Genomic DNA, 72,089 nt, shown 5'->3' on the forward strand with positions numbered 1-72,089 from the left:
CATGGATTCTTGGTGGAAAAGTAAATCCAGGCGCTGACCTACCAGTAAGAAAGCCAAGGGGCTATACCTTTCTCTCATAGACCTGGTATGGTAGGGGGCAAGTATACGAGAGCCAGACTGAACTCCCTATCAGGGCTTTGGATCTTGATACTACAAGGAAAGGAGGATAGTGGTATAGCAGAGGCTGAGTTTACAAGGCCTGCTACAAGAAGGTTACCATGGTTCCCAGAGATGGATGGCAATCTTCCTTTCTAAACCTGCTCCTCCCATGACCCACCAATTTATGGTTCTTCAGCATTCTTCTAAGGGCTACCCAGCGAACACTGTTTAGCCAGCCCTGGTTTCTGTCAACTGCAACAAGTGAACTCTGAAAGAAAGTTCTACTAATACCTACTCTGAGTAGGTATTAGTAAGTATTTGTGGAATGTGTGCATGAATGCATGAGGAAATGAATGTATGTATGAATGAATGTACAAATGAATGAATGAATGTAATAATGAAGAAAAATGAATGGGCTTCCCTGGTGGCGCAGTGGTTGAGAGTCCGCCTGCTGATGCAGGGGACACGGGTTCGTGCCCCAGTCCGGGAAGATCCCACATGCCGCGGAGCGGCTGGGCCCATGAGCCATGGCCACTGAGCCTGCGCGTCCAGAGCCTGTGCTCCACAACGGGAGAGGCCACAACAGTGAGAGGCCCGCGTACCACAAAAAAAAAAAAAGAAAGAAGGAAAAATGAATGCCTCTTTATGAACTAATCTCACCACTCTCTGGCAAAAGCTACAAGGAACTTTGTTTCAGTGCCTTGATGTTTCAGCTTCCCTCCCTCTGCAGGGCTGTGTCCCCTCTACTTGACATGATCCTTCCTCTCTTCACCTTGGTAACTTTTAATCTTCATATTCAGTCATTTACTTGGGGAAGCCCCCCTGGCTCCCCAAAACCACAATTGGATTAGGTGTCCTTATAGTCTCTCTCATATACCACTGGTGTTTTCCATCAAAGCACCTATCTCAGTAGATTAAACACTCTTTTGTGTGATCATCTGATCCATGTGAATCTGTCTAGATGCTAATCTCCATGAAGGCAGTGTTTTGCTTAACACTGTCTCTATACCTAGTCCAGTGCTTGGAAGGCAGCAAGTATGCAAATAAATGTAAATATCTGTTTCATAAATAAATGAAGAGGTATGCCCTTTGGAAGGAAAGAACAGGAGACCCTGACCCCAACAGCACTCAATAAATGCCGGTTGTTGAACTTGAACTTGACAGCTCAAACCCAGGCACAGGGTTGGTTCTTAGAGATTAGTTGATGAGCATGGAGAGCCTGAGATTGAGGTGAGGGAGGGAAGTGGAAACCTGGAAAGACAGTGGCTCAGTGGGGAGCTAAGAGATAGACAAGAGACAATTTCTTCCTCTGCTCTTAGCTGTGGGCCAGCCTGGAACCCAGGTGTCCTGGTGCCTAGTATGCTGCCTGTTCTCTTAGGCATTGGGAAATCTGCCCTGGATATTAAACAGCCTATGTCCCCTCCTCTCCTGCCTGAAAGAAAGGAGGGCCCACAGGAAAACCGTTCTTTAACCCCCTTTGCTGCAGCCCATCCCAGTGAATCATCCTTCCAGACACATCAGGTCTCCAAGTGGAAAATGGCCCCATAGGCTGGACTACTGCCTACCTCTTGGGGTCACGAGCCCCTGAGGAGGACACCAAGGCCAAGGCCCGGGGTCTGGGAACCTGCCTGGCTCCCCACACGCCTCCTTTCCGGGAGGGTGACTCATCCCTGCAGGGACCTTGACAGCTCTGGTTGGCGTTGGGATCAGCTGATAAAGTCACATGCCCCTGCAAACCAATGCCACAGCCGAAGGAGAAGGCAGGCCCAGGGGGTAGGAGAGGGGGCAAGAAAAGAAACCATGATTCTGAATTTTAACGAGTTTTGAAAGAAAATGAGTAAGTTCAGGTTAGCTGTCAGTGACTTCGAGTGATGGGGCTGTTTTCACTCTCGTACCTAATAAATAACTTTTGATTTCGTTTCCAAGGATTGACTGAGCACTTCAAAAGACCTCCGCGGGGAGGAAATGAGCTTCTCCCTCCGCACCCTCCATGCTCAGGTGAGGACTGAGGTCACCAGCTGGAGGGGCTCACAGGGGTGGGGTCCGGCCGACTCACTGGCAACTGACTGACTTACTGACTGACTGAAGAGCTGGCCACCAGCAAGCTAATGGAGAGACTGACCACCAGGCTGTCAGATGGGTGAAATAACCCAGTGATAGTGGAGCCGATGGAGTGGTTGATACACCAGTGAACAGCCTGACTGCCCAATTGATAGTCAAATGGACTACTGGCCAGTGAACAGACCAACGCTCCACTCAGTGAGCCAGTGGACTATAGGTTAACCTGCCTGCCTCCCCAGAAGGCTGGATAACCAGCTGACCAAATGACCACCAGGCTGATGAATCAACCTACTCATATACTGACAGAAGAATGTGGAATGGCCAAGGACATCTGGTGGGTGGACCAGCTAAGCAACCATTGACCAACACAATAGTCAGAAAGAACTCTATTGGCAGGACTCCACACAATGAGGACTCTTCCCAAAGGAAGATCAGATACAATAAGAAAGGGGTAGCAGATGCAAAAAAAGACAAAAAACTAAAATGTCCACAATCCAATGAGGAAGGAAGAGGACTCTGGTGATCAGGTTGGAGGTAACCCAACTTGGTTGATGTCCAGAGTTGCATAAAGAGACTGGGAGATTCCAACCCGAGGTCAAGGTGTGGTTTTGCTGTTTAGGTCTCTCTCGTGAAGATTGAATCAAATAAGCAAATGAGTGAGTGAGTTCAGCCATGACCTCTCTGTAACATCCTTCTGACCCTCCTTCTATATCCCCATCATGAACACAGCAGACTCTTTCATTCTCCTATGGTCATAGATGTGGGGACATAAAATGCAGTCATGGGGCTCTTCTGGTTGTAAGATTATGGATGATTCTTTTTCCTTTCATTTTCGAATTATATCCTGTAGTGGGGCTTTATTATTTTGCAATGGAAAAATCACATTTATAGTTTTAGAAGGAAAAATAAAAACAAGTTTGGTCCCTACTCTCTCTTGCTCCATACCCAATAAATATTTCTTGATTTATGGATCGAAGGAATATTCAAGGCTTGCCTCTTTTTACTTTTTGATGTCAACATGGTTTATTGAATGCCTACTGGCCATTCTCTCTTCTTCCTAGATTACTAGAACAGCCTTCACAGCCTTTCCCTGTTTAAGTCTCTTCTTTATGTAGATACGAAAAGAATTTCCATCGCATTCCTCCTTCTCAAGAACTTCCAGGGGATTCCAAGAACCCGTTTGATTATAAACTTCAACTTCTTAACAAAGAATCAAAGGACTTTAAATAACTAGTTCTCTCTCTTTGCATACATCTATCCATATCCATGCAAAAATGAACACACACACACACACACACACACACACGTGTGCAAACACTAGCTAGTTACCTCCCTGTTCTAACTTCTCCTCACTGCCCAGGGCCTCTCTGAATTCTTGGTTCAGTTACCCGTCTCACAGTTTTCTCTCAACCGGGAATGGAAATCCCACACCCAAGTTGTGCCCATCACTTTGATAAATTCATCCACCTATCAATCAAAAAGTATTTATTAAACATCCAACGTTTGCCCACTGTTGTGGGCATTGTAGAATTGCTAAAGAGGGGAAGAGAGAAGGGTCCTGACATTTATTGAGTGCTTACTATTGAAGGCACTGAATTCACATAGGTGACCTTTTAGCATCCTCAGTGAAATATGTTATTAGACCCATTTTACAGATGAGAAAACAGAAACGCAACAAGGTCATTTACCCGAGGTCACATTGCTAGGAAGCGACAGAGCTGTGATTTGAAACCAGATGTGCCTAACTCCATGGCCTTTGCTTTACCACCTGGTTGGGAAAGCCAGACTATGTTTTTCTTCCACCCACTCATTCACTCATGCATTCATTCATTTAGCAAACGTTTACTGAGCATCTAACTCCCAACCAGGACAATACAATGTGCTGGGATAACAATGATGAACAAGACAGTCACAACGCACACCTTTTCGGAACATAGTGTTTGGTGAGGGAGACAGATCCAATAAAGCGTGTGTGTGTGTGTGTGTGTGTGTGTGTGTGTGTGTGTGTGTATAGTATATATATATGTATATACATAAAATATATATATTTGTGTATAGGTATATATATGTATATTTAGTATATTGGTATATAAATATATTTATTTATATGTAATTGATATACGTAATAATTATATGTATAATTATAGCAAATTTCAACGACAAAGGAACCAAGAGACGGGTGAGGATGAGACACAGAATAACATGAGTCGTAATATCGCTTTACAGTTTGCAAAGCCCTTTACAAACTTCATTTTGAATCTGTTCTTGAAAGACAAGTTTCTACAGATGAATTCAAGGGCAGGCTAAATTAGGAGTCCAGATGACTGGGACCTGGTCCAGAGTCGCAAAACGTTTCTCTGTGCAGCACAGATAAGCAGGGCCACGTTTGGGCCGGGAGCAAGCATGGGTGTGAAGCTATCAGGGTAGTCTTCAAAGGGGTGATGAAATTTAAGATTGAACAAGGGTTGGAAATGGATTGGGAGGGGAGGAAACAACAGCACCAGTCTCGGTCTTCAGGCCCGGATTGAGGTGTTTCCATCCAAAACCTTCTTGGAAGATCCCAGCTCTGTGGGTTTATGATGGCCTGAGATGTAGGGACCTTCTCCAAGTAGAGAGAGCAACCAAAGAGCCCACAAAAGATGTTTAAAAATAGGACCCTTGATAATGCCGAGGTCAAATAATTTTTGACTTGAGATAACCAATGTAAAATGATAGACTGCTTACAACATCCTCAAATGTATTATGCTTTGGGATTTTTGGAAAGATGAAGAAAGCAAACACCTGCTTGTCTCAAGACTTGTGCTACTTGGCACAAACAAGAACAAGAACCACAAAGAGCCTGACCTGGAAGCTTCCTCTGGCTGATGCTGGGATCCTGGGGCCACCTGCATCTCTCACCCATTTTCCAAATGCTAGTTCTAGACCCCCTGCAAGGCTCACTTCCTCCTATAAAGTACCAGCAAGAATCCAGGCTTGGGGGCTCCCACCCTGACTCTACCCCTGACACATGACGTGGCCTTGGGCAATGTCCCCAGACTCTCTGGGCTTCATTTTTCTGTAAAATGAGAAAAGTCATAACTACCCTTCAGGACTGTCCTGAGAATAAAGATTACGTTAGGTTATTTCCCTCTCTGTGGCGGACACTGGCTGCGTTTGCCTGCTCAGCATTCCTCTCCTCTTCTTCTGGCAAGAACAACCACTTGACCTTTGGAGAACTGCTCCTTCCCCACTCTAAGGCCATATTGACTTAGCCAGAGCTGACTCCACTTCCAGGCTTCTAGAATGGATACCTGATTGGCCTTGGCATGTGACCCAAGTGCATCTCATGAAGTTCAGTTATTGGACTTGTATTTGAACCTTGAGGGGAAGAATTTTCTTTTTGCGAAGGTGCTGAGCTGGTGAGAAGTAGTTTTGGAGCTGGGCAGCTGTCCTGCCATCACAAGGGCAGTGCCTGCCTGAAGGTGAAGCCATGCTAGAAGAGAGTGAATTAAAGAAATGGATGAAGGTTGACTGGACATCTGGATCCAACCATACCTGAAGCTGCTTACTCCTGGGAATATGTACCTTTATTAGCTTAAGGCAGTTTTAATTAGGTTTCTAAACAATCTAAAGAGTCCTGACTAATGTCCTCTCATAGGAAGAGATCTCCATGGACTGAGATACTTGTTAACGTGTTGGGTTGTTTTTATTCTCCAAGAATCCTGTCTATTATGGGTTGGAAGAGGTTGGGGAGGAGACTCAGAGACTCAGGGTCCTCCTTGAAACTCTGCCCAGGAAGGGAAGTTAATAATACTAAGGGAGAAAAAGGCCCCGATAAGTCTAAGAAATGCCAGACGAAAATCATTTCTACCACTTATTGAATACCTGTTACATGGCAGGTGTATTAAAAATGTATTCCTTTATTCATCATATACTTAGTAATGTCTACTGTGTGCCAGACATGGTACTAGGGAGCCTCCATTCTAGTGGAAGAGCGGAGTCTCACCCTGCCAGGTAGGTGCTATGAAGCCCATTTTACAGATAAGGAAAATCAGAGCTCAGAGAGGAGGAGGGAGTCGCCCAAAGTCATACCTCTGGACCAGAGTGGATTCAAGATTCTAACTTGGGTCTGTCTGATTTCAAAGTTCATGCCCTTGTCATCATTCCAGGCCACCCTCTTCGTAAACTCTGCTCTAGGGAAACGTCACTCTGTTCCTAACTTTGTCTGAGAAGGGAAGGGGGCGGCAGGGGCCTATACAGAGTCTCTGTCTCAGGAGTCGGGACCCACAGTGTCTCAGTGCTTGGCCGTGTTTACGTTGCTGGTCAGACAGGCCTGAGTGTGTCTGCCCAAATGGACTGTGAGTTGCGTGACAGAGGCTCGAGGTTTTGTCTGAGGATCCTCCGACAGCCAGAGGAACTGGCAGGGGGCTGAATCTGGCCACCCTGCCCAGCCTGTGGCTTTTCAGTTCAACCAAGATTCTAAGTTCCAAATGCACCCTATCTATCCCACCCCACCCCCTTTTGGGGAAGACACTAAAGATAAGATGATAGAGTCAGAGAAACTTGGGTTTGAATGCTATGGTACTTAAACAAATCACCTAACTCCTCTGTGCCTCATCTTCCCCACCTGAAAAAATGGGAATAACAGGACGCACCGTACAGGGTTGCTATAGGGACTAGACAAGGTAAGAGATGGACAAGTTCCTAGAACCATGAGTAGCACATAGTAGGTCTTGGGTGAGCCCATGTTATTTTCCTCTCCCCTGCAGCTGCCTGGCTCACCTGGGCATCCTCCTCCACCCGCCAGCCCAGTCCCCACTCCCCAATCCAGCCCTAATGACTTTTGCAGCCCATCCCTGGTGGCAGTAGCTGAGAGGCCCAAGACTCCCAGGGCCCCCAGGCTCTTTAATCAGCCTCTGCGAGGGCTGCAAGTGATTCAGCCTGCAAGCGATTCTGCACCGGTCGCAACAGCAGACAGGCCTGCAGGGAATCACTTCAGCAGAAAGATGTTGGCATGTCTCTATAGCAACTCGGGGAAAATATTTCACGCAAAAGTCCATCTGTTGTAACATAAAGGGAGTCCCAGCCAATAATCGAGTTATAACGAGTTATAAATTATTCCTAATTTGCGAGCTTTATTTTACCAAGCCACAAAATACATACACATATACATCTATACATGCATATACCTATGGAGACATACGCTACGTATATTCTTATACATGTGCACAAGCGCACATGTGCAGTCGCGAGATAATAGCGACCCAGCTGTGACTGAACTGTCTCATCCTGTGGTGCAAATTCATCAGCGGGCAGGACGTTCATCCAGGGTCTGGATGATGTGACCCAAGCCAATGGACCTCAATGACCTCCACGGCCACTGTTAAAAGGAGAGACCCAACTTACAACGTTACCTACGGCTATTAGGCAAGCCAGAGCTCAAATTTTTTTGTTAGTTTCCCTGGTTTCTCTTAAGGAAAAAAAAACCAATTTTGTTTTTTGGTTCCTGATGTCCTCATAAAGAGACATTTGTATTGATTCATTGGTATAAAATGCTTTGTAGAGGCTATCAAAGTGGAAAAAACAAAGTGATAATTCGCGTTGTGATGCTTTTAATTTTATGTGTTGTCAACACTTCAAAGTAGGCCGGAGCTCTGCTTAGGAGATCTGGGACTTTTCTCATTGCATGTCGTATGTAGGCTACAGCTGTCTGCAAGTCCAGAGCCTCTTGCACGACGCCCACTCTGGCTTCAGATGGCTCTGCTTTTTTTCTTTCTTTTTCTTTTTTTCTCTTTACTCCCTCCTTTCTATATTTGCTCTCCAAAACTCCTGTGGCTTGGAAAAAGAAAAACGGTGTTGGTGAGTGGGAGGGAATGGGGTTGAGTGAGCACGAGATATACAGCACCCTTTTTCCTCTTAGAGAAACGACTGGCTTTCCAGCCAAGAAGCCCCGAGGCCATCTCAGAGACTACAGGCTAGGTTACCACCCTGATCCCAGGGAAGAATCATCCCAATGGTCGCCCTGCCTCCCGCCATGCGGAGCTGTGCCAAAGGCTTGCATTGTGTCACTTAACCCTGCCCTCTACCCCTTGAGGATGGTGGCATTTTTATCCACATATTATATTATATTTCATTTATGACTGGAGTTCTGAGAGGTGGAGGGAGGGAGTCTACTGTTTCAGCTTCTTCCCGCCTGCCTAGAAACACACAGAAGAGGCTGACCCCCAAGAGAGGAAATTCTAGGGGTGGACTTCTGCCTCAGAAACTTAAAGCAGCAACAGATACTGTGTATCAACCCAGACATGCACTTGCACTTCGAACACCTTCGTTATCTTGTTTCAACCCCACAACATTCCAAGGCACATAGGATATAATGCCCATTTTACAGATAAGTACGTTGAGATTCAGAGAGCTCAAGACACTTCTCCAGGGCAACACAGCTGTCTAGAGAATGCCAGGGCTGGCCTTGGCAGTCAGGATGCCAGACTCACAGCCCGTGGGCCCCCTGGCACCTGTTTCCCTCTGTCCAGTGTCCCTCAGTTTGGATGGTAACCTGCCGTAGGCCAAGCAGGGCCCGTAGCCCACATCTGCGCCTTCCATGGGGCTGAGAGCACAGTTGGCCTGGTTTCTTGAGAGCATGTTGATTTGATGAAACGCAGCAGAGGCAGGGCCCAGCCAAAAAGGTCAGCAAGGGGAAGAGGGCAGGAACACCATGTTACCAGATCTAGAGAAGAAATGGAAAGTGAAATACTTGGAAAGTAACTTCGGGCAGCCTGGAAGAAAGTGTGTCGGGATATTTCCGAAGGCTGGATGAGCAAGCCTTTCCCCCACCTACCCGCACACCTCGCCAGAGGGGCAGAGGCGTGTGCAGAAATCGTGGAGGTTGCTTCTGGCCCGATTCCATGGGGTTCAGGTCACTTCCAGGGACAGTCCCTGAGGAGCCAGGAGATGGTCTTCCTGAGGCTCCGGGACCAGCAAGACCGCCCCGGCAGCTCCTGCCCCCCTCCCCGCCAGGGTGACTCGATCTGGGATCGGCATCCAAGACCTTCCATCAGACCTGTTGAGTTGGGGCCTTGGAATGGGGAGCCTGCAGCTGCAGAAAAGGCCACGATCTGTCCACTGAGTACATTTGCAAGAACAGCCCCATGATGGCCTAAGCTGCAGGCATAAATAGGATGAATGGGTCAGGGAATTTTGCTCAATAGACCAGACCCCTCATCTGGCCAATTTTTCTCTTATGTCTCTCTTTCTTGCGTGCTTTTTTTTTTTTTCCCTCCCTTAAGCTTTTGAAGAAAGAGCGCACCTTTCAAAAGCCAGCTTGTAGCAGCCTTCTGTGTGGTTGGATTTCCAGCACTGAGCTGCTCTCTAAGCTGCTCTGTTGCACGTGAGGGAAGGAGCTGGGCCCAGGAGGGGCGCGATGTCCCAGTTCTCCTGCCTGAGTGTGAGAGGCCATTTCAGGATCTCTGGGACTGGCCAAGAATCCACCTCCCTGAGGGTGAGCCAAAGGCAGAGCCTCTGCTGACCTCTGCCCTCCCTTAGCCCAGCCAGAAAAGAAACAGTCCAAAGCACCGTGGTAAGCCCTTCGGTTAAGCAAAGCCAAAAACTCCAAAACCTCCCATGCAAACCCTGGAGGACCCACGCCAGATCTTTCACACGGGGGATTTGCCTCCAGTTAGCAGGGGTCTGGAGAGGTAGTGAGGCTGAACGTCCTCTCCTCTTTCACCCTGCTTCCACCACCCCCCAACCTGGGCCTCCATCATGTCTGAATTCTCAGCCAGATTCCATCATCAGAAGCTGCCCTCAAGTGGCAGAAAAACCCAGGAGCCAGAGAGCAGACCTCTTGTGGGAGGTGGTGGCGAGGAGTGGCTAAGAGCCTGGGGTCAGACAGATCTTGCTTCGAATCCCACATCTGCCAGTTAGTAGCTCTGGGACCATTTGTTCCTCCTCAGGAGCCTCAGTTTCCTTATCTGTAAAATGGGGACAAGAACCTCACCCATCTCACGCGGTGCATGTAAGGGTAAAATGAGATAGTGGGCGTGAAACACTGAGAACTTTGCATTCTGTGCCCAAAATCATAGTTATCCTATTTTGTTGCTGTTATTGTTACCATTTCCAACCCTGGCTCTGAGATCCAATGCACGTGTGCCCACGCACAGGCGTGCACACACACACACACGCGCGCACACACATCAGCTAGTCAAGGAGCACCCTGAGGGCATAGCCTACATCTCTGTATCATCGTAGGATTTAGAGTTGGATAGGATGTTGGAAAATATCTGAGGCCAGAAAGGAGACGTGTCTGGCCGTCGTCACTGACCGCCATGTGGCAGAGTGGGGCTGGAATGCTGTTCTCATTTCTTTGGATTCCCTCTCCTCATTTATCACATACTCAGCAAATATTTATGTTGACCACCCCCTCGGTGTCAGGCCCTGGCTGGGCCTAGGGCTATAGGAGTGAGGAGGATGGTCCCTGCACTTGTGGAGCTCGTACCCAGGCTTCTGACACCGTCATGCATCTCCATGGCTCTCTAGACCCTAAACTCCCATCCTGTGCGTCCTTGGAATCCCAAATGCACTGAACGCATGGGTTTCCTTAGCCCAGCCTCGGGTCTCAGCCCCATTTCCTTCCATGGTTAGTGGGCTCCCTGAGGGGAGACCTCTGGCTCCACTTGTTCTGGGCAGGAGACCTGCGTGTTGCAGCCCAGACCACTCTGAGCTACGCTTATCCACACAGGCGTCTGCGTCTCCCCATCAGACTCTGAAGGCAGAGCTCTCCTCTGAGCCCTGGCAGTGCCTAGCAGGGAGCCAGACTCAGTAGATGGTTGTTGGATGAATGATGAATGAAACAAGGTCGGTAATTCATTGGTTCATTTATTCATTCACCACACATTTATCCTGAATCTACTCTGTGCCAGGCTCTGGGATACAGAAATGAATGGGACATAGTCCCTCAAAGAGGCCCAGTAAACAGACGTGAACAATGATAGACGTGTGCAGGGGAGATTGGGGCCCAGAAGAGGGTGACGTCAATTCTACTGGGAGGTGGGGGAGGAAAAGCAGTAAACTGCTGAGTAAACTCAGGAAACTGAGTGACACCCAGGCGAGGTCTGGACGGGCAAGTTAACTAGGTAGACAAAGAAAGAGCAGGCTTTCTAGGCAGAGGGACCCACATGGGAAAAGGCCCTGAAGTGTGATGTACTTTAGGAAACATCAGCTTTACCATTTGGCTTTTGTATGTTGTTAGTCCCATTTTCCAGAAGAGAAAACTGAGGCAAAGAGAAGTAAAGTAATTTGTCCCCGAGGTCTCATAGCTATTTAGTTACCAAGTTTATTGACAGAGAGGAGATAACTGACCAGGTCACAGAGATTAAGGCATTGGACCCTACCCTGAGGGTAGCGGGGAGCCCCAGAAAGATTTTGAGCAGGGAATGTCCTGATCTTTTTTGTCGTTTTTGATAGTTTCTTCTGGGACAATGAGGAGAATGCACTCAAGTTTCCCAGTAGCTGTGAGTCTGGACAGGTGAATTCATCACTTGCACATATTCAATAAAGAACATGCACCAAAAAAAGTTAATGGAGGCATTTTCACGATGGCAGAAACACAAATGCCCATCAGCAAGAGAGTGGATGAATAAACAATGCTATATACACACAGTGGAATATTATTCAGCAGTGAAAATGAATAAACCACAGAAGCAGGCAACAATACGGCTGAATCTTGACATAGCAGTTGGTGGCTGCTGTGTGAACAAACCACTCCAAACTTAATGGCTTAAACAACCATTATTTATTTAATTCACAATTAAATAAATGGGTAGGCATTTTAGGCTGGGCTCAGCTGGGCAGTTCTTCTGGTCTTAGCTGGGTTTCCTCATGAGTCCATAGTCAGTGGAGAGTCAGCTAAGAGGTTTGGCTTTCGAGGGTTGATAGGCTGTCAGCTAGGGGGATGGTGGCAAATGGGCCACACGTCTCTCATCATCCAACAAGCTAGCTCAGACTTGTTCACAAGGCTATGGATGTTTCCATGAGAATGAGGGAGAGCACAAGGTCTCTTAATGCCTGAACTCAGACATGGCACTATGCCACATTATATGAGTCAAAATAATACATAAGGCTGACCTAGATTTAAGAGGTGGGGTAATAGACTCCACCTCTTGGTGCTTCCATTGCATCAAGTCACATTGCAAAAGGAATGTGGAGGTGCAAAGAGGAATAATTGCAGCCATATTTGCAAATAGTCTACCCTGCTTGGCAAGATAATATTGAGTGAAAAAAGTAAATTCTAAAAGATTACGTACAAGGGACTTCCCTGGCTGTCCAGGGGTTAAGACTCCACTCTTCCACTGCAGGGGGCACGGGTTCAATCCCTGGTCAGGGAACTAAGATCCCACATGCCACGAGGTGCAGTGCCCACCCCCCCGCCAAAAAAAAAAATAATAAAAATGAATAGATAAAAGATTACATACAAAATGATATCTTTTTGTAAAATTTGAAATTAGACTTTAGGAGTGCATATAGATGAAAAAAGATTGTACTAAAAAGGAAGCAGTAGAGCGATAAACACAGGTTGCAGGATGATGGTCCCCTCAGAAGGCAAGGTGATGGGATGGGGGAATAATGTCTTGGAATGCAGGTTATTGTCAAGGTCGTAGCCTTTATCTTCACTATTAAAAATGACAATTTTCAAAAAGTGAATCATATGAAAACTAGGTTGTGATTAGTCTAGATGTGTGTACTTGAGGTCAAGAAAGAGAAAGTGAGGTAAAGAGAGAAAGTGAGGTTATGAGAGAGGAATGGGCAAGGACAGCCGCTCAAAGGGTCAGATCGCTTTGGAGAGCCTCTTAGATACGGGTGAGGAGAAAGAAAGAGGATCAAGAATTACTTCTGGGGCTTCCCTGGTTGAGCAGTGGTTAGGAATCTGCCTGCCAATGCAGGGGACAGGGGTCTGGGCCCTGGTCCGGGAAGATCCCACATGCCGCGGAGCAATGAAGCATGTACGCCACAACTACTGAGCCTGCGTGCCACAACTGCTGAAGCCTGCGTGCCTAGAGCTCATGCTCCACGACGGGAGAGGCCACCGCAATGAGAAGCCCATGCATCACAGTGAAGAGGGGCCCCCGCTCACCGAAACTAGAGAAAGCCTGTGCACAGCAGTGAAGACCCAACGCAGCCAAAGATAAATAAATTAAATAAATTTAAAAAAAGAGAAAGAAACTAACACAATATTGTAAAGCAACTATACTCCAATAAAAATTTAAAAAATAAAGAAAAAAAAGAATTACTTCTGGAACACTGGCTTGAGTGCCTGGGTGACAGTGCCATCCCTGAGCGCATAGAAGAAGACAGTTCGGAGAGAACCAAGAGTTGTGTTTGGGGAATGGTGAGTTTGAATGCCTGTGGAGATCCGGGAAGCCAGGTCCCCCAGGCTGCTGGTTTTCTGGAACTTGGGAGAACGGTCAGGGCTGGAGAAGGAGGAGCCTCAGCACATCCAAAATGGAGACCATCCCAGAAAGCCCTGCGTTACATCAGGATTGAAGGCCTCCCTTCAACTGAGAGCCACCCCCAGCTGCCTGGCCTTGGTGAGGACTTCGCCTCACCCAGCCCTTCCTGACAGCTCCTCGGGGCACGTCCACAGCCAGGTTCCCTTCTAAGCAGTCGGGCCTCCACCCTGAAATCCCGGGCCAAGCAAGTGAGCTTGGGCTTGTGGCTGAGGAGGCCCTAGCAGCAGTCTCCTCCCCCAGCAGGGCCAATGGGACCCCAGAGGGGGCTGGATGTTTGTGCAGATGACATGTTTATGACCCAACCTCTCCTTACTCATGCTTTTGGCTTCCCCTCGCTGATTTTGGTTGGGTGGATCCCAGTTCTGCTGCTGGATTTGGGAACCTTGGGGCTGGGGCTGAACAGAGCTTCCTTTAACTGTTCCAACCAAGGATGGTTCCAGCCCCTTCCCCAGTCCCCCTAGACCTCATATTTTCCCACACCCAACTTTATTACAGAATGCTAGCATCTCAGAGCTGGAAAGGGCCTCTGGCATCATTGCATCCGATGCCTCCTTTTCTGGATGAAGAAACTGAGGCCCAGAGGGAGGAAGGGACTTGCCCAAGGTCATGCAAGCAGGTTGAGACAGACATCCAGACATGTAGCTCAGGGCCCTGAGACCACCGTCCAAACAGCAGCTTCCTTGGTTGCTGTTTTGTTTGGGAAAGGACAGTTCAGCTTTTTCGAGCCTGCCACATTAACTTTCTCCTCTCCCAGGGAGGCAGCAGACAGTGACAGACTCTCTGCTTTTACAGCTTAATTCCATAGGAAATTGGAAATAGCCTGTCAGAGGTGTCCGGGTGGCCCGGCTGCCGCACCCCGACCTGGCCGCCAGAGCGCCGCTTCTCCCTGCTCCCTGGCTTGCAGGCCGTTTTCAGAAGCTCTTCCGAGGGCTCCTATGGACTCTCTCCCTGGTTTTCCTCCCAGGGCTCACTGCTAGCACAGAGCAGCCGGGTCTGGCTGGGGCCCTAAACCCTGACGTTTAGTTCCTGGCAGTCTCTGGCCCTGAGCTCCAGCCTGGCTTCAGTGCCCTGAGGTCCTGCCCTGAGGTCCCAGGGAAATTGGAGGAAGGGGCTCCCAGCCTCCCTTTGGGAACCCAGGGTCATCAGGATGCCCTGAGGGCCCCTGCATTGCTCTCCCAGAACTCATCACTTTCCTAGTTTCTGAGACTGCAGTGGGTGACACTTACCTCCTCCCTTCTCTGGATGTCCCCTGCACTTGGTATCTTGTGCTGGCAGCTCCAGCCTTCTCAAGAACCAGTCTGGAATCTTCAGGAGGTCAGTGTTGCTGTTGCGTAATCATTAGAGGAGCGAGCGAGTCTCTGGCATTGCACGCCTGGACTGAACCCCAGAGCCAACGCTCTTGAACTCTGTGATTTCAGACAAATTGTTTCCCTTCTCTATGCCTCGGTTTTCTCATCTATAAACTGGGGGTGATAATCATAGCACCAAATATATAGGGTTTTTGTGAGGATTAACATGGCATAGCATGTGTAAAGCATTCAATAAATGTTTGATTTTTTTTTTATGTTTTGGGGTTTTTATTTATTTATTATTTACTTTTGGCTGCATTGGGTCTTCGTTGCATTGGGTCTTCGTGCGGGCTTTCTCTAGTTTGCAGCTAGCAGGGGCTACTCTTCGTTGTGGTGCATAGGCTTCTCATTGCGGTGGCTTCTCTTGCTGTGGAGCTCGGGTTCTAGGTGAGCGGGCTTCAGTAGTTGTGGCACGTGGGCTCAGTAGTTGTGGCTCGTGGGCTTAGCTGCTCCGCAGCATGTGAGATCTTCCCAGACCAGGACTTGAACCCATGTCCCCTGCAATGGCAGGAGAATTCTTAAGCACTGTGCCACCAGGGAAGTCCTGAATTGTTAATATTCTATTTTAGTGTCCCCTTCATCCAGCCCCCTCAAGGCCAGGTCCAGAGCTAGGCTATGAGAGACAATAAGTACTCATGAACTGACCCCTTAAACGAGTGGCAGAAAATATGGCAAAACAAGCAGTCTGTAGCTTCCTGGGTCCCATTCAATGCAATGAATCTTCGCTGAGGTTTATTATGTACAGACATTATGCCTGGGAATAGAGACACAGTGATAAGCAAGATGGACACAGTCCCAGCTCTCCTTGCATTTTCATTCCAGTGAGGAGGCAGGCAAGTAATGGAGTGCTGCCAGCAGGTGAGCAGGGGCCGTGGTGGAAGTGAGCCCAGGCCCAGGGCAGGCAAGGTTCACCCAGACTTAGGCGTCAGGGAGAGGAGGTGAGTCTGCAGCTGAGACCTGATGACTGAGCAGGGATGAGAGTGTGAGAGTGTGTGTGTGTGTGTGTGTGTGTGTGTGTGTGTGTTATAGGGGTGGGATGAAGTGTCCCAGACAAAAGGGATACATATGCCTGAGGGAGCAAGACCCAGGAATTGAAGAATGCTTAATGTGACTGGAGTGAGAAGTAGGATAAGAAAGGTGACGCTGGAGGAGTGGAAAGAAGCCAGACCTCAAAGCCCTTATAGATTTGTCCCAAAGGCACTGGGGAGCCATTGAAGAGTAGAGAGCAGGAGAGTGACAAAAGGAAATTTACCTTTTAGATTGCCTACTCAGTGTGTTGGATGGACTGAAGGGATCAAAGAAGACATTACAAGTCTTCCTTATTCCTGGAAGCAGGAAGACATGCAATGAGCCCACCACAGTGATGAGAAGATGGCAGAATATGAGATAAAGGTCAGTCTTTAGGATGACATTTCAAAGCCAGTCCAAAACTGGACCACTGGACCTTCCCAGTCTTCCCTCTTGCTAAGACTGAGAATCAAAGGAGATCCATGGGCCTGACCATGTTAACATAAAGTGCAGTGTGAGTGTGGGATATTGTTACCTTTGGAATTGTTAGTGGTTTTCTGGACACACCACAGGAACTTCCTGGTGGATTCAAGAGCAGGATTTTCTCCTTGACGGAGGTGCAAGGATTTATTGGTTTGCCTCCAGAGGATCCTAATGGATACTTGCAATTGGGGACACACAACTGAATTACATACCTTTCCTTCCAACCAAATTTCTTCACTGCCTTGCCCCCATAGGGCTTTTGGTTCACACACACACACACACACACACACTCATCTCAACTTGATTGTTTCTTTTTTATTGTACTCCAGACGTTACATATAAAGAGCAGAGAAGACTGAAGAGCACTTCTCTTTGTTTATTTCAAAAAACTTCAGACTTCACTGCTCTTTATACACAACGTCTGGAATTCCAAAAAAAAAATTACGACACCTGAAACATATAATGTTGTATGTCAGTTAACCTCAAGTAGTAAAAGAAGCAGAGTGATTGAAAAATTATGATAATGAAGAGGAAACATAATCAATAGAAACAGACCCACAAAGGACAGTTATTGAAGTTGGCAGGTAAGGACTTCAAAACCACTATTTTAAATATGTTAACATTTTAGAGGTAAAATGGTGATGAGATTGGGTATTTCTGCAGAAAATTGTAAACTCAAAAAAAAAGTGTAAATTCTGGAACTAAAATATGTGAAATCAAAAATTAATTAGATGAAATTAACAGTAGATTAGTCAATGCAGAAAACAAGATCAGTGAGGTTGAACCCAGGTAAATTGAAGTTGTTCAAAGTGATGTACAAAGAATTGATAAAAATAAATAAAACATCAGTAATAACAATGTTTTATAATATGAAATAATATAAAGCAGTCTAAAATATGTATAATTCAAATCCCAGAAGGAGAGGAGAGAGATAAACTGTGGCCTAAGAAATATCTGAGGAATTAGTGGTCAAAATTTTCCAAATTTGATTTTTAAAAACTCAACCCACATATCCAAGAAGCTCAATAAGTCTCAAGCAAGATATGTTAAAATGTCAGAGTAAAATTCCTGAAAAACAAAGATAAAATCTTAAAAAGAGCCAGAGGAGAAGAAGTGTATTACATTAATGAGAATAAGAATAATAATTGATTTGTCACCATAAACAATGCAAGTAATAAACGATTTCTGAAATATCTTCAAAGTACTGGGGTGAAAAAAATTATCAACCTATAACTCTATATCCAAAGAAAATATCCTCCAAAACAAGGCAAAATAATAACATAAAAAAGTAAACAAAAAGTGGGAGAATTTGTAGCTCACAGATACACCTAAAAAAATTAATTGCTAAAGGAAAGACTCTGGGCTGAAGAGAAATGATACTAGATGGGAAGTTGGATCTATAAGTAGGAATGCAACGTGCCAGAAAAAATAAATATGTAAGTAAATATAAAAGTCTATTTTTGTCTTTGCTTACAACTGACAGTGTAAGTAAAATAATGTGTGGTGGGGTTTCTAATATATAATAGAAATAAAATATATGAAAATAATGGTATAGAGGACAATTAATGGAAGTCTATTTTTATAAAGTTTTTATTTTTTTTATTTTTTTATTTATTTTATTTTTTTATTTTTATTTTTTTTTATATTTTTCTTTTTTTATAAAGTTTTTAAACATGGAGTTTTATATGTTAGTTGAGGATGTATTGTGATAAATTAAAGATGCACATTTAAATCTCTAGAGAAAACTAACAAAAAAATGAAACTGTATAGCTAAAAAGCCAATAGAGGATATCCAAAGGAATAATGAAAATTTCTTGATTAATTTTTTAAAAGGCAGAAAAGTAAAATTGAAGGAAAAACAACAGATAAGACAAATAGAAAACAAATAGCAGGATGTTATGTTTAAGCCCAACCACACTAATAATTACAACGCATGTAAATGAGATAACCACTCCAATTAAAAGACTGTAATTTTGGCCAAGATGGAGTAACAGGAACTGTTTTTACCTTCCCACTGAAACACACAGTATATGAAAGCCATTTTCAAGACAATGCACATCAGGAACAGAGGACAGTGATTCCTGAGAGTTGGAAAATACACAAAATAACCCTACAATTGACCTGTTTATGTCTTAAGAGAGTTTCTAGACTGCAGTGGAGGAAGGACAAAGCCCAGACAAAGCCCAGAGGATTCCCTGAGCTGGAGGCAGAGCTAAGAGCAAAGGTGGCTATAATTTGATGAACAGAGTATTAGAGAGGAGAGAGCTACACAGAAAGAGAATTCTGAAGATCCACAGACGGTCCTCCTCATGTCTTCAACAGAGTACTGATAAACATATGTGTACAAGGAAACTACTTGAGGCCAGAGAAAGAGCCACTCAAAGGAATGAGAGGGAACACTACGCAGAGCTCAAAAGAGCTAGGAATAGTGACTGCTCCCACAAGCAAGACTGGAAAAACTCACAATTCAAGGTGTAGAATACTCAGAAGGGTATTACTTCTGAGGGAGGCAGGGAATAATTAGCTCTAGAAGAAATGCTACTTACGTCCCATCTAATAAATCATTAAAACAAGACCTAAAGGGGTCAAACTGTTTCTAAGCAACTCAACTGTATCCCAGAAAAAAAAAAAAAAAACCTCAAGAATATTTACAGAAATATAAAAACATACAACAATCAACAAGGTCAAATTCATAATGTTTGGTGTCAAATAAAAAATTATCAGCATTCAGAGAAGAGAAAATAGAGTACATAATACATAATGAAGAGAAAACTCGATCAAAACTGACCCAGAACTGACACAAATGTCAGAATAAGCAGTCAAGGACATTAAATTTGTTATTATAATTGTATTACAGATATTCAAATTTTTAAGTGAAGGCATTAAAGACAGAAAGAGTCAGGACAAACTTATAGAGATAAAATCTGCAATGTTTGAGATGAAAAATTACACTGAATGAGATGAAAAGTATATTATATATTGCAGAAGAAAATATGAGTATATTTGAAGACAGCAGGAGAAACTATGCAAAATGAGACAGAATAAGTTAAAAAATTAAAAGAGCATCAGAAGCTGTGGCAAGATTTCAAGTGACATAATATACATGTAATTGGAGTCCCTGAAGGAGCAACAGGGACAGAAAAAATATTTGAAGACATAATGGCTACAAACTTTCCAAATTTAATGAGAACTATAAATCTAAGGATCCAAGAAAAATCAACAGACCTCCAGCTCAATAAACCTGAAGAAAACTACACTAAGGCATATCATAATCAAATTGCTCAAAACTGGTGGAAGGAGAATATCTTAAAAGCAACCGGCGTGGGGGAAAAACGATAACTTAACATGCAGAGGCTCAGAGACAAGAATGACAGCAGATTTGTTTTTGAAAACAGTAAGACAAGCAAAAGACAATGGAGCAATATCTTAACGTACCCAAAGGAAAAACACCTAGTAACCTAAAATTGTATTCCCAGCACACATATCTTTCAAAAACAAAATTAAAATAAACATTTTCAGTCATGCAAAAGCTGAAAGAATTCATCACCAGTAAACTGCAGAGCAAGAAGTGTTTAAGGAATTCTTCTTTCAAAAAGAAGGAAAATGGGGCTTCCCTGGTGGCGCAGTGGTTGAGAGTCCGCCTGCCGATGCACGGGACATGGGTTCGTGCCCCGGTCTGGGAAGATCCCACATGCCGCGGAGTGGCTGGGCCCGTGAGCCATGGCCGCTGAGCCTGCGCGTCCGGAGCCTGTGCTCCGCAACGGGAGAGGCCACAGCAGTGAGAGGCCTGCGTACCGCAAAACAACAACAACAAAAAAAAAAAAAAAAAAAAGAAGGAAAATGATACCGGAATTAAGTCTGGATCTATAGAAAGGAATGAGAAACACTAGAGAGACAACTAAATTGGTAAATATAAAAGATTTGTTTACGTGATAATTTAGGCTTTAAACAAACATAATAATGTAGAGTGTGGTTTATAACTTAGTATAAGTAAAATGTGTAACAATAGCATAAAGACTGTAATGGGAGAAATCGAAGCATTCTATTGTAAAGTTCTCATGTGCAAAGTGACATGATATCACTTAAGGGTAGATTGTGATAAGTTAAAGATGTGTGCCATAAACTCTAAAACAACCACTGAAGTTACAAAAGAGCATGGCTAATAATCTAACAAAGAAGATTAAATAGAATCATAAAAATACTCAATCCAAAAGAAGGCAAAAAAAAAAAAAATGAGGGAAAAGAAAACAAAGAAGAGATGGAGAAAAATAGAAAATAAATATCAAGATTATCGATAGACTTAAACCTAAACATATAGTCACATTAAATGTGAAAGTTCTAAACACGCCTGATTAAAGGGAAGAGATTTTCAGATTGGATTGAAAAAGAAAATGAAAGAAACAAGGCTCAACTATATCTTGCCTACAGGAAATGCATTTTACATATAAAAACAAAAATAAACTGAAAGTAAAAGGATGAAAAAAGAGTTATGCTTAATCAAAAGAAAGTTGGAGTGGCTATATGAATATCATCAGACAAAGAAGATTTCAGGGCAAAGAATATTACAAGGGACAAAGAAGCTCATTTTATCATGAAAAACAGGTCGTTTCATCAAGACATAACAACTCTGAGTGTTTATGCACCTAACAACAGAGCTTCAAAACACATGAAGCAAAACTGATAGACTTGAACTACAAGGAGGAACAGACAAATCCATCACTATAATAAAATATTTCAATACCCTTCTCTCAAAAGTAGACAGAAAATCAGTAAGGATATAAAAGACTTGAATAACAGTATTAACCAACTTGACCTAATTGGCATTTATACAGCACTCCACCCAACAACATCAAAATACACATTCTTTTCAGGTGCACAAGGAACATTTACCGAGAAAGACCATATTTTGGGCCATAAAACAAGTCTAAATAAACTTTAAAGGATTCTAGTTGTACTAAGTATGTTCTCTAACCGCAATGAAATCAAATTATAAATTAATAACAGAAAGATCTCTGGAAAATCCACAAATATTTGAAACTAAATAACACACTTCTAAATAACTGAGGGGGTCAAAGAAAAAATCAAAAGGGGAATTGGAAAATATTTCATACTGAATGAAAGTGAAAAGACAACATATCAAAATTTGTGAGCTGCCACTAAGTCAGTACTTATAAGGAAATTTATAGCACTAATTGTCTCTATTGGAGAAGAGAGAAATTCTCAAATTAATGACATCAACTTCTACCTTGATAAACTAGAAAAACAGAGAAAATTAAACCCGAAGAAAGCAAAGGAAAGGAAAAAATTAAAATTACTATAAGTCAATGAAATAAAAACAATAGAAAAATCAATGAAACCAAACACTGGCTACTTGAAAATATCAATAAAAATTTTAAATTTCTAGATCAACTGATCAGGAAACAGGAAGAGATTATACAATTACCGATATCAGAAGAAAAGAGAAGTGACATCACTACAGATGATATCCCTAAAACTATTAAAGAAAATGAATTTCAGGTAAAGATCATCCCAAAAGCAAAACTACAGGCTCCACATGGTTTCATTGGTAAATAGTACCAAACATTTAAGGAAAAAATATTATTAGTTCTATACAGACACTTCCAGAAAGCTGAAGAGAATACTTTCCAATTTATTCTATGAGGCCAGCAGTACCCCAATACCACTAATATCAAAACCAGACTAAGAAATAACAGTATAAAAAAACTATAGACCAGTGTCTGTCATGAACATAGAGGCAAAAATTCTAAATAAGATTTTAGCATATCATATCCAACAATATATAAGAACCTACTACACAGGGAACACACAGGGAACTCTATTCCATACTCTGTAATGACTTATATGGGAATAGAACCTAAAAAAGAGTGGCTATGACTCACTTTGCTGTACAGCAGAAACTAACACAACATTGTAAATCAACTATACACCAATACAAAATTAATTTAAAAATCCAACAATATATAGAAAGGATAATGCATCATGACGAAATGTGGTTTAATCCTAGGAGTATGGGTTGGTCTAATATTCAAAAATCAACCAATGTCATTCACCATAGTAAAAACTAAAATGAAAAGCCCTATGATCCTCTTGATAGATGCAGAAAAAGCTATTTGACAAAAAAATCCAATATTTACTGCCTGATTTAAAAAAAAATACTCTTAACCAACTAGGACTAGAAGGGAGTTCTTCAATCTCGTAAAAAATTGTTTACCCAAAAACCTACAGCTAACACTGTACTTAATTGGAAAAAGCTGAATGCTTTCTCCCTAAGATCAGGAACACAAGGATGTTGCTTTTCACCACTTCTATTTAGCATTGTACATGAGGCAAGTTGCGCACTTTATTATATGGTAATTATGCCTCAGTAAGATTGTTTTCATAGGCAGAGATTATTGATTAATTTTAAGTGATATTAAACTATGTACAGTAATCAAGCAACTCAATCTAAATATGAACACACAGCCAGGGCAAAATGAATCTGTTTCAGACATAAGAACTGGGAGAGCTTACCACCCAGAGAGTTCCAAAGGATGTGTTTCTGACAAAATTATAATTATCTCAGAAGAAAATTTTGAGATGTGAGTAGGTATGGAAAACAAGGGAAAAGGTAAATGTGGGCTAAATCTAAACATAGATTTTTATGAAATAAACAATATATATCTAGCTTGGGGGGGGGATAAAATAGAACAAAGATAATGATCAAAAGAACATTTTAGGAGGAGATGATTGGAACTACAGTATTTGAAGATTGTTTTAGTGTTCAGTAGGAAAGCAAAGCTATTAATTAACTTTCTCTCTTATTTAGTTCAATATAACATGTTAAAATTTCTGGAGCAACCAATTGGAAAAGTAAAAATAAATTTCTAAATAGTTCATTGATTTAAGAAGCAATGATATATTAAAACATTTAATTGCACAATACAGCTACCACTGAACTTTTTTGAGAAATATATAGCCTCAAATGTTTACTTTTAAAAAGAATAAAAGCTCAGCATTGGTAACCTAAGCATTCAGTGGCACAACCTCCCCCCGCAAAAAAAAAAGAAAGAAAAGAAGGGATAGAATAGCAAGAAAAGAAATTATTGAAAAATAAAACATATAATAAAATGATCAGCAAAGCCAAGAGTTTTCTCATTGAAAAAACTAATAGGCAAATCTCTAGTTACATTAATCAAAAAAAAAGAAGAAGAAGAAGGAAAGAAAGAAATGGCACAATAAACAATATTAAGAATGAAAAAGAGATATAAACACAGATACAGCTGATATTAAACAGATAAATTGTGAAAACCTTTGCCAGTTTATCTGAAAACTTAGGTAAAGGGACAAATTCCTCAGACATATAGCTCATTAAAAGTGACTCAAGAAAAAATAGAAAGTTTAAGTAATCTAATGACCACAAAAAAATTAAATCAGTAGTTTAAAATCTTCCTACAAAGAAAACTCAGGACCAAAGACCTTTACAAGACAAGATATCTTCGTAAGTATGTTATCATCAGATAATTTAATCTTAAACTTTCTTTCATAGACTGGGCGGGGGTATATTTTATTTAGCTTAACCTTTTCTTGATCAGAAAGTCAGGAAATGACAGCACAAGGAAGGAACCCATCTCATTCCTGGAGATAAATGCAAAAACCCTAAACAAAATTTTATCAAACAGATTCCAGCAATGCATATAAAAAAATCTAGCTCCGCCAAATTTGTTCTATGCTAAGAATGCGAGTTTAGCTCAATATTGGTATGTTGTTTATCATATAAACACAATTTTAAAAGAAACACCATATGATCAATTCAACATTTATTCATAATAAAAACTCTGAACAAACTAGGACTAGATAGAGCTTTTCTTAACCTGATAAGGAATACCTTCAAAAAATTTTTACAACAAATCATATTCAATGGTGAAAGCATGCCCTTTATTAGAATAAGGCAAGCATGCCCATTATGACCACTACTAATCAACATTATACTGGATGTTCCAACCAGTGAATTAAAATAAGATAAAGAAAAGATTTCAGGCTTTGAAAGAAACAAATAAAAGTACCATTGTTCATAGGTGAAAGGGTTGTCTAGGTAGAAAACCCAAATAATATATAGATAAATTATAAAATAATAGAAGAGTTTGGAAGGACTACTGGGTGCAAAGTCCGTATTCAGTAAATAATCGCATTTTACAAAATGTAATTTATTTTTTTAAACACCACTTGCAATGAACCCCAAAGATAAACCTTTTAAAAGAAATTTAACAAGATATGCAATCCTTTAAGGAAAAATTATAAATCCATAATGAAAGACATATAAAAACACCTAAGGGACTTCCCTGGCGGTCCAGTGGTTAAGACTCCGCACTTCCACTGCAGGGGTCATGGGTTCAATCCTTAGTTGGGGAACTAAGATCCCACATGCCGCATGGTGCAGCCAAAAAAAAAAGAAGCCTCAGTAAATGTAGAGAAGCGTCATTTTCCTGGAGAAGAAGTTTCAATATCATAAATATATCATTTCTCTCAAAACTGATCTACAAACTCAATGCAGTTCTAAACAAAATCTCAAGAGAGTATTTCACAGAGCTTGAAGGTTGATTCTAATATTTATATGGAAGAATAAGGAGCCATGGATAGCCAAAAGACTCTTAAAAAAGGAGGAGAAGCTGGGGGAACCTGTCTGATCAGATATCAAGTTTTATTATAAAGCTATGACAAGGAAGAAAGTATTATAAGTACAGGAGTAGACCAAAAATCCATACAGATAAAGAGACTTGGTTTATGCCAGAGTGGCATTGAAGATAAGTGATAAAAATGGACATTAGTCCTAGGACTACTGTCTCTCCATATGGCAAAAATATGCAATTGGATTCTGATGTCATAGCATAACAAAAATCCATTTCAGATGGATTAAATTCTTAAATGCAAAAGCCAATGTAGAAGAAAGCTATTGTGACTTCAGACATAGGAAAGATTCCTCAAACAAGATGCAAAAAGCATTAAAGATTAACATATATGACTGTGTTAAAATTAAGAATGTTCATAATATTAACATATGATAACCCATAGAGTGAAAGGACAAAGCACGTATTGAATATATTTGCAACATACCTAACTCACAAAGGATTAATATCCAGAATATATAAAGAACACTAATGAATCAATGAGAAGACACACCATACAAGAGAAAATGCAAATCCTCTTCAGAGAAGAGGAAACATCAGTGGCTTATAAAATACAAAAATATGCCCAACCTCACTAATTGTGGAAATGCCAATTATAATCATAATGAGATACCATTATTCACCCATCAGAGCCTAAGAATACCAAATGTTGGTGAGAATGTAGAGTCATGAAAATTCCCATAAACTGCTAGTGGGTTGTACTTTTCACATATAAATGGTATAATCAATTGGAAGATTGGGACTGACATATACACACTATTACATATAAAATAGATTAATAAGGACCTACTGTATAGTACAGGGAACTCTACTCAATACTCTGTAGTGGCCTATATGGGAAAAGAATCTAAAAAAGAGTGGATAGGGACTTCCCTGGTGGTCCAGTGGTAAAGAACCTGCCTTCCAATGCAGGGGACGCAGGTTCAATCCCTGGTGGGGGAACTAAGATCCCACATGCTGCGGGACAACTAAGCCCACGTGCCACAGCTACTGAGCTCGTGCACCTCAACAAGAGAGCCTGCATGCTGCAAACTACAGAGCCCACACACAGTGGAGCCTGCGTGCCACAACTAGAGAAGAGAAAACCTGCATGCCACAACTAGAGAGAAGCCCAGGCACCACAACTAGAGAAGAGTCCACGCGACACAATGAAGAGCCCACACGCTGCAACAAAAGATCCCGCATGCCTCAATGAAGATCCCGTGAGCCACAACTAAGACCCAACGCAGCCAAAAAAAAAAAAAAGGTGGATATATGTATATGTATAACTGATTCATTTTGCTGCACACCTGAAACTAACACAACATTGTAAATCAACTATACTCCAACAAAAATTTTTTTTAAATGTCAATATCATGAAAAATAAAGAAATGCAAAAGAAACACTCCACTTTAAAGGTGAATGAAGAGACGTGAAAACTAAATACAATGTACACTCCCGACCTGAGGTGGGTGATGGAGGGAGTCAGGGCTTTAAAAGACATCATTGGGTAATTGACAAAATTGAATAATGTTAATTATATAAATAATACTAAATAAATGTTAACTTTGTTGAATTTTTAAAAAATGGCATAGTCATAAAACACTCAATAGCGTTAATAATTAATGAACCACAGTTTCTACACATGAATGTGGATGCCTCTCAAAATTATGAGAATGAAAGAAGGAGGTCACAGAAAAATACACACAGTGTGTTTATATGAAATTTAAAATCAGACAAAACTAAACCATATATTGTTTAGGAATATATGCATATGTGGTAAAACAACAAAGAAAAGAAAAGAAATGATTAGCACAAAATCCAGGGTAATAGTTTCCTGGAGTGTAGGCTGTGAGGATTGGTAGGTGAGTACAATGGGAGAAGAATCCAGGGAGCTTTGAAGCTACTGGAAATGTTCTATTTCTTAAGCTGAGTTATTATTCTTTGCATGAAGGTATATATCATCCTTAATTGTCTCTTTGTATAATACAGTTAATAGTACATTTTTAAATAAAATAATTTTTTAAAAAGAATATTATTAATATATAAAGAGTTCTTATAAAGTAATAAAAAAGATCAGCGATAGAAAAGATGAGCAAAGGACTCATGAAAAAGTAAATAGAGTGACTTTGAACATATAAAGAGGTGCTCAACTTTGCTCATAATAAAAGAAATGCAAATTAAGTCACACCAAGTTTTCTCCTATCTTATTCTCTCTCTTTCCCTCTATAGATATAGACATGGATATGGATACAGATATGAAATATATGAAGGAAATAAGCACTTTTATACAAGGTCGATAAGAATATAAACTGGTACAAAGTCTTAGAAGGACAATTTGGTAAATGCTATCAAAATTTAAATTATACTCTTAGGAATTTACTTTACAAATATAATCATTCGTGTGTGCAAAGAAGCAGGCAAGGTATTTAATCTCTCTGTGCCTTGATTTCTTCATCCACAAAATGACAATAATAGCACCTGCCACCTAGATTTATTCTGAAGGTTAAATAACTTAATACAGGAAAACATATTATATGAAACAGTGTCCAGCACTTGTTAAGAGCCCAACAAATGTTAACTACTATCATTATTATTAACATCATGATTGCTGCATTATGTTCATCAACTGTGGGCTGATTATTATTAACATCATGATAATACTATTTGCTGCATTATGTTCATCAACTGTGGGCTGATTAATTATAGTGTGTCCATACAATGGAACATTATTCAGCTGTTAAGGTAGATGTACGTAAAAACCAGCTTCAAGATAAACTGTTAGGTGAAAAAGGCATAGTACCAAAATATCTATATGGCATGTTAGTATTTGTGTAAAATGCGTATCCACCAACTTACATGCTTCCATACATATGCTTATAAATGGTGGCTCTGGGCAGGTAAACTGAGGACTGGGGATCAGAGATGAGAGTGAGATTCCTTTGAAGGATATACCCTTTTGTGCTGTTTCAACTTGTTACCATGTGTATTAGACGTATGCGTAAAGGAGAAGAGGGGGAGTGAAGGGGAGGAGTTGGGGGGCTGGAAAAATGAGGAGGGGGAAGAGGGGAAGAGAAGGGGCTGGAGGAGGGGGGGAGTTTCTCTCACGTGAGGTTCTGAGTCCCTACTCTAGTCCAAGCCACCTTCTGATTATGACATGACATCCTGACATTCTACCTGTGGTGGGGGGAGGTGCTGGTCAGGTCACTCTGCTCATCCTACCTGAGCAACAATGTTGGTTCTCACCATCCTTTCCCTTATGCATCAGCCTCAGGGGCTCTGTCAACAGAAGTCCATCCTGAGGCACAGATCTGTATGTCCTCAATGTGGAGGCAAAATCAGGATTCTGCAAAGAATCCTGGCAGGGAGATAGCCCTGGACAGTGGCAGTGAGACAAGTGTCCCGCAGTGGAGGTGGGTAGGGGGCGAGTGGTCATAGATGGGCCTTCAGTTTCTACCCGCAGACCCCAGGACACTCCTCCACACCTTGCACAGGGCTAACACACATCTTCACTGACCTCTTTCTGGGGCACTCTGGCAAAAAGGCCCTGGAGGTGTGGCCTGCTCCCGGCTTCCTTCTCTCCAGCCCTCATCATCTCCCTGATCCTCACAGCTCTCAGTCTCTCATCCCACAGCCCTGCAGACTCTCTTTCTAGAACAATCATAGAGACCAATCTTCTCTATACAGACCAGCAAAATCATGACAGTACCCACCATTTACGGCATGCTTGCTAAGTGTCAGACCCTCCACTAAGCCATCTCCACACCCTAACATGGTTAATCCTCACAGCAACTTCACGGGATCAAATGACTAGCCTGAGGTCACAGCTAGGAAGCAGTGGATTCCGGATTTAAACATGGATATGAGTATATCCAGAGTTCATGCTCTTAAATCCTGGGATGGAGTGCTTCCCACAGGCTCCTCCCAAGGGGCTGGTAGTGGGAAAGTTCATGATTGTCACCATTTGTGCTGAGTGAGGATGGGAGACAGTGACATTTTAGTGCTGGCTTCTCTTGTCAGAAATATATTTCCTGGGGAAAAAAAAAAGTCTCTGTCCTATAGTGTGCCTTTGGCTTTCTTTTCTCTCACGAGTGCTAAAGTACAGCATATTCTTCCCAGGGTGGCCTGGGATGGGTGGGACTCAGAGGGAAGCAACATCCTGTCATTGTGAAGCCAAGCCTTCATCACCAATACCTCCCCACCCATTCCTGCAGATCCTTCAGAGCAGAGCCTGGGATTAGAATTCTCCATCCTTATGTGTGATTTCTCCTGGGCGAAGCACGAAGGGCACTGGGCCATATTAGAAGTATATACGTCCCTCAGTATAAAGAACTTGCCCATCTCCTCTCTGTGGGCTGTGTGGTCAAGGGCAAGTATGTCTCTGCAGGCAAGGATGTCTTTGAATGCCTCCTCTGTTTTCTGCATCCCCTTGTTTTGGGCCCTGGAGTGTGAAAATCTCCTACAGGGGTGCCTGGTTTGCTTAAAGACCTTGGGTGGGACCCCAGACAGTTCTGGGTCCTCTTTTTGTGGGGCGTGGGTAGGGATTAGCAGGTGAGTGTTGTGGTTAACCCCAAATCTTCAATTTCTTTAACAAAAATGATGAAGAAGGTAGTAAAACACTCTTCTGAGAGCTGAGGCAGATAGGAACTGCCTGGGTGAAGGTGACAAGGAGAAGGAAATATGAGATTCATCCAGATACTGAGCTAAAAGAATGAGAAGTGAGAAGATGAGTGGAGGGGATCAGTTCAACCCCCATGGAAGCAGCCCTCCCGGCTTGGACTCTTTCCGTTGTTGGGAAGAGAAGCAGGTGGGAGAGAGAGCCCAGGGAATGACCTCAGGGCTGTGTTGTGGCCTCAACCCACTGCTCCCCATGTCCACTTCTGGGCAGATTTCACAGGTCATCAGACACCACCTTTGCACTAAGTCCCCCTTACTTATCAGCCCTGTGGAGGGGTAAGGGGCGCAGTGCTGGAATCCTCAGCTGCATAATTACATTCTTGGGTTACTTCATTTCTCAAATAGAAGCAAAGAGACTTCCCAGAGACCTGTGGTTTGGGGCTGAACAGGGTAACTGGCTAGAACAAACACTCAATAAATAGTTCCTGCTATTGTTATTATTATTACTATTCTTTTTCCTCTCCTTTCAGCCTCACACAGCCTGGAGGAAGTAGTTCAGAAAGAACATTTCAGAGTTTCTACCCACATGACAGAGTCTACAAAAAGATCAGAAAAATGTAGATAGGAAAGTGTCTTTTAGCTTCCACCCTTGAAGCTGTACCCGCTCCAGAAATAAGAATTGGAAATGCTTTGAATGTGGGAGGTCCTCCCGCTTTCCTGCTATTCCCATGATCTGCATCTAGCCTTCATTTTCCTTTGTTCTTTACATTTTTTTATTGTCAGCTCCATCATACATACTGAAAAGTATATAAAACATTATGTACCCTATGAATCAAGGTTTGCAAACCCTAACGTTTCAATGACTTCACTCAAAAGAACTTTCAATGACTTCACTCAAAAGAACTTTCTTTCGTTGTAAAGTCAAAACGGGTAATCCTGAACAGTGACAGTGTGTGGGAAGCCCTCTGCTCCAGGGTGTGGCTCAGGGATCCAGAATGATTGCATCTCCACCATCTTCATCAGGCTTCCAAGGTTACCTTGGAGATCAACACCCAGGCAGAGATGTAAGAAGACAGAGTGGTTTCACGGGTCAGGGCTGAAAGTGGCACATAGCACTTCCTCCCATGTTCCATGGGCCAGAACTCAGTTTCATGGCCACGTTCACTGCAAGGGAGGCTGGGAAGTGTGGACTGTGCATGTTTCCCAGAGGAAGAGGAAAGAGCTAGCCAGCCTCGGCACATGTGAGTTTTAAAGCACGCCTCCATGAGGTCACCTACCAGGTCAAACATCAAGAAAACTTAGTGTTCCTTTCCTATCACATGCCCTTCCTCTCCCTCAAAACTACTCTTCTGAGTCTCCTGATAATCCTGTTTTTCTTTGTAGTTTTCTACTTATATACTCATTCCTGGGTCTTTCATTTGGAAAAGAAAAAAAATTAGACAGCAATCCAAGCTTTTAATCTACATCTTGTTGTTCTTGTCGCCCAACACCTGTTCTCCCGTCTCCTAGCAAATATACAACAATTTTTCTCTAAGGAACTACCCTGGTGCCCTTGCTCATCCACATGGTTAATATGGGATTTCATCCTTACTCCAGAAATGGGCACAAGATGCAGGCCTAGCCAATTTTAACGTTGCATTCCCCTGGACGTGGTCACTGATTCAGGAGTGAGCATATGACTCAGCCAGCATCAATGTGTCGCAACGAGACCTTTGCAATAAGACTTTTCTTTGGCAGAGCCAAGAAATGGAGAAAAAAGAAACTGGAGCCTGATGATCTTTCTTGATACCCTGGATTAAGCCATGCCTGAAGTCCACTCTGCTTTAGTTTACATGAACCAATAAATTCTTTTTTTTTTTTTTTTGCAGTACATGGGCCTCTCACTGTTGTGGCCTCTTCCGTTGTGGAGCACAGGCTCCAGATGCTCAGGCTCAGCAGCCATGGCTCACGGGCCCAGCTGCTCCGCAGCATGTGGGATCTTCCCGGACCGGGGCACGAACCCGCGTCCCCTGCATCGGCAGGCGGACCCTCAACCACTGCACCACCAGGGAAGCCCCCAATAAATTCTTTGTAAGGCAATTTAAGTTGGGCTTCGGACATTTAAATAGAGATAGCCCAAACTTTTACACTGATTGCCATTGAGAATGTTTGAAGAAATGTTATTGTGGATAAAGCATTCTCAGAATGCCTTGATAGTTTATAGTGTTTATCATTTGAAGACTTAGATTAATTCCTCCATAAGGGATCTTTCCATCTTCTCCTCTCCTAACTAGAGAATACAAAAATGAACCCTGCCCACCTGTAGAATAAGACCGCTCACTCTACCCCCAGTCCCTAGAGAAGGGGTAAGGGAGAAGAGCTTCCATGTGTGACAGTGGGCCAGTGTGGTAATTGATCCAGGAGATTCAAGGGTTTCAGTTTAAAGTGATAACAAAGCCAAAATTATTCTGAACTAATATATTTTAAAAATCAAATATAGATCAAGAAGGACCCCAATTATAAAAAGAGTAACTTCCATTCTGTCACTTAAAATCATTTCAATGATCTTTTTCAGCTACTAAATTGAGAATACGGGAATCGTTTCCTTCTTCATTTGAGATGACCCCACCCCTTTTCTCTCCTGGAGTTAGGAAAGAAAACATTCTCACTTCCAGTCCCTTGTTACCCATGTAGCAGCCTCTGTCTACTGGCCTCACCCACACTCATTGTTACCCTGGGAACTTCCAGGCCATAAATCTACCCTTCAGCAAGAGTGGCCTATGGCTCACAGAGGCTCCCTGGGCCAGCCCTGGCCAGAACCTCTACCCAGTGAGCCTCCAGTCCAGATTCAGGGAGGAACAACTTAGCAGCGAGAGATCCAAGTCCCAGGGCCAGCAGAGCACAGCTGGCAGAGGGCAGAGGCAAATAATTTAACTCATGTTTTTAAAAAAATTTTTTAATTAAAATGTAATTCACATACCATAAAATTCACCCTATCAGAAGTGTGCAGTTCAGTGGTTTTGAATATACTCATAAGGTTGTGCCACCATCGCCACTATCTAATTCCCGAACATTTTCATCACCCCAGACAGAAACCTCATACCCATTAGCAAGTCAGCCCTGAAGGAAAACATGCCACTTCCACATTTCTAACTTTGGGATTTTCCCTTTCCCCTATACGGGAACGGGACAGAATAGCCTTCTCTTATTCATATTGGAGAGGATTAGATGGACACAGAAACTGATTGCTGATTATTCCCTTTCCCATCGGCCTTGACATTCAAACACAAGAAAAAGAGGCCCAAAGAGGCAAGCCTTTGTGGGAACCAAGGAAACATCTATGACACATTGCAGTCACCGGGAGAGAAATTCCCTCCTTAGATAAACTGGGGTTGTACCTGGGAATGGCTTTTTGCCTTTTGAGTGTTGGGACTAAGGTGAGGCAAGCAAGCTGCCAGGGTAAAAAGTTAAGGAGGTCCTCGCTCTCAGAGCTGTGCGAGGGCAAGATTTATTACCAGCTGGCTGACTTTTATTCCTGACTGTATAAACCCCTGGAGATCATGGGCAATTCAAGCAGAGGGAGGTACCCAAGAGGCAGACCTTGGGCTTCCTGCCCATCTGTCATTTGAGGGCTCAAATTGGTTTTCATTTGAGTTAAAAAAATAAAGGCCAGGGCTTCCCTGGTGGCACAGTGGTTAAGAATCTGCCTGCCAATGCAGGGGACATGGGTTCGAGCCCTGGTCCGAGAAGATCCCTCATGCTGCGGAGCAACTAAGCCCTTGTGCCACAACTACTGAGCCTGCGCTCTAGAGCCCACGAGCCACAACTACTGAGCCCGCACGCCTAGAGCCCATGCTCTGCAACAAGAGAAGCCACTGCAATGAGAAGCCCGCGCACCACAACGAAGAGTAGCCCCAACTCGCCACAACTACAGAGAAGCCTGTGCGCAGCAACGAAGACCCAACACAGTCAAAAATAAAATAAGTAACTAAATTAAAAATAATAATAATAAAGGCCAAACCCCAGGTTTGAGAATTCGATCATAATCATTACTCCAGGGAAATGTGAATTGTCTTCTGTGTTCCATGATACAAACTTCAGGTGTGTGGATGGGGAGTTGGGTAGAATTAAGGGTAGAGGGAAGTGATTTAATGATATAGTGTGACATTAGCAGAAAAATGGGTCTATGTCTTGCTGGTTAAATGTACTTTCATTACCAGGACTCAACTTTATAAAATCACTGAACTTTCCCTTGATGCATAGTAAAGCTGACTTTCCTTCTTTTCTGACCCTGTTTCTTCATTCACCAAACATTTACTGAATGCCTTCTATGATCCAGGAAGAGAGTCAGGCAATAGGCATACAAAGAAAAATAAGATGTTTTTTGTTTTAGAAGTTCTTAAAGAAGACAATCTTAGAAACAGAACTTTACAGTCCAGGTCTGTGACAGATGTGTGTACAAAGATGGATGAATGTAAAGAACCAACTTTAAGGAAGTCCATCTCAGCACAGTGGTAATAAAAACCTTGAAATAATTTCAATGTCGAAAAATAGGGAAATAGTTGGGGATAACGTAAATGTAAGGGGATAATATAGGTTATTACAATTGGATCAGAAACTATGCTCCATTTGTACCTGAAGGAGAGAGCTTCATCATCCTACCAAACACACACACACACACACACACACACACACACACACACACTTCCTCTTACATCTTACAGATTTCACGCAGAAGTCTTAGACTAGCAGTCCAGGGCTCAGTGCAGGCAGACATGTTATGTTGTGCTCATAGAGTGTATACATTTGGATTTATCCACATTTTTGAATGAAAGAGTTCAGATTTTTTAAAAGTTAAAATGATTTTCTGGCCTCTTTTGAAGCGTGAGAAGACGTGACCACAGTGAGCCCCCATCCCTACAGCAATGCTTGGCCAGAGCTGCGTGGAGGGCTCCCCCCAGGGTAGGTCACGTGCTAGCCAGCCTGCCCTGTCCACAGTCACCTGCATCTCCCAACACAGAAGCTGTGGAGTTATCATCCTGTAACTGGCGCACTGAACTCACGGAGGTCATTTTCTGACCACTGCATGCATTTTAAATTTGATCTCCTTGGAGAACACAGAACTGTCCCTGAGAATGAATGTTTGGTACGGGTATATAATGTGTGTTTGTGTTGGGGGGTGGGGGTGAGCGGAGGTTGGAGGAGAGAGAGAAGAGCGGGAGAGAAAGAGACAGACGAAGAGAGAGCGAGAGATTCAGCAGTTGGCCTACGAATGAGCGATTAGAATTAGATGGGGAGGGAAACGCGGACACTTGGGTCATGTCCAGCTGCTTCTCTTTAGGGGGAATAGACTCTTGGATTGAGGGTCACTTTTATAATAAAATAATGGGAAAGAGAGAGACTGAAATATACAGACAGGTAGAGGCACTGAAAGAGACAGAAGCAGAGACTCACGACGATATCCAGAAGGACACTTCCAAAAAGGCTGTCAAAGATGTTCATAAAGGTGAGTGGGTTTCATGACCATTGAGGCCACTAACCAGGGAAGCTCAGCCAGATCTGCCTGCGAGGCCGAGGACATGCCTTGTTCCCATGTAGGAAGACAGACTGAGAGGGCAAAGAAGGCCGGCTGGCGGGACGCTACGTGAGTGGTCCTGAGACGCCAGACGTGGCGTGTTAACAACGATGATGACACATCCCAAATTCCAAGTCGTCCCTGGATCTGAAAGTAGGGGAAGCTGGAGCCATGGCCAGGGTCTGCGTGCACTCCTGGAGCCGTGTGTGTGTGTGTGTGTGTGTGCGTGTGTGTGTGTGTGTGTGTGTCTCCCTGTGTGTGTACCCGCATTCAGTGCTGCCCAGTAGAGCAGACCAAATCCAAGCGCTGTGCTCAAGATCTGGAAATGGAGTGTCTGTCGTTCAACAAATGCCTGTTGACTAGAGGCCCCACCTATGTGCCAAACACCCTTGGGACACTAGGAATAAAGCAGTGAGGTGGTCAGACAAGTACCTGCCCTAACGGAGCCCACGTTCTAGCAGGGGAGAGACAATATACAAGTAAATCATCGAGTAAATGAGGAAATACATCAGGGGGTGAGAAAATACAATCAGATGACCTAGCAGTAAGACTAGAAGATATTTCCAACTGCAGGGTCAGGACAGGCTGTTCCGGATGACAGGGGTGATGAGCTTTTAGCAGAGATGCCTACTACCGCAGAGGAACTTGGGGTATCTGGGGACAGCCAGGGGACTCGAGTCGGGGAGCAGTGAGTAAGGTGGAGGGTCCAGGTGAGATTGGAGAAGGAGGCCGCACGGGCCCTTGGGGAAAGTTCTGATTTCATTCTCAGAGCTGTTGGAAGCCATTGGAAGGTTGTAAACGGGAGTGACATGATCAGAACATTTTTTTTAAGCTCCCCCTGGCTGCTCTGTGGCAAGCGGATCACAGAGGGCAGGAGTGGAGAGCAGAGGGCCAGGCCGCGAAGATGGCGGGCAGAGGCCAGCCTCATTTCCCAGCTCTGCCCCGGGCTCCCTGGGGGGTCCATGGGGTACTCCTCTTTGCACCTCTCATAAGGAATGGCACAGGCCTGGACACACAGTGATTCTGCAAATTAGAACACTGGGCTTTGGCATCGGACACTGGCCAGCTCTGGGGTCTGGGGTGAGTAGTTTGCCTTCTCTGAGCCTCCGTTTTCTCACCTGTAAAATAGACTTTTTCCTCAGAGCAGGGCTGTAGCTGCATGTTCTCCTCCCTCGTCCAGGGCCCCACCTGACGCTTCAAGGACTTGGCGAGTCCCCTAGAGAACCAGAGGCTGTGTTCCTGCCTAAGGAGGGGCTAGACCGTTGAGCCCAGCCGTAGGGCCGATTGGATCATCCGGGCTGAACTTCATTGTACCCTGGGCCACCCGGAGTCTCAGCAGATCCTTTTCTCTCAATGGGGAAACAGGAGGAAGAAGGAAGGGCCAGCGCCTCTCTGAGAGACGAGGAGAGAGGCCAGGTTGGGGAGAGGCGGAGGACGTGACTCACTCCATCGGACACAGAAGATCCCAGGAGGAGACGTTCAGGAAGCGGACCCACCCTCCCCCACCCTCCTGCTGCTTCAGGGAGGTAACATCTCGCCCAGTCCTGGTCACATCTCCAAGTTCCTGGACAGGAGGCAGGGGAAAGTGTTGAGCAAAGGGAACAGGGGTCATTGGGAGGTTAAATGGGGACATAAAGAAAGGGTCCTGGTTGGGGTGGGGGTAGGGTGGGCAATTAATTCTTCCAGGGTTGATGGACCAGTGCAAAGTCAACCATCAGGGATGCATGAGAGGTCCTTGGGGTGAGGGGGCAGTGCACAATCACTGGGAGCCCTGGGGGTGGTGGGAGAGGCCACCCAGAGGGCTGGGGTGATGGGCGGGGTAGCAGATGCCCCTGCCCATAAGCCCTCGGCACTCACCATTCCCCTGCACGTTGACCCATAGAGGACGGACCAGAAGTTCCTACAAGTCGACTGAGGCTCCCTACAGACAGCCCAGGCCGCAGGGCTGGGGAGTTAACACTCATCACAGGACCCCTCAACAAATGGCTCCCGCCCCTCTGGTGGGCTGGGCAAGTGTTCGACACCGTCTCGCAGGGCAGGAGCAGGATAGAACCCTCGCTGTTAATGCACCCAGTATGGGTCCCCTAACCCTGCCTGTCTCATGGCCCCGTTCCCCTTGTCAGCACTTTTGAGCATCACTTTCCAAATGACTACTTGGACTCACATCCGCATTTCAAGGTTTGTAGTGGGAAGCCAAGCTAAGACAAGAAGGGAGACAGGGGAGAGTTTCTAGGAAGTTGCAGGAGGTCAGTGAGGGGGGAGAATGGCCAAGGATGGGGGAGAAAATGATGGGAAGTGGGGTCAGCCTTTGCGCAGGGGCTGATCCCAAGACACGCCCCAGTGCTGCTGCTGGGGGGCCACCTGGACCAGGCCCTGCTCTTATCCTTCTCAGCTCCTGTGTCGGATGGAGCTCATCACCCCTAGAACGAGTAAGATGGGGAGGGTGAGAAGCCTCTGCTCAGGCCCTGAGGAGAAATCTCTCCCAGGGCAAGTCCCAGGGAGTCCGGGTCCAGAGCTAGAGCCCCAGGCCCAAGCCCATTCCACCTCCCAACTTAAAAGGCCTGGTTGGGGCTTCCCTGGTGGCGCAGTGGTTGAGAGTCTGCCTGCCGATGCAGAGGACACGGGTTCGTGCCCCGGTTTGGGAAGATTCCACATGCCGCGGAGCGGCTGGGCCCGTGAGCCATGGCCACTGAGCCTGCACATCCGGAGCCTGTGCTCTGCAACGGGAGAGGCCACAACAGTGAGAGGCCCGCGTACCGCAAAAAAAAAAAAAAAAAAAGCCTGGTTGGAGGAGTCTCAGAGAATAGGATGGTTGGGAGTCCACCTGAGTTTTCCAGGTACTGTAGGTCTGCGTGATGGCCTGGAGCACCAAAGCCTTTGAACTAGGGTGTGGGAGGGGTTCTCTTCAGGGGCCTCAGGACTCATGTAGCCGTCAAGTGACTTTGTTGAGGGAGCTCTCAGCCAGAGATTGTCTGAGAAATCCAACCCTCCCCTGTGAGACCGACAAGATCTCTTTTCTACATGTCTGCATCCTCTCATTCATTGATACAGCAGACACTGAGAGCACCTACTGGGTGCCAGGCACCCTACGTATCATGAGGGTACATCAGAGAACAAAACAGGCACCGTCCTTGCCTTCATGGCCCTTTCAGCCTCAAGCAAAACCAGGTTATAAATGAGAAGACAATAGGAAAGATGTGGTTTACAAACTTGCGACGAGTAGTAAATAAGTCCTAGAGATCTCATGCACAGTAGAGTGAACATAGACAACACTATTGTGTTGGAAGCATCAAACTTGCTAAGAGACTAGATCTTCATTATTCCAACCACTAAAAAGAAATGATGATTATGCTGTGTGGTCGAGGTCTTAACTAACGCTACGGTGGTGATCATATTGCAATAAAGAAATGTATCAAATCAACATATTGTACACCTTAAAGTTACACAATGTTATATGTCAAATATAGTTCAATTTTTTAAAAAAAGACAAACCAAATAACTGCAAATTGAGAAAAGTTCTAGGAGGGAAATAAGATGATATATTAGGAGTTAAAGGCAAGCCCACTTTGAAGGCAGGTCAGGGAGGGTTTCTGTGATGATGCCCTGTGATGGCTGAGCTGAGACTAAAGGTGAGAAGGGACCGCCTGTGGGACATCACCTGCCCAGAGGGGACCCCTGCACCCAGGGTGAACAGAGTCAACTGACACACGCTGAGCTACCCACATGCCAGGTGCTACTGTGGACATAGTCTCATTCAATCCGCATAACTCCTGGAGGAAGGTGTTAGGATTCCCATTTACAGATGAGGAAACGGAGGCTCAGAAAGCAACATAACTTGCCTGAGTTCAGCACAGCTGGAGACTGGTGGTGCCAGGACTTCTACCCCGGGGGACCTGGGTTTTGCCTTGATGTCTTTGCCTGTGCCATTCTCTGAACAACCTTCTCCACTCTTCCTTCTCACATCCTGGCTAAATCTCACTCACCCAGCATAGAGGCTTTCAGAAAGCCTTCCTTAACTTGCTGTGCCTGGGCCAAGGTCCTTTTCTGTGTTTTCACAGGCCACTTGCAGAGCAGCAGCTGCAAAGGGTTAAAACTGTCTCTTTACTTCTGGGAATGTCTCTTCCTCGTGCCATTCACATGGTTGCAGCAGAATCCACCATGCTAGTAAATGACCCTTCCCTGGCTGCTGTTGATTGGTTGAGGGGTGGGCACCTGGTACAAGCTAAGCCAATCAGAAACCTTCCCTCGGACTTTGGAATTGAAACCCAGAAAGAGGAGTCTCTGTGCAGATGACTGGAACTGAGACCATATGCAAAAGGAGCCACGTTCTGCCACATGGTCTGAGCAGCAGAAAGGTCAACAGGCAGTGATAGAAGAGTTGACACTGTTGCTGGAAGAGAAGTAGAGGTGCTGGGTTTCCCCACCACCAGGCCCAGGCTGTGAGTCCAGCCCATCCCTGGCACATGTCCAGCTCTTGGAGGCCAGGTGCGCCCAAGGTGTCCTTCTCTTTTCTGTTACTCACAACCAAAAGACTCCAAATACAAAGTGCTCAGTAAACATTCACTGAATGAATGAATTGGTCCAAACATGGTGCTGATTCCACCAAGTCCTTCCTCAATGTTATATTAATGTGGAGAATAACAGTAACAATAAAACTATTTTTGTCCAAGACTGAAAGGCCTGGATGGCAGGTTCCTTGAGTCCAGAAAAGAGGGGAACAGTAGGACGTGTCCCAGCAAGAAGCCCCAGCACATGGCCAAGGGTGACAAGCTCCTCTTCCCAGGCCATCTTCCCTCTCTGGAGAGTCACGCTCAGACAGAAGGTCTCAGACCTAAAATGGGTCCCTCCCAGTGATCTGACCAGGTCTTGGGTGTGAGCTGGAGGAGGAGGCATGGGTTTGCCTGGGAACCAGAGGTCACCAGTCGGAGCGGATGCTTTGAATTTAGACCCGGGTTTATGAGCCGCAGCGGCCGCCAGCTGAGGACAGGGCCCAGCCCTTCCCAGGCCAGGGGCCACTGGGAGGAAGGCACACTTTTAATGGAGTGCCTGTTTCTCCCAAATATTACGCTAGGCAGGGAGTCTGGACCAGAATGAAAGCAGAGGGTCTAATTTTAGACGGTACCTATGAATGAAATTTGACCCAAGCTGGGGAGGAAATACCTTCCTTCAGCCTGTGCCAGGACCAGTGTGTGTGATTTTCTGCTAAATTAGGCAGCTCCTGCAAACAGGTTACTGCAGGGATTTGGGGTTTTTTTCTCCTTTCTCTCCACTAAGTTGGTCAGACTCTTTGCTTCTAAATATACATTCCCTCCTCCCCTCAGCCCCCTTCTTTTATGAAAGCTCCTAGTCACCACGTCCCTGCATGTTCTGTCTGGTTAACTATCTGTTCTTCCTTTTTTTCTGCACTGCCCTTCCTGGTGTGGCCCTGCTTAGGACCAACAACTCAAGACATTAGGTCAAGTGCACGGGACTCGAGAGCCATGGATGTCATGCTACCAGAGCCAAGTGTCAGCTTGACGGGGGTCAGATGGAAGCCAGACCTAGACCGTGGGATAGATGAAGACAGGTTTCATGTCTGTCTTATGCTCTGTGCTCTCCCAAGTGCCCTGCACAGGGCCTGGTGGGGATCTAGGCTCAGTCAATACCCAACGACTCTTAAAGGGAAGACTTCTGCCCTCTTGGTGGCTGCATTTGAGCTCAGTTTGAGTAGAGCAGAGTTCGGTTTTTTGCTTTTTTTCTTAAAAATAATTCAACAGTGTCACTCAGGAACAAAAGAAGAGTATTACCTGCCACCACCATAGATATTACAGTGGCAGAGAAGGAAAAGGCAGCCTTTAGAAGCCAACAGCCCGGGGCTCCCATTCAGCCCGGTCTCTTCCTGCCTGTGTGATCTTTGGTGAGTCTCTTGTGCTCCATAAACCTCGGTTTCCTTATCTATGAAATGGGGATGGCAATCCCGACTTTTCAGACTGGCCTGCACCGGTGACTCTCTCCTCAGGACTTTCCCAGCTCCAGCTCCACCCGGGGCCTGGCCAGACTTGGGGGCGAAGGCGGAATCACGTCAGCCAAGCAGGACAGAGGCTGGAACGCAGCTCGGTTCCCAGTCTGGGGCGTGGCCCTGGCCCGGCTCAGGATCCGGTTCATCTGTAGCCTGGCTCTGTGACTTTGGAGCGAAGGTCCATGGCGCCTCCAAGGCAGCCCTGCAAACTGAGCAGGGCTGAGGCGGGGGAGGTGTGCAAGGATCTCAGCGGTGACCCTGGTCCTCGCAGAGATGAGCCGGGGCGATGTAGGCTCCTTCCCCAGCGGGCCCTGACCATCTGCTTGTCGTATGTCAAATGACTCAGCCATTTGGGACCCATTTTCCCTTCTCTAGAATCCTTCCCACAACGTTCCTGGGTAGGGGAAAAGACACTTCCCTTGGAGATGTGTTTATCTCTGAGCACTTATTTTCTTTGGGGGATTTGGGTTGGGGACTTAGTGGGAAAAGGAACACATTGGCTGAACCTCTCTCTCTTTGCCACTCTTTTCACAACAGCTTACCCCAAAACCATCTCTCTCTAAATAGAGATTTTTGTTTTTATAATTTTCTTCCTTCTTTCCCCCTTTTTCCCTTCCCTTTCCTGCCTTCCTTCCTTCCTTAAATGTTTCTTTCAAGTTGAATCCAGCAGACCTGGTTTGCTGTTAACTGTGGGTTGAGGTAGAGAGGAGTAGTTAGATGCAGGTTGACTGGTATTGGTGGGCACTCACTGCAAATGCAAATCCATTTAACCAACGTCAGTGGATTCACTGAGCACCTGCAGTGTATCCTGAGGACTATTTTAGGTGCACTCACCATGGGGGAGGGGAGGAGAGGAACAGAAGCAAGTGAGGACGGAGGAGGCTGTGCTTTGCTCTGCCGGCAGGGTCAGGAAAGACGTCCTCAGGGAGATGATGTCTGAGTAAGGCTCTGAAGGTTGAAGAGGAGTTCATCAGGTGGACAGGAGGGGAGTAAACACCCCAGGAGAGGGAGCAGAGTGCACAGTGGCACAGAGTATGACAAAGTATGGTACACAGTAGGTCACACTGGAGCATCCGAGGTGGACCCTGCCCTCCTGGGACTTATGGCCTCTAGGGGTACAAGACTCAGGAGAGCCCAATACAATGTCGAGTGAACTGAGGGCTCTAAGGGCAGTTCAGGGAGCCATGGGGCTTAGAGGTGGCTTTGAGGGGGCTGGCCATGGAAGACAGCCTGGAGGAGGGGCTGGTGAAGGGTCCATTAATAATGATAGTATTTCCCCAGGAAGGGAAGGAGACAATACAGAGCAGAGTTCCTTGGGGTCACCCCAGGGCACTTTTAAAATACAGACTCCACGCCTTACTCCCAGACAGTCTGATTCAATTGACTGGGGTGGGGATCGAGGCATCTGTATTTTTTATAGCTCCCTGGGAATTCGATGTGTAATCAGCATTGAGATCCACTGCTGCTGACGAAGGAGACAATATGAACCAAGGGGACAGAATGAGGGAGGAAAATGAGGAGGCGTTTTGGGAGAAGGACAGTGGGACCTGCATATGGAAAGAAGCAGGATCCTTATTCACAGAGGGCCACACATTTCAGGTTCAGAGGCCTGCTCTCCATTCTGTTTGTAGATGGAATGGAAGGCACTGAAAGTTTCAAACGGGGACACAATCAGAGCAAAGAATGCTAGGAGCAGGGAGGGACTGCAGGTGGGGCACCTGTTACCGCCTGTTGGCCAGGGGAGAGCTACACAGCCTTAACCAAGTGCATCTTTGAGCATCTGTCTGCTGAGTGCCTGTCGAGTCCACTATTGTTATTATAGTAGATGTGATGGTTACTTTTATGTGTCAGCTTGGCTTGGTCACAGTGCCGAGATATGTGGTCAAACATTATTCTGGATGTACCTGCAAGGATGTTTTTGAATGAGGTTAACATTTTAAGTCAGTGAACCCTCAGCAAAGCAAATTGACCTCCACGGTGTGGGTGGGCCTCATCCAATCAGTTGAAGACCTAAATAGAACAGAAAGACTGACTTCGCCTGAGCAAGAGGAAATTCTGCAGCAAATGGCCTTCATATATATACATATATATTTTTGGGGGGGGGTGTTTTTTGCGGTACGCGGGCCTCTCCCTGTTGTGGCCTCTCCCGTTGCAGAGCACAGGCTCCGGACACGCAGGCTCAGCGGCCATGGCTCACGGGCCCAGCCGCTCCGTGGCATGTGGGATCTTCCCAGACCGGGGCATGAACCCATGTCCCCTGCATCGGCAGGCGGACTCTCAACCACTGCACCGCCAGGGAAGCCCTGGCCTTCATATTTGAACTGCAACACTGGCTCTCTTCTGGGACTTAAGCCTAACTGATGGCCTTCGGATTTGAACTATAATGTCAGCTTTTCCCTTGTTCTGCCATTTGCCAGCCCACTCTGCAGATTTTGGACTTGCCAACTCTCCAATTGTGTGAGCCAGTTCCTTAAAGTAAATCTCTCTCTCTCTCCTGTTTTGCTGGAGAACCCTGACTAATACCTCGATTCCTTTACCAATTTGCGGCTTCAACAGAGCTGAACTCTCTTGCCAGCAGGGGCGCAGAGGTGCCTCTTGGCCAATCCATAACCATCAGTGTAGCAGGACCTTCCTCACCAAAGCCCCACCTCACTTCCTGCAAGAGCTTGGCTCCATAAAATTGGGTGTACATCTGGGTTTTCTTTGCATAAACCGAAATTTCTTAAGTAAACTCAGAGTATCAGGCAGGATGCTTTCAGCAACAAAACCCCAAAACCTCAACTCATAAACCATAAGTAAATATTTAGTTCATGTTTAGCTCATGAAAGTCCAGGTGCAGGGCAGTTTCCAGGACTGGCTAGCTTAGCAACTCAGTGTTGCCATCAAAGAGTGGACTCCTTCCAGACATCCTCTGCGTCTCCGTGTTGGTTTTATCCTCAGCAGGGTAATAACAGGGCCACAGTGATTCCAAATGTCTCAACCAGATACCACAGCATCAGGGAAAAGTGGGAGACCCTCACTTTCTGTGGCTTTTTCTCTTAGAAGAGAGGAAACTCTTCTGCAGAGCTTACAGCAGATTTCTCTCCCATCTAATTGGCCAGAATGGTTCCACATGGCCACTCCTGAACCAAGGTGGGTGAAATAGTATTTACTGACTTAGCTCCCTTGGATACACTGGATACTAGAACGAATGATGACAACACACTTGTGAAAACCTCTATTAAAAGACTCCCTCTGCGTTACATATCTGTTTGATAAATGTTCCATCAAAGAGGTGGGTTCTGACAGGTCAAATGGCGGCACACGCTGACAATTATTCTGAATTGTATCTTACTATATTATTGCCCTCTGAGTATTTCAAGAGGCCATCAACTATCTTGCAAATGTCACTACCAACATGTCACTCTCTTCCAAGGTGGCTTTCTCAAGGCTTGAGTAAGAGATCACACTATATAGAGAGAGGATCTGTGAAGAGAGTGACGACAATATGCCAAGAACAGTACATACAATATATCATTTAATTCCCCCAGGAGCTCTAGAAAATAGCTGTCATTATCTCTTATGTTAGAAATGCTTCAGGTGCCAGTAACAGAGCACCCAAAGACTAAAAATGACTTCATTACCTCCTGCAAAAAGGCGTACCAAATGCAACAGATAAGTGTTATCATCAGGAGCTTTCTGTCCTCCCCCTGTTTATCCCCAGTGCATGGGCTTTTATTTATAGGCTCATCATCTCATGGCTGTAAGATGATTGCTTCAGCTACCACTAGCACATCTTTCTTTGCGTAAAGGAACTCAAGGCAAGAAAGAAAAGGAAGGAAAATGTTTTGCATAAACCTTCAACCAGACTTCCTATTGGTCAGAACTTGGTCACATGCCAGCTCCTCAACCAATCACTAGCTTAGACCAAATGTGATGTATCCCCATAGTAAGCACACTGCCACGTGGATGGACCCCAGGGCTCTGATAGCAAGGCAGATGGGGGTAATAGCTATTCAGTGGGCTACTAGCAGTGTTTGCCACAGGCCTATTCTACAACGATGAAACAGAGACTCCAAGAGGTTAAGTGAAATGCCCAAGGTCACCCAGGCTACAAGAGGCAGAAGTAGGATTCAAATTCAGGTCAAGGTATTCCAGATCAAGGGTCTTTCCGTAGTCAAATGATAACGTGTGAGGATATATGTCCTGAAGTTCTTTTTATTCACATTTCTGAATCTTCCATTGGCCAATTACATTTCCTGCTGGCTCTCCCTGGTCACCCCAAGTGTGGATGGGACCCCATACTCACTGACCACCTGGCCCCATCACACTTGCAACCAACCCAACAAGGACTTCCAGTTTGATATTTGGGGGGTACCCAGACACAGCTCTGCTGGCAAGTGTAGTCATTAACACCCAGTTGTTAAAGGCGATGGCTCCCTGTTTGTGCTGAGCCACTTTTATGACATCCAGTGAACATGAGAAGACTGTAAACAGAACCATTTAGAGACTTAATCTTAGGGCCTGTAATGATATAAATGCTTAATGCTTTTTCCAGGTGTGGATTTGGGGAAGTTGTATGCATAAACTTCGAATAGACAAATTGGATTTGTCTATTCTTGGAAGGTAGGCCAATCCATTATCCATGGAAGGTAGACTGATATAGAAGGGTAGGGGTCACAGGAAAACATGGCAGACAAAACGCTGGTTAGGAATCAGGACACATCCTTCTAGTCCCGTCTCTGATGCTTGCCAGCTGTGGGACCCTGAACTGGCCACCTCTTCTCTCTGACTGCTCCCTTTCCCTGCTCCTTTCTCTTGCCCAGAAAGACCTGGAGAAAAAGAACTAATTCTTACTCATCTTTGTTTCTTTTTTTACTGAATAAGATCTGGCCCATAACAAGTACTCAGAAAGTGTTTGAATCAATGAATGAATGAGTAAATAAATGAAGTGAATGGATGGCTCTCTCCCTCGAGGGACGAATAGTATCTGAATTCCCCATTCTTATCTATAACAGAGGAGGAATACAACCCAGGTTGGATGAACACATGAATGAATAAAGTGTTTCAAACCATGGGTTGTGTTTAGTGACTCCACTTGGCCTTTTTCACTTTCTGGTTCTTCTGCCTAGAACTTTCTTCCCCTGACTCACTCGTATCCGCAGCTCAAATATCCCCTTCTCAGGGATGTCATACCTGATCAACCTATCTGAGATTATAAGCCCACTTCCAGCACCTCTGTATGTTTCATCACATCCCCTTGCTCATTTTCCTTCCTAGCACTTTTCTCAATGTGCAGTTATTTTATTTATTTATGATCTCCACCCCTCCCCCAGCCTACAATACAAACTCCTTGAAAGCAGAGCTGTGTCTATCTTGTTCACTGTGGTATCCCCATGAGAACATCTGGCACAATGTAGAAGTTCAATAAATATTTATTGAGTGAATGAACAAATGACTATGAATTCCAGCCTCTTATAAGGCTTCCAATGGTCCCCTCTCCAGAGCCAGAGGCTGTTTCTCATCCATCCAAACCCCTCCAGGGCCTCTCACAGTGTAAAGCACCTCAAAAGTCTTTCCAGCTGTGGTGCCAGTAACGTCACACCACCGTGGTCCCCTGCTCCTCTGACCATGCTCCCCATCCTTCTCCTATTTCCAGAGCGCTGCCCTTCATCCTTGGGATTATTGGTTGTGTTTAATTGTGGTACAACCACACAACAGAAAATGATGCAGCCACTAAAAATAATGGTAAAGGAGTGCATGGGGCTTCCCTGGTGGCGCAGTGGTTGAGAGTCCACCTGCCGATGCAGGGGATGCGGGTTCGTGCCCCGGTCCAAGAAGATCCCCCATGCCGCGGAGCGGCTGGGCCCGTGAGTCATGGCCGCTGAGCCTGTGCGTCCGGAGCCTGTGCTCCGCAACGGGAGAGGCCACGACAGTGAGAGGTCCGCGTACCGCAAAAAAAAAAAAAAAAAAAAAAAAGAAGCGCATGTATTGGCATGGGAAATTGCTCACAATATATTGTTAATTAGATTACAACATTTTGTGTAGGTAGTTAGATTCCATTTCTACAAAATCTGTGTGTATGTATATCTATATGGGCATGTACCACATGGAAATAATTGGAAGATTATACAACAAAATATTACCAGTGATAATATTTGTATATTTCCTTTCTTTACGTTTTCCCCTATTTTCTAATTTTCTAATGATGCTTCTATATCCCTTGGATAATTTCTGAAAATATTAAAATGAACCATATGAAATTGTTATTTTGATATATGCAAAACTGTCAATTGTCTTCCATCTCATATGATTGGATGAAATAAATAAACTATAAGATCGCCTAGCATTTAGGCTGAGTTGAAGTTTAGAAGGCATTGGAGAGGTTGTAAAGACTAAGAGGTCCCAATGGGATTAAGAGATACAAACTACTATGTACAAAATAGATAAGCAATAAGGATATATTGTATAGCATGGGGAATTACAGCCTTTATCTTGTAGTAACTTCTAATGGAGTATAATCTGTAAAAATACTGAATCACTATGCTGTACATCTGAAACTGATATATTATAAATCAACTGTACTTCAATTTTTTTAAAAAAAAGACTTAGAGCCCCAATATTCCATGCTGGGTGGAACTGCCATGTAGGGAACAATCACCAGTGGGACCAGGTTAAAGGAAAGAGAAATGGGGCAGGTCTTTTAAATCCAAAAGACTGTGAGCCGCCTGTGTCCCATATTAGGACACTAAAGTCCCTGGTCACTGCTGATCAACAGGTGACACCTGAGAGTATTGATTAGATAAGAACTGGGAGGTGATTTCTGTTGTATCTGTGGATTTCAGGGTCCCTTGCCTGGGCTCTGTACATAGAGTGCCTGATTTGGGAATGGTTGTGACCAGTTATCACTTGAGCAGAAGTCAGCTCTGCGCCCAGGGAAGCTGTAAAGATTCACCAAAGGAAGGAGAGGAGGAGGGAGGAAAGGAAAAAAGGAAGGAAGAGATGATATTTATATTTCCCAAGTACAAGGGTCAATGGCAGGAGTGTTCCCTGATGTGCTAAGCATGGTTTCTGAAAGGGGAAGTGACGCCCATATCTATGACAATCATTTGAAAAGATGGAAAGGTCAACATTGAAGGAAAATCCCTAATTTAGAGGTTCAAAAGAACCTTTTGTGAAGTAATGACTCTGATGGGCTGTGACATTTGTCAGTAGGTTTTGTCACAGATAAACAGCTAGCTCAGAAATGGGAAGCCAAGGGTAAGGGAGAGGCGAGAGCTGTGGAAGCTTCTGGGAAGGGTCATAACCAGCCTTGGTCACTGAGCTCAAACCACAAACCAATAATACACTTTGAATGATTAGTGTAGACATTCACCCTCGGGGAGGAAGGGAGCTTTACCCAGCCTCTGGAAGGCAAGGGCAGTGTGTGCTTCAACGCATTCGAGGAAATAACAGCAGAAAAGGCAAATGTAATATACCTACATGCAAAAAAGGAAAAGAATAGAAAAGAAAGGAAAATGGCAAGTCTCAGAATTTAGAAAACAATTCAACCAAAAATGACAAATAGGTAAAAAATTTGTATTTAATTTATTTAAAAAAAAAAAAAAAAAAGAAGAGTGGGAATTCCACTTCAGTGAAAATCAGACATAGGCAAATTAAAGCAAGAAGATGTCAATTCTCTGTTGTCAAATTAACAACAGTTTTAAACGTTAAAAGTATGTAAGATCCCATGCTGATGAGGGTGGGTAATATGGGCATCCTCAATACATAGATGTGGAAATGTGAATTTATATATATATACACACACACACATATATATGAAATTAACAATATATAGCAGAAATTTTTGAGTATTCAAGACCTTTGACCCAGTAATTCTATTTCTGAGCAGCTATCTTAGAAAAACAATCCTTAAAAACAATCTTTTTTGAAACAACTTAAACCTTCAATACTATTGGGATGATTAAGCAGATGATATCACTTAAAATAGTATTACAAATATTTACAATGATATTTATAAAGACTTTATTAATAAAGACTATCAAAAGCACATAAATGCTTATCACATAATATCAAGTGAAGAAAAATCAGGAATGAAACTGCATGTATATCTAGATTCCAAACTTTGTAAAATAAAAATTAAACGGAGTAAAAAAGACAACAAAGAAATAACACAACATGTGAAAATTGGTTGGAGGTGATTGGAACCACCAGCGATTTATGAGTTTTCTTCATTCCCATCATTCAAGATTTCTTTAATACTTAATGATGAAAAACAAAGTAAGCTATATTTTCTGACAGGCAAAAAATAAAAAAGGTGCGTGTCAAATACTCTGCAATTTCTATATCATAAAGTGCAATGATGTCCAGCACACTCCTGACACACCCAATGCACTTTGTCTTTCTTCCCCAGAAAGTAGTCTTGCCACCGCACTTCATTAGGATGGAAGTGGGGTTTCAGCCAATATGTTTAACAAACTCCTGTAGTGCACAAATGTCAGCAAACCCAAACAGAAGAAAAAGAAGGCAAGAATACACTAAGAAGATCAACATGTTTCTAGTGAAACATATATAAAGCACCATCAACTTGATATTTATAGAAATACAACTGTAAGATAGAAGCATCTCAGGAATTCCCTGGCGGTCCAGTGGTTAGGACTCCACGCTTCCACTGTAGGGGGCATGTGTGTAATCCCCGGTCAGGGAACTAAGATCATACAAGCCGCGCAGTGCATCCAAAAATCCCCCCAAATTTTTTTAATTAAAAAAAAATGCAAAAAGAAAAAGATAGAAGCATACTTTCTTGGCCTGGTCTTAAAAGAAATAAAATCTAGAAATGTCGAAAAGTGGGCAAGCTAGAAGAGGACACCTTAAAAGCAGATATTTTTAAAAATCACGGGGCTTCCCTGGTGGCGCGGTGGTTGGGAGTCCACCTGCCGATGCAGGCGACACGGGTTCGTGCCCCAGTCCGGGAGGATCCCACATGCCGCGGAGCGGCTGCGCCCGTGAGCCATGGCCGCTGAGCCTGCGCGTCCGGAGCCTGTGCTCCGCAACGGGAGAGGCCACAGTGGTGAGAGGCCCGCGTACCGCAAAAAAAAAAAAAAAAAAAAAAAATCTCAAAAGAGGTTGAAATATTCTTACCTCAAAAGAAATGTGAACATGATACATACAATTTCTCTGTGAATTTGGTGATAAGAGCCTGCTGTCTCCAGAGGAAAGTGAACCAACTTTTGGAATTTAAATGTCCATTCCTTCACTTGCTGGCTGGATGTATCTCTGCAAGTCACTTCATCTCTTCCTGGAGGCTCAGTCTCCACATCTGTAAAATGGGAAAAGCATGCTGCCTCCCCGGGTTGTTGCCAGGAGCCACTGCTCATTACTGCTTATCTATTAAGCACTCCCTGTCTGCCAGCACTGGGCAAGGTGCTTCACCTGCCTTATCTATTTTTTTTTTTTTTTTTGACTCTGTTGGGTCTTCGTTGCTGTGTGTGGGCTTTCTCTAGTTGCAGCGAGCAGGGACTACTCTTCGTTGTGGTGCGCGGGCTTCTCACTGCGATGGCTTCTCTCATTGTGGAGCACAGGCTCTAGGTGCATGGCTTCAGTAGTTGTGGAGCGCGGGCTCAGTAGTTGTGGCTCACGGGCTCTAGAGCACAGGATCAGTAGTTGTGGAGCACGGGCTTAGTTGCTCCATGGCATGTGGGATCTTCCCGGACCAGGGATCGAACCCGTGTCCCCTGCATTGGCAGGCAGATTGTCAATCACTGCACCACCAGGGAAGCCCTGCCTTATCTTAATTAATCAATAATAAGATAGCGAATGTAAAGGTGTATGGGTTTTACTGAATTCTACTTTACTTCCCCTTGGTGAATTGGTTTGATTTTTGTTTTTTGGGGTTTTTTTTATTCAGTATAGTTGCTTTACAATGTTGTATTAGTTTCTACTGTACAGCAAAGTGAATCAGCTATACATATATCCCCTCTTTTTCGGTTTTAAAGAAACAGCCTACATGGTGAATGCTAGACCACAGGTAGCAGGAGTCCAAAACAGGTCATTTGGTCCAACTTCCTGCCCTCAGGCAGGTCTGAAGTTCTCCAACAGGTCTAATATGCCTTCCTTCAATCAGCAGGAATTTATTGAGCACCTACTGTGTGCCAGGCACAATGCTGGCGACATAACTATAGACAAGACAGCAGTGGGCCTCTTGGTCCTGGAATTTACATTCTGGTGAGGGAGACAGACCAGAAAACAGGTCTTTGCAACACAGGCTGACTTGTGAACCATAATAAATGCCAGCTTCACCATTTACTACCCACATGACCTTGGCCAAGTTAATCCACTTCTCCATACCTCAGTGTCTCATTTGTAAAGAGTGGACAATAACAGTTCCCACTTTTTAGAGGGTATCTGAGAGGCTAAAATGAACTAAGATGTATAGACCACTTAGGACAATGCCTGGCACATATGAAGGCTTTAGAAGTGATTGCTATTAGTATTAGTCTGTATTAGTGTTAGTATTAGCTTTGGTATTAAGATCAGGATTAACTTTAGGATTACCGTAAACTAAGCACTGGAGATACAGAACACCTGTGATAATACACCTGATCAGCCTGGAGATGGGAGTGGGTGGGGAAGACTTCCTGGAGGAAGTGACATTTAAGCTGAGCCCGGAAGAATGACTAGGATTTCCCTTGGTGAGTGCAATGGTGGAGACGTATTCTTGGAAGAGAGAACCACGTGTGCAAAGACTCAGAGCTGAGAGAAAGCAGAAGGCATACAGTTAACTTAAAGATTTCTGGTGTGGAGGATGCACACAGGTGCATGGTGAGAGGTGAAATTGTTGAGGGCGGCAGGGGCAGAGCCCAAAAGGCCTATCAGCCAACGTGGAGAGATTGGACTCCATCGTGAGGTCACGAGGGCTTTCGGTAGGCAAGTTACAGGAGCAGATTTGTGTTTTAGAAGCCCTTTCAGCCGGCCTGGTGCAGAAGAACTGAAGGAGGGTTGGCTGGAGGCAGGGAGTCCGGGAGGAGGAGGTTGCCATCATCCGGTGGCGGGAGGATGGCGACCCAAACTGGCAATGAGATGGAGAGAAGGGGGCAGGTCCAAGAGATTCAGAAGACGGAGGAGGGCGGATGGGCAGAACCTGGAGGCAGAGGGGGCGAGAAGGAGGAGTGAGCCAGGGGCGGCAGGCTCCTGGCTTGAGTGACAAGGACCTGAAGATCTGTTTTTAACTTCTCGTGTTTCGAGTCTGTATCCGTAACAAGAAAATGAGGTTCTTGGAGGGCAGGGACTGTTTTAAGCATCTGTGAATCCCCGGGGCCTGGTACACAGTGGGCGCTCAATGAATGTCTCCTCCATTCGGGCCCCTCCCAGCCACCAGCCGTTCCACTGGGCTGAGCCCCTGCCAAGGCCTTTACCACAGAAAACCAAACCGCAGTGGGTTTCCAGAAATGTGGAAAACATCCCCTCAGGAATCCAGACGTCCCCACGGCTCTCCTGTGCAGCGGAGAGGTGGCGGGAGGGGGAAGCCGGGCCGGTGAGGAAGGCTCGGAGCTGGAGGCCACCGCTGCCCGGGAGGGCTGTAAGTGGTCCATGGGGAGTGCCTGAAAGAGGGGTCAGGGGGGGAAGAGCAGACCTAGAGGGCAGGTGTGCAGAGGATCCGGCACACGGGCTCTCCAGTGCTCAGGGCTACCGAGTAAGGCCAGGACAGGCAGTAACAATCTCACCCATCCCCACCTCCAACACACACACACAGACCACCTTCACACCACCATTTATGGAGCATCTGTGAGGGGCCGCCATTGGGCTAGGCACTCTGCACACAGTGTCTCCCATGATCCTCTGCAGCCCGGAGACTCAGAGATGATTGACAGATGAGGAAACTGAGACCCAGAGAGGTAAACTCATTTGCCCAAGATCACACACAGCCAATAAGGGAGGGTTTGGAGCTTTGAACCCAGGCCTGTGTGGTCCTAAACCCCTTCTTTTAACCACGGGTCCAAAAGGTCAAAGCTTGGAGCTGGTGGCCCATGAGGTCAACTCAGCATACAGACATGTTTTGCTTGGACCCAAGACTGCTTTAAAAAGTGGGAAATTTCACATAAAAGTCCATGTTTCCGGTTTCTGGTTAGAAACCAGATCTGGCAACCCTGGACCCACCTTTCCGCAAGAGCACAAGTAACTGAGCACAACTCAGCCCAGGCTTGTGTTCACCACGCCCCCACCGCAGCCCACATTCCTCATCGATGTCCCCTGCCTGGCCCCTGAAAGCACCTGAGTTTTGACTCTAGCAGGCCTGGGAGCACCCTCTCAGGAGAGAGACCCAGATCGTAATGTGGAGATTCTGAGCCCCCTTCCTCAGCACCCATGTGTACCCCTTTATTTCTCTTTCTGTGTGAAGTGCATGATCTTTAAAGTCAGGCCTGGGGCCCATGGCTTCCCCTTTCTGAGCCTCCGTTTTCTCATCTTTAAAATGGGGATGTTAGACCAATCTAGCTCTTGTCACATTCTGACCCAAAACTTACCCACTGGCACTTTGCCTGTATATTAAGCTTAGCCAGGATTAAATAAAGTTATTTTTTCACATAAAAGCCAGGGCTTCTAATTTATCACATCCCCTTGCACATGAGATCAGTTACCTAAATGGTCACTGAACTGAATGCAAAAGTTTGCTTTTCTTGTTCTGTTTTCTTGACACATGAGGAACGATAGGAAAGGGTAACATTTAAAGAGGTGGAGAACAACGCTATCCAAAATTTGTGAAGGGGTGTATAAAACTAATAAATACTAAAATAGAAAACAATTTCTTCTTTTTCTTTTTTTTTTTTTTTGCGGTACACGGGCCCCTCACTGTTGTGGCCTCTCCCGTTGCGGAGCACAGGCTCCGGACGCGCAGGCTCAGCGGCCATGGCTCACGGGCCCAGCCGCTCCGCGGCACGTGGGATCTTCCCGGACCGGGGCACGAACCCGCGTCCCCTGCATTGGCAGGCGGACTCTCAACCACTGCGCCACCAGGGAAGCCCAGAAAACAATTTAAAAATAAAATAAAATGGGAATGTTAGTACTTATCTGCTAGGGCTATGGAAAGAATTATATGTGCTTCCAAACTTTGGGTTTAGGCCGCATACACCTCCTCTTTCCCCCTTCTGTGGAACAGAATAGGTTCAGGGGATGCTAGTAGTCACTCAGGCCCAGAACAGGCAACACCGTTCAGAGTGTAACTGGAACAGGCCAGGTTTGCGGGTGTCCCCTGGGCTGGATGAGGTGCCACCTCTAGGCTCCCACAGCCCCTGGGCTGACCCTCTCCTAAAGCATGCCTAGTGGACTTGCGGCTTCCTTCTGTGTCTCTTGCCCTCTTCAGAATGCACGCTCCGTGAGGCCTTTGACCACGTTTTCTTCCCATCTGTACCCTGCAGGCTCACTGTATATTAATAAAATCTCTTAGTAATGGAGGGCCCGAGGCTAAGTCCTTGGTCTTTTTCCCTTCTCTGTCTACACTCACTCACTTTGTGATCTTTCCAGTCTCAAGGCTTTAAACTCCGTTCATACACCAGTGATTCTCAGATCTATACCTCCACCCAGACCTGCTCCTGACCCCAGACTGCATACCTAACTGCCTACTCAACATCACCACTTGGATATCTAGTGCACATCTCAGGCTCAACAAGTCCAAGTCTGAACTCCTAATCTTCCCCCCAAAAGGCACCACCCACAGCCTTTCTCCTCGCAGGTGATGGCAACTCCATCCTTCCAGCTGTTCAGTCATAAAGCCACAGTGCCATCCCTCATTTCTTGCCTGGATTATTGCAATAGCTTCCTAGCTGATCATCACCCTGCTCGTACACTTACATCTTGACAGGCTGTTCTCTACGCAAGAGCCACAGCGATCCTTTTAAAACTGAAATCAATTGTGTCTCTCAATTGTTTTGACCCTCTGGTCAAAACCCTGCAATGATGCCTTCTTACTCAGAGTAGATGCCAGAGTTCTTAACAATGGCCTACAAAGCCGTCCATGGCCTGGAGCCCTCCCTGACCTTGTTTACTGCTCTCTCCGGCACTCAGAGTTTCAGTGACTTGCATAAAAGCAGTCAACTAGCAGGTCAAAGAACAAGGACTAGAACTCAGATCTGTTTTGACTTCAAGGCTGTCAATCCTTCTACTGCAAAGCACAACTTGCTAGCAAGTCTCATTGCTTCCCCTGGACTGCAGTTTCCTCATCTATAAAATAAAGATAGTCCCTCCCACCTGCATTACAGAGGAGATAGGATTAGATACTTTCTAAAGCTACACTCCACCTCCGATATTTGATAAATCTGAATGGGACTTGAGCAGGAGCTCTGTTCTAATCGTTTCCTATCTCGGGCACCTGGCACTTAGCAAACACAGGATGGATGGGTAGATGAATACGTGGGCAGAAGGATGGATGGATGGATGGATAGATGGACAGATGGGTGGATAGAAGGTGGGTGGCTGGATGGAAGAGTGGGTTGTGGATAGATGGATAGATAGGTGGAAGATGGATTGATGGTTGGATGGACGGAAGGATGGTAGGTGGGTGGAAGGATGGATGGATAGATGGAAGGTGGATGGATGAATAGATAGATAGATAGATAGATAAATGGATGGTTGAATAAAGGAATAAATTAATGAATTAATTAATGCATAAAGGCGACTCAGAGAGCTGAGAATAGGAGAAAATATTGCTGAAGGGCTGCTTCCTGGACTTCTGATTTGGAGTTGGAGGACGGAGATAATACCAAACACAGGAAAGCCTCACTTACCTACCAAACACTCAATGGGAGACCAAATTTTGGGATGTCAATGGGATGGGAGCCAATGGATCAACAAGAGAAAGGTTGCGACAGAGGACAGAGCACAGACTTTAGGGTTAGAAGGACCTGCGTTCAAATTTTGTCACTGCAGCTCAAGAGCTATGTGACGCCAAGCCCCAGTTTTCTCGGGGACATTGGGGATAATATAATCCCTGCTCTCTCAGGTTCACTGTGAGGACTAAAGGAGATAGTATATCGATGTGTATTTTAAAGTGCCTGGCACCTAATGGGTGTGTAGAAATGGTGCTGCCATCATGGTTATGAAAGGCCTAAACCAAGGAGAGGGGCCAGGCCAGGTCTGGCACCTCAGCGCGGACTCCTTGTCTTGCTGCTGCCTGTGAAGCTTAGATGAGAGATGCCAGAGGCAGAGGCCACGTGCTCTGTATCTTCCCATCTCCATTCGCTCTGTGGTCCAGCTGGCCGGGGCCTTGTAGAGTACACAGGTCTGCCTCCGTGCAGAACAGGCCTGCATCCCTCCTGACAGGTTCAGAAGGCTCTCTTACGGGCCAGCCACCTGTCCTGTCCCACCTGACTTAAGGGGAGAATTTGGTCTTGGCGTCCAGAGCCCCAACTTCTCAGGAAGCTCTCAGACATGAGGAACTTTCCATCCACATTACAGGAATTTTTTGCAGCAAAGGAAAAAAAAACTGAAAACCTTCATCATTTGGCCTGTGGGAGAATATTCCTTTTATGTGAGACTGGCAGGGAGGAAAATTCAAGATTCCTTCTCCTTCGCCTAATTGATATCAACATGAAATATTCTGGTGTTGTTTTAATAAGACTTTGGTTTTCCAGCAAGAGTAGGGGAAAAAAAGAAAAAAGATCTTCTCCTGGACCAGAATATTTTTAGCGAAAATATTTCGCTTGCATCCTCCCCGCCCCCTCCCTTCCCTGTTCCTGCCCTGGCTTCAAAGGCACAGCAGTGCCATTCTGGGGTGCTAAGCGGCCGCCGGCCCACACTCAGCAGCCCCCTCCTCCCCTTGCATGGCAGGCCAAGCCAGGAAGATATTTTTTCCAGAAGCGGCATCTGGCTCCTTGGCCGGCACACAAGCAGTTGTGTTGGCAGCCGGGGCTGGCCGGGGTCTGTCGTGTGTTTAGGCTGCTGCCTCTTCTGACTCTCTCCCACAGACACGATGTTCTCTCTCCTAGGCTGGGCCCCTCCTGCCCTCACCCCTCGAGAGGGCGGGGGGACCTCAGAGCGGGTGAGAGCTTTGCCCCTTGCCTCTCAACAGAATTTGACGCTGGAGAGCCACCTGGGCTCCAGCTCTTGCCAACTTGACTTTGGGCAGGTGGGTTAACATTTCTGAGTCCTCAGTTTCCTCAGTTGGGAAATATAAGTCATCACCATCTCCACAAATTATTCTGCCTGTCTGATCTGGCCAAGACCGGACTTTTCAACTGAGTATCTTACACTCTTCCCATCATATATGAACCCTCCCCCCTCCCCCCGCAAGCGTGAACTCCTTTGCTTTCTCAGGCCTCCAGAATCTTTGCAACCCTAGAGCTTTTGCACTTGCTGAACCCTCTTCACCCAACTTTCAAACAGCTGGTTCCTTCTTGCCCTTCTAGTCGCCACTCAAAGGCCACCTCCTCCGAGAGGCTTTCCCTGATTTCTCCACCTCAAGCAGCCGCTTGAGCTGCTATCACATCTCCCTGGAGCTTTCCTTCAGAGCACTTATCACAACCTGCTCTGTGTATTTAGTATTCGGTATTTGGTATTCTTCACCCCTCTCCTGCCCCCTGCTTAGGGGCTCCATGACAGCAGGAAATTGGTCTGTTTTGTCCATCACTGTGTCCAGAGAACGTCACACAGGGATTTCCCAGTGGCATGTGGATGAATTCAGGGACTCCCAGGCCCACTGGAGATGCCTCCTGATTCTCTCTTCAACAGCCGTCAGGAGTCATAATGGCCCCAGCTCAGCCCCTCAGAGAGGGGCAATTAGAAGGAGGCTAACATTCATTATGTGGCCTGACATAACACATCAAGACTGCCCCTGATATCACTTTCCTCTTCCTCCCAACCCTGCAAGGTAGGAATGATACTCACTGATTTACAAATGAGGCTTCTGAGAAGCTGAGGTGCTGACCTGCTGTCACACAGCTAGGATGTGGTCAGCTCAGCCTAACCCCATGGCCCCCTTCTATCCCCCATGGCCGGTCCTGCCACCATGTTAGCTGGAGGCTCAGGCACGATGCCACGATAAATATCGATGACAGCCTCCACACAGAGTCCCCTGTGCCATGCCAGGTGTTCTCCGTCCATCATCTTGTGAAACTCACGATAGCACTGCAGGTGGTGATCACGAGATCCCACCATGTAGAGGAGGAAACAGGCTCTTGGGGATGAAGGGGCTTCCCTGGGTGCACACGGGAAGCAGGGAGTGCCCCAGGTACTCAATGCAATGGCCCCACTCCCAGAGTGAGATCCTTCTAAGCACCTTCAATGTCCATGGTTGATCACACAGCTAGAATGGGTCTGTGCTAAGTCCTCAAATGGAAGGATGGATGGATGGATCCCAGAGCAAGATATGCATCTTGGTCTCCCTGGATAACAGGAGCCAAGGTCCCCATCCTGCCTCTACTCCCCGCCCCAGGCCTAGAGAGGGTCTAAACCCCATGGATGTCCAGATGCCCGCTTCAAGCTGTGTGGCCTCCCCTGGGGGCTCGCCCCACAGTGAAACCATATTGCAGCCAGCCCAAGAGGCTCTCAGTCTCCCCCACCTTCACACCCCCCCCAGAGGGGCCAGAGATCAGAAATGACACCCACGGCTAAGTAAATCTAGTTCTCCAGCCACCTTCTGTGTGGCCACCCAAATCCACCTGTCCTTGAGACATCGGAATGACGATGTTGAAAGAGCACCCCTGAGCCTGCAGAGAACCTGAGGCACAGAGAGGGGAAGGCACGTGTCAAGGTCACTCAGTCTTGGGTCCTAAGGCTAAGCTTGTCTGGATAGAAAGGACTTCAAATGCTGTTTTGTGCCCAACCTGGTGAGGCCCAGCAGCTACCCAGATCCCCTGCCACGGGTAGATTGTTACAGCTCCCTCTTTGCAAATGGCAGTGTTTGGGACCTAGACGCAGCCCTAGTGTCTATGGGGGGGGAGGCCGTTCAGCCTCAAGACGTCGTCTTTTTTCACGGGCAGCCCCAGTCAGCTCACCAAACACGAGGAGACACAACTAGAATGGTTTTCTAGGCAGGCGACAAGGCTGGAATATTCCTCAAGTCAAGCAGAGTGTCACCTTGTTTGCCCACCCTCACCTCGTCTTTGAGTTTAAGCCCATGTTCCAGCCTCAGGTACCCTGCCGGCATTCCAACAATGCTATAGCACCCTGCAAGGCCTTCAGAAATGCCATCCCTTCCACCCAAAATGCCCTTCCCTTTCATCCCTTGAGGAATTCTTGCTCCTCCTACAATGCCGGGCTCCAGTGTCCCTACCTCTGAGCCTTTTCTCCTACCTGGCCCCTCCCATCTCTCTATCCCAGCTCTCTGCTCCACGACAGCCTGAATGTGGGGTTCCTTCCCTGGCTGTGAGCTCACTGCTGCAGAAACCTTGTGCAACAATCTTGCTACCCCTCCTCCCTGCACCAGTCCCAGGACCTGGCACATTTGGGAGCCCGGTCCCTGATGTCCTGATTCTCCAAAGGCTTTATTTCTCCTGAAGTTGCAGGGGGTCAGTCTTGAGATGTGATTCAGTTACAAATGCTCTTGCTAATTTGGAGGAGTCCTCTGAACTGCAGAGAAATGCAGCCTTAACCAGATTTTTTCAGATGATGCACTAGGGGCCGGGGATGATTAAGCGGCATTGTTTCACATCAGATTATTCTTTTCTCTCTGGTCCCTAAGACCTCCCAGGCCTGCTCACAGCTGTCTCCTCGGCACCCAACACCAGCCTGGCACATACATCCTTGCAGAATGAAGAAATGAACAAATGCAGCTCTCAGCCCAGCAGCCTCTGAGCTGTCCAAATTTGCAGCTCCCCATGCCCTATGGCAACAGAGTGCAAATATCACGGGTTTGCAGCTGAAGAGGCCTGGGGTGGAATCCTAGTTCTGCCTCTTCCCAGAGTGGGAAAGCATAATTCTGGAATTTGTTTGAGACGTAAAGGTGTGACTGGGGCCTCGAAAGGCTCCGTCCCGCCCCAGGTTGCCCTGCCTGCAGTTGCCGGGGCAGGTGGGTCTGGGAGGGCCGGGCGGGCCATTTCCTCCCTTCCCACCCGGCCCGCCCTCAGCAGCCAGCTGTGTGGCAGACATTCCTGGGCCTGCTCATTGATATTCAGGAATGGAACTCTAGCCGCTCCTGGTGCCCAGAGCGGGCAGGCACTCAGGCCCTCTGCCTGGGCCATTCCGCTCTGTATTGGGAGGGTCTAAACACCCTCACCAGCCAGAGGGAGCGCCCCGGGCCGTGGACACCCAATGGCCGGGGAAACTGAGGCCTCCAGCGGGGACTGCTTGCCCCAGGGCACTCAGGAGTCCGGGGGCGTGCGTGGCCGGGGTCTCCTGACTCCCCGTACGGTGTTCATTCTCAGGCAGCCCTCGGAGCTACACCGTGTCCCTGAGCTTCCCGTTCCTCCAGGTGCGTCCGAGGCTTTCCCAGCTCCACGCTGCTCTCCGGAGGCCCTGGGAGGCCCCACGGAGGGAGGGGGGCTAGATCGCAGGCTGGAGGCTGGCTGGCCTTCCCACACCGTCTCAGCGGAAAGACTGACCAGGAGGCTCCTCCCTCACAGCCTCCGTTTGCCAAGCCCTCACCTCACACCTCCGGGTTTTTGCAGATGGGCCTTGTTTTTCCTTGGGGTGTAAAAGAGCTGGTCATTGCAGGGGCCTCCTCCCCTCCAGGCAGCTGGCTCAGGCCAGCCACAAACTCCCAGCTCCTGAGGAGACAGGCCCCTGACCCAGGGGTCATATGATGGGCGTGGGGGGCACCCTCCCAGAGCCAGCTGGGACCAGCCCTGGGACTCAGGCCTGCTCTCCAGAAGGAGGCATAACAGCCCATCCAACCCCCCCTGGAGCACCACTTGACCATCCACCACCACCATCTTGAAGCTTCTGGTCACACCTCCTGGGCCCAGGTGTCCACCCTTCTCCAAGGCACCTGAGGGACTGAGGGCAAAGCCTCACATGCCTGAAGGATGGCCCATCCCCTCAAATCCTCATCCCCATACACCCTGCGCAGGCTTTCCCCTGGCCCAGACTCCCACCTCTCCTCCTTCCAGAACCTTCTCAGGGTGCACTCCAGAGCTCCAGCTCCATAAACAGCACACTCCGTCACACACACACACAGCCTGCTCCTCGTCTCAGATGCTCTGTTCCCTCGCTCCATCAGAGCTGTCCCTTCCTTGAGGACGTGCCCCCCACCCCACCCTCCCGAGGGGAGGTTGAGTTTCCTGTCACATCTCAGACGAAGAAGGTAGAGGTGGTACCACCTTGCTCCCCATGGCTACTTCCTGACCTTGGCTTCTCTACCCTCTTCTCAAAGTACGCTGCTTCTTTGGGGCTCAGGCTGACGGGCTGCATCTCACCCCCATTACTATCGCCCACCAGCCTCACTGAGGGCTCCCTTCTCAACCTGCCTCTGGCCACTGCCCTGGGTCACTTGGACGTCCCAGCCAACTCCTCGGCCTCCTCGACCTTGGATTTCCTCATCACCAATGCCCCTCCGCTCCAAATCAGTTGTCATAAATTGTCATCACCAGAAATGCAAGCATTCAAACATGGCGTTCTCCAACTGCAACCCTCTGTCTTTGTGGTTCACTTGCCCCAGAGCCCACTCCGCCTCCACCACCCGGAACAGTCCTCACACGCACCCACTGATTCTAGCATCTCTCTACTCCTCACCCACCTGAGGCCCTGTACCTCTCCTCCAGCCAGATCCCATGGCCTGTCAGTGCCATCACTACATACTCTCCCCTTCCGGCCCTCTCTGCCTCCGTCACCCTGACCTGGCTGAAGCGTGAGCTGGGATGCCACACCCCACCCCACTTCCTCTGCTCCTGCCTTGAGCTCAGCTGAAGAAACTCACCCAGCCAGGCAGATGGTCTCTGGAGTCACCGTCCCTCCTTTGCAACGGGTGACCGCTCTGCCAGTAGGCTCACCCCTCCACTCCAGCCAGCTTGCCTTCCCTCCCTCCACAATGGCTATTTCATCACTCCTTCCCACTCCTCAGTCCTCTGATTGCCGTTCCTCCTTCACCCTCACCCTTGCCCAAGCTCCGTCCCCTTTCCCTCAAGAGATGAGCGTGTCAGCCTTCATAAGGAAGACGGAGGCCTTCAGATGTGAGTCCCTGCGTCTCCCCCAGCCAAACCCCTGCTGTCCCCTGCACTCCTTCTCTCCTCTCACCATGGAGATGGTGGCCAAATGGCCACCCAAGGCCAGTCCCCCAACTGGGCTGCCCCATCCCATCTCCCCTGTCGGTCTGACTCCCATCAATGTACTCCGTCCTGAATCTCCATTTTCTCCTTCTCTGCTGGGTCACCTTGTTATCATTTTCAAATGTTCCTATCTCTTCCATCTTAAGAAAAAAAGGAGGAAAATGCCTTGCACTCCATTCCCTTTCTCAACCAAATTTTTCAGAAGAGTTGTCTACACTCTCACCTCCCCACCACGCTTTCACTCTCAACCCACTTCAATCAAACCTTCAACCCCACATTCCCAGAGGCTGCTCTCGTCCAGTCCCCCAGTGATGGTTGCATCGCCAAATCCAGGGGCTTCATGTCTTGGCCTCCTGGCAGCAATGGTGGTTACCCATCTCTTCCTCGCTGTCCCGGTTTTCTCCTCCCTCTGGCTGCTCCTTCGGTCTCCCTTGAGGCTAGGGTGACCAGATGTCTCGGTTTGCCCGGGACCAAGGGGTGGTTGGTCATCCTATTTGGGGTGCTGACTTCTCTGCCTGTATTGAGTGCCCCAAGCTTAGTCTTCACAACTTTTCTCCCCACTCTGCCCTCCTGCTCCGAGCGTTGCCTCCCACTCCTGTAAATTAAATAAAATCCACCTGCCAGTGACTCTTAAAGGTGGGCCTGCCACCCAGCCCACTCCTCTGAGCTATTGCTGCTGTCCTCTCCCGCTGCCACCTGAGCTCCTCCAGGGCAGGGTCACACATTACTCCATTCTGTGTCCCCACTGTCTGATGGCCGCACAGGACCTGGGACTCTGTAATGATAAAGGTTGCTAGCACACATTCAGCTTTCGCCATGTGCCTGGCGCTGCTCCAAGTGCCTTATGTGAGCTAACTCATTCAATTCCCCATTTTAGAGGAACGGAAACTGAGGCCACAGAGGAGCAGTGACATGCCCAGGATCACACCGCCACAAAGCGTGGAGCCAGGATGGGAACCCAAGTAACCCGGCTATACAGTTCACCTGCCTGATCTCCTCAGTCTGAAGCCCCTCCCTTGTATAGCAGGGAGTTACCCTTGTTCATTGAGTTGAGTTGAACAAAGGTACCTCCCCACCAGAGTAAATGCAGAGATCCTAGAGTCCAACCAACCTCCTCCTGTTCTTAGAACTGCAGCCAGAGATACCATTTGCCATTTCTAAAGAAATATGTAAGTGAGTGGTTAAAGTTTAATCTAGAGGCAGACATTCCTCGGTTTTTTGTTTGTTTGTTTGTTTTTTGCAGTACACGGGCTTCTCACTGCTGTGGCCTCTCCCACCGCAGAGCAACAGGCTCCGGGCGCGCAGGCTCAGCGGCCATGGCTCACGGGCCCAGCTGCTCTGCGGCATGTGGGATCCTCCCGGACCGGGGCACGAACCCACGTCCCCTGCATCGGCAGGCGGACTCTCAACCACTGCACCACCAGGGAAGCCCGATTCCTTGGTTTTGAATGCCAGCATTTCACTTACCAGCTCTTGGACCTTGCTCAAGTAAGGCATTTATTTCATACCTCAATTTTCTCATCTTTAAAATGGGAGATAGGCGAAGTAAAGATGAAATGAAAAGAATACACGTAAGGCCCTTAACACAGCAGCAGGTACACAGCCGATGAGCACGTACTATGTACTAGACGCTGAGCTGAATGATGGAGTACAGATTGATGAACATAGACTGGGCAGGGGTAGGAGCATTTGTGATCATGGGTGTAGGAAAATCTCTGAGGAAAACCAGCCCCTGCAAGGTTTGGTTGCTTTGACAACAGAGTTGCTGAGCTGTGTCTAAAACCAGCTAGTGCCTGGGGTGAAGAAACTTGCTCCTTTGCTCTTACACCTCTATGCCTTTGCACAGGCTTCTCTGCTGAGGTAACTTTCCCTCACCCTTGTCTAACGAGAAAACTCCTACCAAACCTGTAACACCCAGCCTGAGTACTACCCTCTCTGTGAATCTGCCTCTGATTCCCGCTAAATAGAATCAGTCTCCCTTTCCTCCGAGCGCCTTGTATACACTCTTACCAAAGGAAGCCCATTCATTCACAAATTCAGTAAATAGATGGAAGGTAGATCAATTGATCAATAGATAGGTAGACCAATCAACAAACACTTGCTGAGTACCTACTTTGGACACTAAGGTTACAAATAATACCTAAACACTAACATCTATTGAGTATTTATTATTAGCCAGGCAGTTTTAAATGTTTTATGTATAATTTTCACAACAACACTAAGAGATAAGAGTTATGATTATCCCCATTCTACAGATGGATACACTGAGGTACAGAGAAGTTAAGCTACTTACCCAGGTCTCACAGCTAGTAAGTGGCGAAGCCAGGATTGCTGCCTGGGCTCTTACCCACTGTATCATACTGGCTCTCGTGGGCTGGATGAGTCAGTTCTTGCCCTTGAATTTCAGCCACATCCACTGCTTATTTCTAGGGTGGTTTGCCTGGGACTGAAGGTTTTCACGATGAGCGACACTCGATGCTAAATGTGGGAAAGACCTGGCTAAACCGGGACAGGTTGCTCACCTTGGTCTTCCCTCGGAATATCCTGTAACCAGATTCACGCCCATGTCTGTAGACTCCACACCCACCCTCCCAAGCAGCCTCCAAAGGAAAGAAAGAAGCTGTGTCCAAGTGGGATCCTGTCCAAAGGCAGGGAAGCCCCTCCTGCCTGCTTGTCTGGACCCTCCCAGTCCCCAAGGCTTGCAGGCTGTCGGAAATGGACATGAGGAGGGGCTGGCCTGGGGCCTGCAGGCCAGGGAGGTGACTTCAGAGCAGGTGCTGGGCTCACCTCATCCCCAGAGCCAGGCTGAGTCACTGCCGAGGGGCACACTTCCTACCTCAGCCCACTCCCTGTCCCCAGGCCTCCCTCAGCAGGGCCGAGGTGATGCTTTTCCCAGTTCAGGCAGGAACTGGGGAGCCTCGGGCCTGCCTTCTCCCCGGTGCCAGCTGGCCCTTCTGAGGTGAAGGAGAGGAACGCCATCCGGTCAGGCTAGGATTTCTCCCCTCTGCCCATCTCCTCCTCCTCCTTGGCCCGCTCTCTGGCCCTCGGGATCCACTCAGACACCCTCCTCCTCTATAGAAAGCCGTTACTTAAAGCTGAAGGGAGGGACAAAATTCTAGAAAAAAAAATGAGAAAAAAGAACGGGGTAAATAGCACCAGGCCTGGAAAAAAGAGCCTTCAGCAAATGCTGACTCCATCCATTAGCATAAAAATATGTCAGATGGTCCCTAGCTTAAAAATAATAAACTCCGGGCTTCCCTGGTGGTTCAGTGGTTAAGAATCTGCCTGCCAATGCAGGGGACACAGGTTCGATCCCTGGTCCGGGAAGATCCCACATGCCGCGGAGCAGCTGACCTCATGCGCCACAACTACTGAGCCTGCGCTCTAGAGCCCGCGAGCCACAACTGCTGAAGCCCGCGTGCCTAGAACCTGTGCTCCGCAACGACGAGTAGCCCCCACTCGCCGCAACTAGAGAAAGCCTGCGCACATCAACAAAGACACAACGCAGCCAAAAAAAATAAAATAAAATAAACTCCTTGGCTCCCACACCCGCCATCAGTGATCACCCTACTTCTCTTCTCCCCTTACAGTAGAATGCCTCAAAAGAGTCTGTGTTCACTCTGCACCTCCTTGCCTCCCTTTCTCCTGATCCTACTTCCATCATCCCCACCTTCCATGACTACTGCATTTCTATAACACCAAAGTTCTCCAGTAGCCAATGTGAAGCCCTCCCCCTCCCCTCCCCCTCCCCCTCTACTGCAATACCCCAACAACGTTAGGCTCGGGTGACCCTCTCCCTCCTTCTTTTTTAAAAATATTTATTTATTTATTTATTTTGGCTGCGCTGGGTCTCAAACCCGTGTCCCCTGCATTGGCTGGAGGATTCCTAACCACTGCGCCACCAGGGAAGCCCCCCCTCCCTCCTTCTTGACACCTGCTTTACCCTTAGCTTCTGGACCCACTCTCCCTGGTTCCCCTCCTGCCCTCAGGCCATGCCTGTCTTCAGTCCAGACCTCCTTCAGACTTGCTTCTCTTTAATATCCCAGATATACACCTACATCAAGATCTCTGCACTTCTAACTCTGTCTACTTAGCCCCCAAATATCTACAGAGCTGCCTCCGAAGCACCTTCTGCAACCACTTCACATGAAGTAGCATACACCTCCATAAACACCTACCCACAAAACTTGCTATATTTCTCTTCATATTATTTATCACAGGCTATTATTTTATATATTTATTTGCTTATATATCATAGAATATAATCTCCTTCCTTCAGGGCAGGCCCTCTCTACTTTATCTACTGCTTTAGCTCCAGGTCATCTAATAAATATGTATTATATTTAATATAATTATAGATATATATAATATATACCTTTAACATATACACATGCTATATGCGCTGGTGCTATGCCAGGGCAGTACCTGGCATGGAGCAGGCACACGGTACATATTTGCGGAATGGATGAATGAATGAATGGACAAAGTAGTAAATAATAAACAAATAAAGAAGCATTTGAATAATGAGTGAATAAATTACTAAAGAATTATGTGAATGACAAATAAAAGGTGGTATATTATGGAATACAAGTCAGCAATTTAAAGGAATTGATTACTGACACATGCAACAACATGGATGAATCCCCAAATCATTAATCAGAGTGAAAGGAGTCAGATGCAGAAGAGGACCCACTGTGTGATTCCATTTACATAAAATTCTAGAAAATGCAAACTAATCCATAAAGGCAGAAAGCAGGTCAGTGGTTGCCTGGCGATGAGGTTGGAAGGAGGAATGGACTGAAAAAGGAGTGATGAAAGTGTTCTGCATCTTGATTGTGGTGGTGGTTTCACTGATGCATATACCTGTCGAAACTCACCAAATTGTTCACTTTAAATAGATGCAGTTTACGGTACCTAAATTATTCCTCAGTTAAACTGATTTTAAATATAAGAAATGTTAGTGAATGAATGAATCAATTCCTTCCCCTACCAATGACTCCACTGGGCTCCAAACACATAGATGTAACCCAGATTGGCATATCTTAGGTCTTTCTTTCCCAGCCAGACTTTTCCCAATGAGGATGAGAATGGTATTTATTTAGTGCCTACTGTGTGCCAGACAATTCGGCCATAATGATTTCGCTGCTTTCCCACAAAGGCCTTGGGCAATATTATTCCCATTTTACAGATAATGGTACTGAGTCTCAGTAAAGGAAAGTGACATATCCAAAATCATACAGCCCCAAAAATGGCAGAGCCAGGATTCAAACCCAGGTTTCTCAGACTCCTAAGCTATATCATAAATTTCTTCCCACCGAGGCCCCTGATAGAAACTTGGTGCATGGCGGGGTGTGGGTGTGTCTGTGTGTGTGTGCCCTTGTACATGTCTCTCATCTCTCTTGAAGAAAGCATTGCCTCTGCAAGGGAATGAAATGTGTTTCTCATCATTTTGAAGTATCATGAGAAGATTCAAGGAGAAGCAGTAGCTAGGCCCAGATGTTGTCTTTCGTCCATGGAGGACAAAAAAATCATTCCAGCTGGAGCAAGAAGCTCAGCCAGTGGTGTCTCTTTTGGGACGAGAGGTGGAGGGTTACTCTGTGCCTCAGTGTGGGGTTCAGGGGGTCGTATCAGCAATGTCAGTGATGTGTATATATTGAAGCTGGGGTGGAAGGATCCAGAAGAGACCTCAGTATGACTCTGCCCTATAAATCATAACCTACCACCCAAGAGTAAGAGAGAAAAAGGGGGAGAGGCAGAGGAATGCATTAAACTGACATCTTTGAAAGCTTAACAATATTCAGGGCACTGTGCCAGACACTTGCATACATATCTCACTTGAGCTTCACAGCACCCTGCCAGGTAGATAGAATTTTATTTCCCTCTTTTTTAGATAAAGAAACAAAGTCTCGGAGAAATGAAGGAACTTGTATAAATCACACAAGTGGTACGTGATACGTTGCTTTCCTTCTCCCAACTCTTTCTTCCCTAATAAAGGTCTTGTTATCTTTAGATTTTCCCAATTTAGCATTTTCCCAAAGAAATCCACTACCCAATATATCTTTTCCCATACCATCCACTAATTTATCCACCCTTCCATCCATTTATACTTGTATCTAATCTATACACTTAACCATTCGATTATCCATTAATTCAAGCATCCACTCATACATGCATTCACCCAGCCATCCATCAATGCATGTATATATGAATCCAACCACAGATTCACTAGACAACGTCCAACTACCCAACCAACCATTCAATGACTTATTGACCCACCCACACATCAATTAATTGCCCATTCATACACACATCCACCTATCTATCTGTCCCTCTACCTATTCGTTCAACCAATCATTCCATGATTCATCCACCCATCCATCCATTCATTCATTCATCCTCCCATCCAAACAGATAATCAACCACATACTATCCACCCACATGTCCAATCATCCACTCTTCATTCCTTGATCAACTCAACCATCCAGCCACCCACTTTCCACATATGCAAAAACACATACATGCTGTGATGGTTAATTTCATGTGCCAGGTTAGCTAGGCCATGGTACCCAGATATTTGTTCAAACTGTAGTCAAGATGTTGCTGTGAAGATATTTTTTAATGAGATTAACATTTAAATCGGTAGACTTTGAGTAAAGCAGATTACCTTCCATAATGTGGGTGGGTCACATCCAATCAGTTGAAGGCCTTAAGAGGAAAAAACATTGAGGTCCCCCGAGGAAGATGGAATTCTGAGGTTTGTAGATGTGGGAGGTATTTAAAGCAGTCTTGGCAAGACTTGGTGACTGAGAGATGGTCGCGTCAAGGAGAACCCTACATTTCTGGCTTAGAGCTGAGATAAGTGGAATACCACAGGTGAAAACAAGGAGATGGGAGAGGAAGGGAAGGCAGCGGACAGTTCAAGTTTGGCCACAATGGGTTGACAGTTCCTGGGGAACCTCTGAAAGGGGACACTGAGAAGATGGGGAGATGTGATCAGCTGGAGATTAAGCAACAGAGAACTGAGGGTAGAGGCTTGAGTTGGAAGGAATGAGTAGGTGACAATCCTATTTGAACTGAGGGGCCTAAGGACCATAAACAGACTTCTATAGGGGAACAGCAAGGGGATCCCAGAAGACTTGTTTCTACCCTGGCTGGGGTCCTGACCTCCCCCTGCTCTGAGCTCCTGGGAGGAGTTTGGCCCCTACCAGGGGGCCTCCAAGCCGTTCCCTCTTTCTCTGGGGTTCATGGAGGGTTCACAGGAGCAGACAGACCCCATAGGGCTCCTGCACAGATGGGAAATGGGGCCATCTCAGGCTGCGGCCAAGGGGTGGGCCCCAGAGCTCCAGCTGGAAACCCCATTTGGGGGCTGCAGGGATGTGTGTAAAACTACTCCCTGGGTGGCTCAGGCTGGTGCAGCTCAGAGAACAAACTGTTGTCTCTGCCATAAATCCCCTCGGCCATAAAGTCCCTTCCCCCCTGACCCCTGGGTTGGGGTGAGCAACTGAGGGCAGGGCAGGGCAGGGTGATGACCTCCTGACTCCGGGGCCACTGGCCTCCCAGCCCACCATGTCTCTCCTTTCAAGGCCTCCTGAGCCTGCTCAGAGCTCCCAACACTGAGGGACACACAGGCCCGGTCTGGGAGTCAGAAGCTCTGGTTCAAGACCCAGCAGTGCCCTGATTTCCCCTTAGGTCATTCTCTCTGTCCGTACCTCAGTTTCCTATTAGCAAACTTTCTTTGAGAATCCCTGTCTTTTCTCTGGAGGGGACTGTGGGTGACAAAGAAAGGGGCATTTCGTTAGCAAGCTCCACCATCGTTTAACCTCTCTGGGCCTCAGTTTCTCCACCTATAAGATTGGGGTAATGATAAGACCTACCTCAAGGGGCTGTGTGGACAAAGTGAGATACTAAGCGAGGTACTGCCGGCAAAGTACAGAATCCAGTACTTTACAGAAAAGACTTCTGAAAGAAAAGCATATGCGATTCCCTCTGTAAAATGTTGAAAGGATACTAAAATGGTCATTTAACACTTTGATGACTAGGGAAAATGTGATTCATGATGATTTTGTGAACTGCCTGGGAAATGACATGATATGTTTTGTTGCACTTCATTTTCCCAGGATTTTTATAAATTTATCTCACAAATGTGTGTACTACAGAAAAATGAATGCCTGTGGTACAAAACTCAGAATGTATACAAGAGAAGTCAGCTACCTTCACACCCAAATTTCCCAGTGATCTAATTTCCAACCAGTATTAACAGTTTTTTTGTGTATTCTTCTAGAAAACTTCATATATGTACATACATATATATGTAGAAATGTGAGGGAGGAAGCCAATATACTAAGAAATTGAAGTCACTGATGTGGACAGCAGGGACCCTGAGAAGCACGGAAGGTTGAGGAGGTGTAGAGGAATCTGTGATGCACCGTGGAGATTGCCCTTTCAGGCCCAAGGCACTCATTCCCCAGCTGCCCACAGTGCCATCTGATGACGGCACAAAGCTGAGTCCCTCTCTAGGAACTGCCCTCAGCCAAAGTGAGCTGCTTCACCCAAGGCTACACCCTTCCCGACGGGCAGCCCCCATCCAAAGACCGGTCCCCTCTCCTCCATTCCAACCACCTGGAAGTACCATCCCAGCCCCAGAGATCGCCATGGGACTGGGAAGACCTTGGTTTCCGCTCCATTTCTCCCTCTGCCCAGACCTGCTCTCCTCACCCCCTCAGAGGACTCCCTGACGATGCGGCAGGGGTGCAACTCTAAAAACTTTCACTCTTTTTTTAAGAAGTCGGGGAAAGCGGTCATTACAACAACGCTGGAAGCAGATGACCGTTGCCAAGTGTCAGACCATGATATTGGAAAGCTATTGGCGTGTTAATCAGATCAGGCAAACAAGAAGTGGCGGGTATATTGGAGACCTTGGTAAGAAACCTGCTTTACAGGGAAATTCCCTAGCGGTCCAGTGGTCAGTATGCCGTGCTTTCACTGCCGAGGGCGCGGGTTCAATCCCTGGTCGGGGAATTAAGATCCCACAAGCCGTGCGGCACGGCAAACGAACAAACAAAAAAACAAACCTGCTTTACAGAGAGCAGGAGAGAAACTGTATGAAGATTCAGGGACCCACCACATGAGTGACCTTTTTAGGGATCCAGGATTCTGGGGCATGCTGAGTCAACGCCCTCGAAACTAAAGAGCAACTTATTGTATCTCACAGCTCCCACCATGAAGAAGGGAGCACAGTGCCTGGTAAGACTCTGGGTTCCAGAGGCAGCACATTTCACACTTGGAAATACTGTTCTGATCCATTTACCAAGTGACACGGAAGCTGGGCTGTGTGTGGGAAGTGAGCAAGGAGGGAAAGTAGTGATTACCATGCTGAGCTCAGGAGCCAGGCTGACAGGGTACCCATGTTCCATCATTTATGGCTCTGTGACCTTGGTGGGAATGGCATTGGTACCTACCTCCAGGCTGCAGGGTCTTAGTACATCTAAGGCACATAGAACAGTACCTGGCACATGGTAAATGCCTGACTATAAATGACAGAGCAGAGATGCAAACCCAGGTTTGAGCCAAAGGTTCTTTCCATTGCACCACCCGAGAGATGGGACCA

Source organism: Orcinus orca, chromosome 3 (assembly GCF_937001465.1).
Source record: "Orcinus orca chromosome 3, mOrcOrc1.1, whole genome shotgun sequence".
NCBI classification, from domain to species: domain Eukaryota; kingdom Metazoa; phylum Chordata; class Mammalia; order Artiodactyla; family Delphinidae; genus Orcinus; species Orcinus orca.